General features: G+C 38.6%; 2 protein-coding genes across 2 annotated transcripts in view; one reads left to right on the top strand and one right to left on the bottom strand.

Moving 5' to 3' along the window:
* The first annotated feature begins 1,649 nt into the window (after window positions 1-1,649).
* ngfrb (nerve growth factor receptor b) lies at window positions 1,650-29,354 on the top strand. The gene is made up of 6 exons (XM_079372288.1): window positions 1,650-1,965; window positions 6,240-6,381; window positions 11,350-11,706; window positions 24,099-24,357; window positions 25,333-25,493; window positions 26,134-29,354. Exons 1-6 carry the CDS (start codon window positions 1,930-1,932, stop codon window positions 26,475-26,477), a joined length of 1,299 nt encoding a protein of 432 aa, XP_079228414.1. The 5' UTR covers window positions 1,650-1,929; the 3' UTR covers window positions 26,478-29,354.
* A 21,460-nt stretch (window positions 29,355-50,814) lies between these two features.
* Window positions 50,815-60,948, bottom strand: part of LOC306842170 (alpha-tectorin) — a 10,728-nt gene continuing 594 nt past the window's right edge. Inside the window, exons 3-21 of the mRNA XM_079372280.1 lie at window positions 60,763-60,931; window positions 60,086-60,486; window positions 59,408-59,984; window positions 58,739-59,322; window positions 58,083-58,635; window positions 57,401-57,996; window positions 57,045-57,202; window positions 56,385-56,785; window positions 56,079-56,275; window positions 55,096-55,497; window positions 54,718-55,001; window positions 54,046-54,323; window positions 53,773-53,892; window positions 52,907-53,091; window positions 52,611-52,771; window positions 51,945-52,193; window positions 51,648-51,807; window positions 51,449-51,560; window positions 50,815-51,361 (exon numbers count right to left, since the gene is read on the bottom strand). Coding sequence (XP_079228406.1) covers window positions 51,270-51,361; window positions 51,449-51,560; window positions 51,648-51,807; window positions 51,945-52,193; window positions 52,611-52,771; window positions 52,907-53,091; window positions 53,773-53,892; window positions 54,046-54,323; window positions 54,718-55,001; window positions 55,096-55,497; window positions 56,079-56,275; window positions 56,385-56,785; window positions 57,045-57,202; window positions 57,401-57,996; window positions 58,083-58,635; window positions 58,739-59,322; window positions 59,408-59,984; window positions 60,086-60,486; window positions 60,763-60,931 — 5,679 coding nt within the window. The 3' untranslated portion in view covers window positions 50,815-51,269. The remainder of the gene's footprint in view (window positions 51,362-51,448; window positions 51,561-51,647; window positions 51,808-51,944; window positions 52,194-52,610; window positions 52,772-52,906; window positions 53,092-53,772; window positions 53,893-54,045; window positions 54,324-54,717; window positions 55,002-55,095; window positions 55,498-56,078; window positions 56,276-56,384; window positions 56,786-57,044; window positions 57,203-57,400; window positions 57,997-58,082; window positions 58,636-58,738; window positions 59,323-59,407; window positions 59,985-60,085; window positions 60,487-60,762; window positions 60,932-60,948) is intronic.

Here is a 60,948-nt window from a genome sequence, read left to right as displayed (position 1 = left end):
CCCTCTTTCTCGCTCTCTCTCTTTGCATTCATATATTATTTATCTGCCCACAGCAACCCAGCTTCCTCTCCCTCCTGCCCCCACGTCCCCCACTGCCCCCAGTCCTTATGTGTTCTATATAAATCATCAGAAGGATGAACCGGCTTTAATAAAACAAATAAAGGTCAAATATGTTTGAAGATAACATGAAGGTACAATCTTTAAATCAGAATTAAGAATAAAACATATGACATATAGCCAGTTATTGTCCAACAATATAAAAGATTAGAATCCGAATGTCATCATAATCTGATTGATTTTTTTTGAGACGTCAACATGACCATGTTTAAAAAAAATAATGAAAATACTCGTTATATAAAGTTGTCATCTCTGTAGTTTGCTCAGTAATCTCTAGGGGTTTTTTTTGTGTTCGAGCTGAACCAAAACAATAAATTAACCGAGGGAGAAAAAAAATGTAAAGACATCTTTTTTTTTTTTGATGGAGAAGACAATTACTTTGTGAAGACCATGCGCTAACAGGACAGTAAAGCATCATCTCATAAACTTCACAAACATCTAAATCAATGCTCTTCATCATCTGCTGCTCGGTGCAATCAACACATTGAACAGGTTGGCATGTATAGTCATGACCTGCTGCCGAACACGATGAGCTCCATGGTTTATATCAGGCCAACATTTGGCCTCAGGTGTCAGCCTGATCCAACAGTAGAGTGCCTGTTCTGATGCATAAAGACAGCAGTGTTAACCTGTGACTCCTCATTACTTATTAATGAATTATATCAAACTTAGAGTTGAAAGAGAGCAAAAATAATGTTAATGACAAAAAGGCTATTTTTAGATTTAGACTGTGAAGTTAAATGATCAAAGTTCAGAGTGTTATTGTGTTGTGCTGTAACAAGCATTTTAGTAGTTGTCCTAAAACTGTGTGGTTTTTGGGTTAAAAGTGCATTCACTGTTCATTCTGTGAAGTCTGTTACAGCTATGTCTTTTATCTTCAGAAACAAACAGGAAGCAAAACAAGGCCACTTCCGTAGATGCTTCAGGGAGACAAAATCACCAGACATGGCATAATGTATTATTTTGTTTGCAGGATACAGGAACTTTTATATTTTATGTCTTCATGGAGACATACTCCAGTAAATGTCGAGTGACTTTAAACTATAACATCTAGATCCAGAAAGAAAACATAAATATTGAAAAAAATAAAAACATTTTCAAGGCAGAGAGAACATTTTTTGACGATATGATGATTATATAATATTCCATAGTATTCCATAAACAGTTTATTTCAACAGCTTATGTTGATGAATCTGTTTTTTTATTACGAAATAATTAAATGGGTAAAAAGTTGCAGAAGAGCAACGTTGTGCTTCAAATGCAGACAAGGTTTGGCTCAGACCAGTCTGTAAACCACTAGCTTAATTGAAGATGTAAGACTTAATTTGTCCGACTCAGCAAGAACATCTCGGAGCATGAGAGCAGAGAGCAGGTTCGTGTGTGTGTGTGTGTGTGTGTGTGTGTGTGTGTGTGTGTGTGTGTGTGTGTGTGTGTGTGTGTGTGTGTGTGTGTGGGCGTGGACAGGGAGATGCCTTCTTCCCTAAAGCCGTAGAGCTGAGCGTGTCTGTCATATGAGCCCAGTCAGACAAAAAAGCGCACAGAGCTGAACATCCAATGGGTCAATCTCAGCGACTTTATGCACTGTCTGGATTCTGTCCGCGGCCACAGCTTCTAATTCTCAAGGACTGCATCTTTTCTAAACACACATTTGGTTGTAAAAAGTTTTCTGGAGTGTTTCTTTCTTAAAGTTAACTTGCGCGCAGACGCAGCGATGACAGCCGAGTCTTTTGTCCTGCTTCGAAATTGCTGAGACCCGTATCCTGCTACATTCTATTCGGTTCTGCCTTTTTGAATGATAAAAGGAGATACAGGATGTATTCCGCATTCATAGCCTTGTTAATCGGCTTGGTGAGTAGCTTCTTATATAATCAAAGCGTTGATTGTGTGCCATCCAGTTAACTTGAATAAACCCCGGCAGGAACACCTGCGTAATTACGCACCGACAAAACCACAAGAGGGATGGACATAAAGCTGTGGGAATGATTATTCTTTTTTAGAAACTTTACTATCTCTTCTCTTTCCAGTTTTAGGAAAGTTGGAGAAAAACTATGAAGTTACATACAGTACTCTCTCTGAAGTTTAGAAGCAGTTTTTTCCCCAGTCTAAATGTCACTGGGTGGATTTCTTTCTATGCTACTTGTAAAATCTGATCCAATAGAGCTTGAAAGAAAGATGCCCCTGCACTTCTCTTCAGTGTATGCATGCAGCCATTCAGGTCAACACTTTATAGCTGCAGTTGCTGGATGTGTAGTTACACCCTTCTCAGTTACATGACAATAACAATGTGGCTGTGGTCTCCAAAGAGCTCAACAGCCAGTAGAAAAGAGTGAACTTAGTTAATTTTGTTCTCCATTATGGGAAAATTGAAGAGGATTTATAAAACTAGCATTCCCTTGAGGACCTGCAGGCTGTAGGAAGGAAATATATTTTCTTATATTAGTTTTGCATGGTGCACATCAAGGTCCTGGTTTAGGAACAGGCTGCATCACTCTGACAGCTGTTCTATCTGATGGCTGTGCATCCTCTGCTTGCTTTGCCCATGCAATATTGATACAGTCTGACACCCCCCCCCTCCCACACAAGCACACAATTTCTCTCCTCCTTTCACCTCACGCTCACATCACTCTCTTCTCCTCTTTCACATCACCATGATAATTCAGTTTTGTTTGAGAAGACATACGCTGAATATCTCTGGCTCTTAATTGTTCCTTAGATCCCAATGCCTGATTTAAACGAGGCTCAGCTTTATTGTGAGGCTGCTACAGTGGAACTCTAATGGCTTAACCAGCACTGACAGCCAAGGTCCAGAGGTTAAGTGCCTTCAACTGAAAATTGACTGCAGCATTAGTAAGATTGGTTGTACTCTGAAGTTATGTGCCCAGATGCTTCTTGCACATGCATTTGTGTGTGTGTGTGTGTGTGTGTGTGTGTGTGTGTGTGTGTGTGTGTGTTTTTGTTGCTGCTGAGTGTGTGATCCGCTTGCTGAAGCTTCAGGGAGATCATCTGACTTAAGTTAAGAAGTGCAAACTTCCATCTGTAAAACAATAACAGATGAAGTCAAGTTATGACTCGCTAAGAGCTGCATGTCCTTTTCTCTCAGTTGCCAAATCACATTACATGTTAATTTATCCGTATGCAGTCATTAGTGATGAAGATTAGTTTCCAGTCTGGGATGTTTTTCAGTGATGTACCCTCACCGCAAGCTTAAAAAGGGTCAGAGGAGAAAAATAAGCCAAACACTGAAATACTTGGAGTGCTTTCAAGTGTCAGTCAGACATCTTTGGGAGCAGGTTTGTTCACATGTGCGGTTGTTTATGCACACGGTGTGTGCCGATGGGTGTGTACAATATAGGGGGCAGATCAGGGGAAGAAAAAGAGAGAGGAGGTGAGTTTGTGGGGTAACAGGTTTGATTCATATAACTAAATCCTTGTTGCGTAAGGTGTGTGTATAAGGTGGTGAAAAGGTTGTTAACCTTTTCAGTTTAGTAAATGGTGAGTGACAAAGGTTAAAAGACATTTTGATATGAAAACCATTTTTGTGCATGTACAGTGTGTTTCTGTCAGGCTACGGCATGGGAGGATTTATTACTCAGATTTAAAGTAAAAAATTAATCGAATAGATTTACTGACAATAGATTTACTGACATCATACTCAAAGGATAACAGTCCATATTAAACAATGTATTTTGTTGCATATGGATAGGCATATAATTTATTTAGTTTTGATGTTGTAAAGTTTGCATGTAATGATGCAAAATAAAAATGATGAAATCACTAGAGCTCAAGAAAAAATGTCTCTTTTAAGTATGTGAAGAGTGAAAATGTAAGATACTTGTGGTAAATGTGAAGGTAGGTAGGTGGGAAACTTCTTTTAACTGGTTGAAAAGAAGGATAATATGTGAACTATATGTTTTCTTCTTCTTTTTTTCAAAATTTGCTGAAATTTTTCAATAAAGACAAACAAAGATTCCCAGTGATTGAACTGTCGTACTGTTTAAAGTGTGTAGGATGAAATGTTTTTATAAATGAGAAAGGACAACTTGCACATATCCAGGACAATAAAGTGGCCACATTAGACATTTGATTTCTGTCCACAGATGAAATTTCCCACACAAGCAGATTGACACTGATATTTAAACCTAAACCCACTCAGACAGGCGCTGCAGTCTTTGCAGGGTGAAATCAATCCTCTTTTTTTTCACAAAAATATTCCATCTGTATGAACAACAGACACTTGGTAATCTGCAAATTGATTAGATATTGATAGGTGTGTTTAAGCAATACAGTAAGTCAAACATTTTCCTACAAAGCCAACGATACATTCTTGAACAAACACCACATGGATAATTGAATACCAGAGATGAGAAGGTGAATGGGCTGGGATGTCATTGAGGGACTTGTGTTCTGTTTGTGTGTATCGGTGTGTATCTGCATACACAAACACACACACACACACACACACACACACACACACACACACACACACACACACACACACACACACACACACACACACACACACACACACACACACACACACACACACACACACACACACACACACACACACACACACACACACACACACACACACACACACACACACACACACACACACACACACACACACACACACACACACACACACACACACACACACACACACACACACACACACACACACACACGCACATTACCTGCCAGCTGACTCAGAAGTGCCTGAGGGGATGCTTGATGTTTTTAGCGCTCCTCACTCTTGTCAGCAGCATTCCAAGCACACCTGAACTTAGATGCCTGATAACGTATGTTGGAAATTCCTACACACACACACACACACACACACACACACACACACACACACACACACACACACACACACACACACACACACACACACACACACTTCCTTTTTTAACTTAAAGCAACATGAAATTTGTCAAAGATCAATATGCCTTACAATTTGTGTTTTATAGAGAAAGATGTTTTTCATTTTAAAATCACACACCCTTCTGGTTTTTACATTATATAGGACCTAAACAAGGCCATCTTCTTTCACGATCTAATCTCCCACTTATCTTTTGTGCAGTTAGAGATAAACTTCTCAACAGTTGAACACCCTAACCTCTTGATTGACAACCTCAAAACGATGACTTCTCATATATCTGCAGGGAAGGAAACACAGAATGCTCCCTAGATCGTTGTCAAAGGTTAACGACTGCTTTTATCCAGGTTTGCTTTGGGGCTCAAGATGTGCAAAACATGAAAAAGACCTGCTGTGAGAGAGGAAAGATTTAGTGTAATTTAATGTGAAAGGCCACACAAACTCAAAGGTTTACACATAAATAGTGACTGCTGCACTGAGATTTGTGTATGTTGAGGCAGGCACAAACGTTGTCATCTGTCAACAGCAGATAAAACTCAACAGGTTACTGTTTGAAGAATGCAGAGAAGACATAATCCAGCTTGACCTGTGTGAGAGATTTATTTACTTTTATGACTTTTTGATTTAAGGCATGACTGGTTCCGTTAAAATGCTTACATTTCATTCTGGGTTAACATGAAGTCTTGTGTAACGAGTAAGCATGATGAATCTGACCAGAGGTTTCAGAAACAATACCCTCAGTGTTCATGTGCCAAAATCAATTAAACAAATACTATTTTTGTCCTTATATTTCAATCATTATACAACTTTAAAAGTCTGATGAGTAAAACCAATCAAGAATATTGAAAATGTTGAAAGAACCTGGAAAATAGACCAAATAGTTTACCAAATCCCCTTTGATTTATCTTGCGTATTCCTTTCCCCTTGTCAGGATACCAGTGATAGTGGGTCCCAAAGTAAAACGAAGAATGTGCAAACAATTGAAATAAAGCAGAAACATTTAAAAAAAAAAAAGGAAAAAAAAGTTATTTTTCTTCTTCTAGCGAAACACCAGAGAAAATTAAAATATTTGGTTCCTATGGAGATAAAACATACTGGAAAGACTGGATTTTTCTCACTCTGCACTGTATGCAATAATGAATGCATTTTTCTAGTGATGGTTTAGCACTGTTAGTGCTGTGGATGCTGCAAAGTGTAAAAGTAACATTTGTTGTCTCACTTTGAATGATCTGTTTTGCAGGTTGGAGTTTGGGCCAATAAAGAGGAGTGTCCCTCTGGTCAGTACACGACCAGCGGACAGTGCTGTCTGCAGTGCCAGCCCGGAGAGGGAGTCATTAAAGAATGTGGAGTCACTCAGACTGTCTGCGCCCCCTGCCTGGACAGTAAGTAACACCAAAAACAGCTGTGAGAATGTCACACACACACACACACACACACACACACACACACACACACACACACACACACACACACACACACACACACACACACACACACACACACACACACACACACACACACACACACACACACACACACACACACACACACACACACACACACACACACACACACACACACACACACACACACACACACACACACACACACACACACACACACACACACACACACACACACACACACACACACACACACACACACACACACACACACACACACACACACACACACAGTGCGTTAAATATACTAAAGTACTGGTACTGCAGACACATTTGTAATGTATTCAGTTGTTGATGACATTTGGTCATGAGGTATTGTTCATCTGACACTAATTGTGTAAATCATGTCCTCCTCATACAAATCCTCTATTTACTGTCCTGTACTTACTGTCCCTTGTGCCACTTCTGTCACACTACGTCTGCAGGTTTATAAATTACAACAATGGCTCTGCAAGTTTTCAATACAAATCCTAAACTAAGTTCCTGACTTACATACCAGTCAATGAAATTGTGACGTCTTCAGTAGTTTTTAAGCAAACAGTCTTGTATATGACTGACATTATAGTTTTGTATAGATGCAATGACATATTTTTTTCGCAGGAATGGTATTTTAACAGTTGAAGATTGTTTTGTAACGGTTTCTCTGCCAATCGTCCAAATAATGTTTAGATTTATAATTTGTTAAACAAGGTAAAACTTGACTTTTATGTTGCTCTTTATGAAAACATAAAGGTTTTACAAAGCCATCTCGATTCATCCCCTTAAGGCCCAGGATACCAGTACCAAATGTAATGTCAATCCATCCATGACCTTTCCAGTTATTTCAGTATGAATAAGCGTGGTAGACTGAAGTCAACTAGATTCCAGATCTAACTGTGCTCCAGCATGTCTGCCCTCCTCCTGGCCCTTACCATGTAGGGAGACAAGTGTTGAACTGTGAGACAGTAATGTAGGGAAGAAGTACAACTGGGAGCACTTCCAAGTGTTGATGTGAAGATAGTAAGCAATGCAAATTTGATTCAGTTAACATGGTGGGTGTTTAAAGAGCTTAAGGATATTAATTGTTTCCTCATGAGGAACAGTTTTTGTTAGCGGTCCGGGAAAATAAATGCTGATTGAAGGTTTTCTCGGAACTCTATCATGTTAGGTCAAACGTCAGCTCGAGCTTGCAGAGGCCAGGGTTGGTCTACAGCCAGCGCTGTTCCCAGAGTTTTCTTCACATGAATTCCCTGACAATCCTGGGTCCAGGCTATAGGAAGTAGTTGTAAACCTTCTGTTGGGTCCAGAGAAGGTTGACCCCCACAGTCAGGAAAAGATTTAACGTCAGGTCGTGAGAGAAGTCACAGAGAATGTGGATATGGAAAAATGATTTATTTGCATTTTGTGGGCTTCTTTGGAATGATTTGTACTTTTATAAGGGTTTCTCAGATAAAGAAAATAAATGTGCCTTTTATAAAAACATTAAGCCCGGGTGTGTTTATCATAAATTATCGTCAGGACTTCTTGTGTAAAAAAAATTCTAGTCCGAGGCTTCAATGATTTGAATTATTGACATAGGCTATGTCTGTGAGTGCGCTGCTCTTCGTTGCACAACTTGGAGGTTTTCAGGGTGGTAAATGTTCACTCTTCCAGTGCTTGTTTCGCTCAGACATGAACAAACACAGACAGAGGCAGGCTCTCAAAGCTGTCATGAGGCCAAATGCTTTGCACTGGCTCGTGGAAAAACAGAAAAGCAACGCAGAGAGCTCTCCATCAGATAACATCACAATGATATTTTAAGAACACATCCAACATATTGATTCGATAGCTAATGCTGCCTGAAAGAGTGTGCAATATGCAAGAGTGTTTTAACAACAACTTGTTTCGAAGTCTCAGACGTCATTGTGTTATTTCTATCTGGAGACTATTAGCTATACTAGCTTAACAACTGTAGTGTGCCAAGGCAGGACTGTCATGCTTTTTAACTTCTAATAAACCAAAAACTTGTGAGTGTGAGTGGATTGAAAGGTATTTTTTCTGTGTAAAGAAGCTTGGCGTGGACCAACACATATATGGCCTTTCATATGATAGTTCATGTGCATTTATGTAAACAAACAAAACAACAAAAGTCAACCAAATCTATTTTGCAATGAAAAGCCTGCTTTTGTTTTATATCAAATCCAATATTAGAAAAGATCATGAATGGTTTATCTGTGAGATTGATCATTTAAAACTGTGTGTGTTTTGTTTGAGAATGAAAAGCTTAAAAAGCAGCAACTAATGAAACCAGGCCTTTTTGGAAAGCTAATTTTTGTAAGATATTTCTTTTGGCTATTTTTTCCTTTTTTGGATAGGACAGCTGAAGACAGACAGGAAATGTTGGAAAGAGAGAGTGGGTACGACATGCAGCAATGGGAGCAGAGGTCGGATTCGAACTCATAGCTGCTGCAACACAGAGCATTATACTGTTCATGTCCTTTTCTCTCATTTGCCAAATCACATTACATGTTCATTTATCCGCATGCATACTGTGCCTCTGTGTACTGTCGGGCAACACAACCACTTTTAATGATTTTTAAGGCTTAAGGTTCGGACTCTTTGAATCAAATATTTATTTTGCTTTTTGAGCAATGTATTTACTTCCTTGTAATTACAATGTAGTATTCATCAGGAGAGATAAAGTACTCTCATTTCATCTCGGACAATATTTCTTGCCAACTTTCTTTCAACATCACCTCTCGCCCTCCAAATTTCCCTGTGTGTGTTGTTTTAGGCAAACTGCCAGTTGTTGTCAAGCGTGCACAAACATTCATTTAAAAGAAGCACACTTTGCTTTCCAACCAGCTCTCAAGCTTCATTTAGCATAAATAGCTAACAGGGTTCTGGCTCATGTGCTAGTATTATACAGAACACAGAAAAAACCCCCCCCCCAAGGACCAGTTTGAATGAATGAACAGATAAGTGGAGATGAAACAGAGCACATACAGCTGTACTGCTGGAGCAGAGACCAGCCTGATTTCTCAGCCATCTCACACACACACACACACACACACACACACACACACACACACACACACACAGCCTCATATAAGCAGACAAAACACTCCCACACGTGCAACAAACACACACACACCTAACACTGTGCAGGCAGAGTCCTTTTATGGGTGTTAAAAAGTGAGCAAAAAGTTGTTAGACCAGAAGCTGAAGTACTATTATGATGTGTATGCTGAGCCGGGAAAAGGCTGTCTCTGTCCCCCATCCTCCCTCTGGGTCCACCACCCCCCATCCTCCCTAACCTTCCTCCTCGTCTCCCCATGCTGCAGCCTAGCGTTATTAATGTATTGACTTGCATTATTGATGCATGGCATTATGATAATGGCCCTGAGAGCACTCATGGGGAGGGAGGTTGAGGGCAGTCCGAGTGTGTGTGTATCTGTTTGAAAAAAGGGGAGATAATGGGATGGGGGTGGGGAGGGGGTGACACTGTATGACTAGACTAGACAAGCAACGGGAGTGGGGGTGGGTATAGTTTGTCCACTTCCTATGAAGACATAATTAAACAGAAATGTGGAGGGCAACAATTTGACACCACCTATTTTGGAGGGAACCACACAAATGGATTCTTCTCAATGACCCAGTCTCTGCTTTCTTCTCATCTCTGCGTCTCAGAGCCTATCACTCCTCATCTCTGTTTTAATCTCTGCATCATCGGAGCATTCGCCGAGGTTGGTGGGCCAAGGGTGCCGACTGAAAACTTGATATGCTATCAGATACTGAGCTGCACCCCTATGTCTCCTGCCACACACAGTTTAGTTCTTGAACTCAAATCTGAAATGTTCTGTTGAGGCAGCTTTGAAAAACAGACGTATTAGCTGTTTTTTTTGTCTTTGTGCTGTATGTTTATATACCTAACACGGGTAGATTTGCAACTGTTGGTTGGCCAAACAAGCAATGCAAACCCTAGGAAATTGTGATGGACAAAGATTACAATGACAAAAAAGTTAGATAGACCATAATCAGCAGATTATTCAATAATAATCAAATCAAAAGCAGCATTAGCTTGGCTTTTGTTTAGCCTATAGTTGACATTAAGTACAGCAATAACATCTTATTCCTGACTGTTCCCATATGTCTAAACATTGGCTTCTGTTCCTCTTTTCTCTTTTTCAACCCCTTTTTGTCTCTCTCTCTCTCTCTCTCTCGCACACACTCACACAAACTACTCTTACAAATAGGTCTGTTGCATTATTTAGTGTGTTTCCCAGTTCTCTATCCAGCCGAAATACAATTCCATAAAACATGCAATATTGATTGCCTCCTCTACAGATACAGAATATGTCCGAGGAAATTTCACAGGTATATAAATCTCTCTTAGTTCTGTTAACAGTATTGCTATTTATGCATTTTTGGGGAATCCTTTCTTGCCCAAAATGATCTCCATGAAGTGGATACACACCACAGGGAAAAAGGACCCAAACTGATTTTGAAACTGATCTATACAACACACGATTGCACTTTGTGACACATTTTAAACAAAACGAAGGTAAAGATGTTTCTTTGTGTTAATATTCAGCTTTTTGCCTCCATCTTATGTGGCTAATGAAGATAACAATCTTTTTTTGTCTTTATAATTAAGACCCTGCACACATTCATGCATGCAGCTTCTAGCCACCAACTGAAAGCTTTGGATAGGTTTCTCATTATTTTCTTTGGAATTGTCAATGTTTCTTCTAAAAAACTAAAGAAGGAAAAGGGCTAATAAAAGAAAAAATCCTTTAATTGTTTTTTTCAGCATACTTACAAAATGTGTTAGCTTGTTACAAACACATGATATGGAGTGAAACGAACCATGTCAGCAACCTGAAATAGAAATATTAAAACAAGAGTTTTCTCCCTCTGTCGTTTCAGGTGAAACTTTCTCTGAAAACTTCAGTCACATAGACCGATGTCAGCCCTGCACAGTGTGCACAGGTCTGCATCGCATGAAGGCGCCCTGCACCGATTCTAACGACGCAGACTGTGTGTGTAACTACAACTACTTTCTGAGTCAAATCTCACAGCGCTGTGAACCTTGCACAAAATGTCCTGAAGGTCAGGGCATGCTATTCAGCTGTGACTATAACCACGACACTGTGTGTGAAGAGTGCGACGGGGACACATACTCGGACCAGGAAAGTTCTCGGGAGCCCTGCATCCCCTGCACCACATGTGATGAAGGGGAAATGTTACAAGCCTGCACCTCTGTCACTGATACAGTCTGCCAAGGTAAGACAGCATGCAAAAAAGGACTCTAATCTGATTAAATTGTTGTTATTGGACATTATCTTGTCAGTTTTAATGTCAATATATTAGGCAGGGTTGGGGTTAGGGTTATTATCCTTTTGAGTAAATCTGACTTGGACTCAGGTGCTGCATACATTTAGTTGTCTCCACATCAGAGAAATGAAACTAATAACACTCGACAACAATCCATATTTTCACAGAGAAGCACATTCAACATACAAAGCACGTAACCCATATGGTAGAAGATCCTTATAAAACACAACATAAGTGAAAGAAAAGCACCATGACACTATTAAACCACAAAAACAGCCATAAAAAAGGGGGAGTGGATTAGGCACAGGAAGCAACATTTTTTACATCTTCTATTCTCACATATATACAAAAAAACATTTCTGTTTAAAGTTAAAGTTCAGCGAGAAGTCTCCTTATGATTTAAATCTTTGGGTTCATGAAACACATGGTAAATTAACGGTTTAATATGCAATACAATACTAATCAAAAGTACATCTAAAAAGAATCTAATGTAAGCCAATCAGAACACAGATCAGCCAATAAAATAGGAATTGAAGAAGTCCCTCTGCCTAAGCACTTTTAAAGGTTGCTTATTGCTGCATGGCATTTATCGCACATTCAGAAATGTTGACAGTGACAGATGTTTTTTTTAACCTCTGGACACCATCACTGTTTCCTGTATTTATTCTCAGCTGAAGCTTCTGGTTTTTAAAGATTTATTTCGGGGCTTTTGGCCTTATTTAGACAGAACAGGAAATCCTGAGAGAGACCAGGGAATGATATGCGGGACAGCAGCCACAGGCCAGTCTTGAACCCATGGGTGCCTGCTTGGAGGACTAAAGCCTATATACGTATATTGTTTATGACCTGGCTGTTGTGTTCCAGAAAATCTTTAGAACCAAGCACACGACTTAAAGACAGTTTGACGTTTACAAATAACAATTTATTAGAAACGTGACTCGGGGTAATAATTGTGCAACACGATAATAAATGTGACTCTAGTGAACCCTAAAAACCCTAAAAACCCTAAAAACCCTAAACCCAAACACGCGTGACGAGGAGCCAGATCGGACACACGAGACGACACGGGGAAGACGGAGTCGCAGGAAGGACGGGAACGGGAACTACGGAGAGGGAGAATACACGAGAGGTTAACAAGCACGAATAAACACAAGTATCAAAGATAACAAGAAGAGCGAGAGCTGACACTGAGGTACAAACCCATGGAGATGAAACAATAATCTGGCGCTGGCTTCCTGGAAGGAGCCAGCTTAAATAGCCAGTTGATAATGAGTGGAAACACCTGTGACCGCAGCTGAACCTAATGAGATGATTAGTGAGGGAAGGGAGACACGAGGGAACTGACAGACAGGGAAACAAACAACAAAACTGCACGTGGAACCCCAAACATGACACTGGCTTTTGCTCTGGAGTCATATTCACTCCGAGGTGTTAATTTTCTCATATTTTTAGGTTTAGCTTTTTACCAAAAACACTGATGCAATCAGTCAACTGTTCTGCCAATCCTGTCTTTCCAATTTGAAATGACTTGGAAATTGCAGCATGAGATGGATATCTGTGTTATTTTTCTGTGTTTTGGGTGAACTGGCCCATTACATTGAAGATATTTGTTCAAACAATTAAATCACTTAACTTTCAGTAGACAGATTTAAAAAACATTTTTGAAACAGGGAAGAAAGAACTGAAATCCTTTTCATTCCTGTATAGTCTTTTGACAGTCCAATGAATCCACTTTAGATTTATTTTTCAGCTATTAAGTGAATGACTTTAGGATGACCCTATCTAAACACTGGACAAATTTATTATGAACCTTTGTGCAGAGCGAGAAAAGTTGAGTGATGGGGTGCATCACCCAGGGTCATGGCGGCCTGAATAGAATCCAAGGGAGCACATTCTCACTGTACGGACAGTATGATGCACTTGTCATTCATATTGTCAGCCACATAATAGCATCATCTCAGTGCGACATTGAAGAAATTGTTGGCCCATCGACCTAAATGCCATGAAGTGGCTTGTCTTATTGTCTTAATAGACTCATCTCATTGAACGATACAAAGAGCACACTCTTTCTTTGTCAAGGGTTTAGAGGAAGGTCATATCTCTCAACGCTTCTCTGAATTTCTTTTATATCATGGCACCCTGTGGGTATCACACTCCAAATCAGGAATTCCTTATGACTGCAGTCACTGCTAATTCCAATGACCTGATGCCGAACAGATTAAATCAACGCTCTTGTGAATTGACAATGAAAGGAGTCTGTTGATGAGCCGCTCAGTCTGTTGGTGCAGCAGTTTGAAGGATGTTGTTATCACAGTGGTGAGTAGAGAGCGAGTCTCAGGCTAAAGGGAGTCTTTTGTGCCTCTCTCATGATCCAGTTTGGCCTGTGAGGACTCTCAGTTCAGCCCATGGGGCTACTTGAAGGAGCCAGTTATGAATAAAACAGACAGTGAAAGTCATATAGTGAGGGACTTTTCCTCGGTTTTGTCTTAATTTTAGTACGTATGCTCCCTGCTGAGTTTTCAACCACAATCAAACTGGAAGACTTGTGTTATCTAAAGTCTCACGGTCATGAGCTTGCAAATATCAATGACAATTCCTTTCTTGAACAGGCAGACAATGAACGACTTTAATTGATATTTTCCCCCAAAATATATCACCCATTGCTGGATTCTCAGTCAGGCTTAATTTCAGCCAGGCTTTATTTTTTGGGGGGATCATGATGGAGAAGAGTTTAAATTGTACAAACTACCACTGAATATTTAGGACACTGACCTCACATGTTCCAGCCAGAAACATGTTTTCAACTTTGCCTTGTTAAAAGATGAATTGATAGGATTATTTAATTGACTATCACAACTCGGGTGAACACAGACATTGTGACCTGTCCATCAAACAGTATAAATGTGAATATCAAAGTGGTACATTTGTGACTTAAATATGTCATGCAATTTAAAGCAACATGCAAAGTCACTAAGTCTCCCTTAATAAAAATGCAGGAGAAGATCACAAACAGAAAAGATTATCGAGTGTGTACTTCAGTGTATTTACAGTGATAACCACTGTTATAAAATCCTTCCTCCAATATATTTAAACAGCAGACATTTTCCTCTGGTGTCACAATAAGGGCGGGGCGCTTTAATCTTGTTACATTATTGTACTGCTGTCTTTCAGGTTATCATTTTTATTTACGCAAGGTATTTGACAAATTGTTGTGATGTCATGGTTATCAGTAACTGAAAAGACAACCACAAGTAAATTGGGAGGGACATAGAACAGGAAAACAGTAAATAGCTTTTTCGGTGCTGGTAGACTAACACTAATATTAGCAACCAACCTTTTCCTACCTAACACTTCTTTTTGAAAGGTTTACAAGACATGATACAAAATCCTCACTCTTTCTTCAGTTACGTTAGCTAGCTAATGTGAAGGTACGCTAGACGTGTTAAGGTAAGCTCGTTAAATGTTATGGCCCTGGGCAACTGGTTGTGTAAGGTGAGCTATTGTGGCTTAGCTGTTAGTAGCTGGTCATCAAATATGTAAGCTGGATCTTCACTATTCCTGTTTTTCATTCAGCGCTGAGCAGAGGTAAATGGTCATTATTTTTCTGATTGTCCATTTAGATATGATTTTAAAAGCTTAAAAACAGAAGCATACATTTATAAAAGCATTTTAACTACATTGAGTGTGATGTATTAGAAAAAACTGCCCCCGATTTCTGGCCTAAGAGAGAAGACATGGTGGTTGGAGAGATGATTCATCCAAGATGAAGATACAATCAGCCAGATCCCCAATACTAAAACATCCTTTGAGATATCTAATGCAGCACACGTAATGATGAATGTGTATTTGTTGTGATTCCAAGCATGATGGCCTCATCATCATATATTATTCCTTCAACTAACTCAATCATGTGCTCTTTATTCCTAATTTAATATTTTTGCCGAAGTGCAAGCGTTATCAGCATGTACTAATCTATAGCACTGCCAGACGTCCATTTCCATTAGTCCATGTGGAGTCAGGCGACACAAGCCTGAAGGCTAAACTCTGTCAGGGGGTGGAGGGAGAGAGAAGAACACGCACAAGGCCACTGCTCGTGGAAAGACAAGTTGTTACTTGAGACATTGGAGAGAGTTTTACTGTTGGTTATTTTTAGGGGAAGAACTGTGTTAACAACTGTAGTGGTTTGCTTTGTTATTGTAATTTACACTGATTGTGAATTTGTTGTGATTGTGAATTTGCTTCTGTGACGATTAAGCGACCCTTCATGTGGATACAAGCTCAGGTGATAGCTGGTGTGAAAATACAATTAGCTCCCACACTTCCAAAGGGATTAAAGGTTTATTTAGAGAAAACAACTTATTGTCTTCATCTCTGTGATGGTAACACACTTATTATGCCAACTAAACTTTATTAGGATAGACCCACAGAGTTGTGGGTCCGAAGGCAAGATGCTTATCTAAAGTAGTGTGATATGACTTCCACTCTTCTGCAGGCAGCCAAGCAAGGTCAGAGGTTTAAGGTCATGGAAGGCCTGTATGGGGAAGGAGGTCTTTGTGGGAAAATCAGGCATGTCCAAATCTGAGTGATCCCTGGGGATGTGCGCTGAACAACATGGTGTATAATCCTCCAGTTCTCTCAGGGGTCACAACAACAATGGACAAGTGAAGTTGATTAGTGCACTTAATAACCGCTCTTCAAAGTCACATTCACTGTGTTAGCTTTATTAAGCAAAGACAAAATGTTACTGTATGGGTCAACTTTGTCTATGTGGTGTTTATGCAAGACGCGTGTAATTGTAAATATGTGTTAAACAAAAAAATAATGCTGAATGTGTTTTCCGTTAACAGGATATGGAAGTCTTACTTGACTTTGGAAAATCTCTATATTTAACACTTTCTGTGGAATTTTCTATTTTCTATTTATTTTCTGACAAACTATCTTTTTATTCCAAAAATATTCCCTAATTACAACCATAGCATTATCACCTTTTCTATAGTAATGTTTTTGTACTGCCAGCATCAGTCCATTAGAAAATATCTCTGCTTTAGTCATCGTGACATGATCATTAGCTTTAAACCAACATTGCCACAGTTGGCCTTAACCAATGCTTTCACTATTGCCAAAACAATCATTGATTGCAATATAATCACACACATAAAAAAAGTATTGCACGAAGCATAGCACAGGTAGTGGCTATTTGTGACATATTTCAAAAAACAGAACAATAAAGTGCATTTGTATAGCATCTTTCAAAACAGACGGTAAAGTGCTTCATAAAAATCAATAAAATGACAGAATATTAGCACTAAAATGCTAAATGATGTAAAAGCAGTAGAATGAATAAGAAATACACCACAATAAATAAGCAAGCACATTTGATAAGGCAGGAAAAAATGTATACTGTGCAACTGAAGTAACTTTACTTATTGGTGTCTCATATGAACTCCTGTCAGATGAGAACTATTCACTTTGAGAGTAGCCAACCATGCTAACTCACTGTGACAGGGTTCTTTCATACCATGGTTAAAGTTAAATGAGCAATGCTTGCTTATGTCAGTACAGTCTCTGCCGGTTCTGCCTTAGGTTTTGGCTCCCAGACCTCAAGACTGGTGGTTTTAACTCGTTCACCCTGTTCCTCTTTGACATTGTATCCTGGATTGACTGCACTTAGCATTCTGACCTATCACCTAAAGCCTGCGTTTCTATTCCTGTGGCAGCACGGGGCAACAGGTTGAAGTTTGCAGCACACGTGCAATTATATTATTCATGCATGTACACGTTCTATTGGGAAGTTTAAAGGATTACTCAAGTATGAGTCTTACAAAATAAACCAACGGGGTTATATGTATAAACAGGCCCTGATAGTCCAAATTCATAGACTTTGATCAATAAGATGAGTTATTGACTTTTAGAGATGTGAGCCAGCGTTTTAAAGGATGAAGGTCGAGTGGGTGAGTAAAAGAGGAAACATGAAGGGGGAGGGTGATTGAAGTGCATTTGGATATTGAATTGATAGGAGGGTGCTGTTTCCTTCCTGAGTTTGGTTGACCTTAATGATCGACGGGCTGCCCTCCAGAAATCAGAGAGAGTAATCTACTAACTAGTCCCATGCACAACTCTCACAAATGGACCTGTTCTCAAGATAAAAAACACAGAAGAAAGGAAAATGTGGTGGAATGAAAGGAGAGGGATCTGATCCTCAGCATCAGCAGCCACAAGTCCAATCTGTCCTTGGCCAGGACACTGAAGCCCAAGTTTCTCCCGCTGCTTTGTCAGTAGCATGTAAACGTGTATGGAAGGATGAGTTAATACTGATAGGCGTAGCAGCCTCTGCCATCAATGTGCCCAAACCCATTTACCATTCACTTTTTTATGCAGAAGTGTGAAAGAAATATTAGATAATGAAACAAACAATAGTATTGGAGGACAGTGAATACAGTTGGCAGCTTTTTAATATGTTTAAATGTGTTCATTTTAAAACAAATATGGCTTGATGGCAACAGTATTTTGACTTCAGATAGCAGCCATGTGAAAGGCTAAACATATAATGTCTTCAGCAGTTGTTAATAGCTTTAGAAGATGTAGTTAGTTAGGATAGTAAGGAAGATTAAGACAAATGTTGGATTAAACTGATCTATTATTCCAACTTTAGCTTGTTAGTTTACATAGTTTAATCCAGATACAGTATAGGCTGAACATATGCTAAAGAGAGCTGCTAATGTTGCAGTTAATAAAGTTAATAAAGAGTCCTGCACTGCACAGTAGCAAAAAAAAAAGAAAAAAAAATAAATAAATAAAAAAATAAATATATATATATATATATATAAAATGGATCATTAGCAAAGTAATTAATTAAATTAATTTCAGGAACATATCCCAGAACGCTTTGGGAGTAACACTTAGGTTAAGGTATACGAAGGTAGTTCAGGAAAATTGATAGTAATTTAATGGTTCTACTTTATAAAATATTTAGATGCATTTTGTGGCCTTCATCAGGGCCGTCCTGAACGTTTCTAACTTAGCATTCACTATGGCTGACAATGACTCAGTTATGTCACTTCTTTTAGTTTGGAAAGGTTACAGAAAACGACACCAACCTTGAAATTCTCAAAATTGTAAGTGTATTTTTCTGTGAGAGCTTTGTTTCCTTTTTTCAACAAAGCTTGACGTAATGATTTTAAAGATATGATTAAGCACCACTGACGGTGTGGTCGGGGCTTAGTGGGTTCCGGCGGGCATCTGATAGATAGATAAAGGAGACAAATGAGAAAATGGGCTGAATGCCATCGACATTTCTGATTTCAGTAGTTGTGAAGAATCCTCAATCCAAGTTTTACTAAACAAGTCGCTGTCTTTGTATCGCACAGTCCCCCATTGTGTGGCTATAGGGTGGACTCCACCCATCTTCTGACTTATATCTCCACTCACTTGGGCTCTATGGCCACAGTTGACCTTCTCTTTTTTGACCCTTGTGCCCTCTCCTCAACACAGTATGAGCATTGTAACGACAGATTGAAGTTTAAAGTCCACTGTGTCACTTCCTCTGCTGCCTGACAAGTATCAAGCCCTTGAGGCTATGACTCAGGTTGTGAAGTCGCCTGTCTTCCCTCAGGAATTTGGCCCTCGACATTCCAGGGAAAAGTTTGGAGAGACTGCTTTGGCATGGGTGGCCTTCCAGGTCCAAGGGCGAGCACAACACTTTTGCTTCCACTCGTGCCGTTCGTTCTTTGCCAATGATGAAATAAGGTTTTGTCCTCACAAGAGCTGCACGACTTTGCTATGGCATTAAAGAGGGGATTTCATGGAGTTTAGTTCTATTTGTTGCATTAGTCAAGTCTTATCGAGAACTTGTTTTGTAGTTCTCTACATTTATGTGTTACAAAACTCCTTAATGGGAAAAGAATTCAGAAAGTAGTTTGCATTGTACTTTGTTTTGTAGATATAAAAACGTACTGCTTACAGAGCCTTATTTATTTATGATCCTCAATTATTCATAATATTTACAATGCATGCATTAACCTGCATCATTCCCAAACAAAGCATAGATTATTTACAATCTAGCAATCAAAAACAAGCATTTCATTATGTTTTTAAACCAATATTACAGAAACTAGTTGCAACTTTTGACTCTTTCATTAAAAAGCGTTGTTGTTAATAAGTACAATAAATGGTTAAATGTGATATAAAACAAATGTCAGTGAGACACAGAACACAGAGAAGAGAATAGAGAGCTGCAAAAACGAGAGAGATGGAGAATGCAGGACAGATGCTGAGAATGTGGTCGGGTCGATAAAAGCGCTGGAGTTACTCCTCTGCACTCTCAGGTTTCTCTGGTTGACCTCTGCGAGTGCTGATCACATTCTGCTGCAGAAGACACACACACACACACACACGCACACGCACACGCACACACACACGCATACGCATACACAGGCGCAGGAGCGCACACACCTGTGCTCCCACTCAAATTGACAAACATGCATACAGTCTGATCCAGGGACGTGTTCAGTGTGGAGCAAGTGAGCAGAAAAATTAGATGGGTCATTTCAGGTAGGAAAGAAACCAGCCGGAGAGCTCAAGGAGAAAAGAGAAAGCGATAAAAGAGGGAAACAGATTATTTATGAGACATCCCAAAAATCAAGAGAAGATGGAAAAAACAGGGGACATCAAGATTTTTCAAAATATCTTAATTAATCCCTTTACTTGTGTCTGTTGAAACATGAAAACAATAAAAGTGTGAGAGAAGACATTTCAGCAGCAGCATTTCTTTGGCAGCAGTGAACTATTAATTGAAGAAAAAAAAAAAACTGTGACGGGAACTCCTCCTTTCCATTCATTTTAAAAGCCAGCTGTTAAAGTATACAGTGTTGAAGCCATCGCGACACCTGTTTCAGAGCGTCTGTTTGTAGGAGGTTGGAATGGAACTCAGGTGTGGCTGCTACCACACACAAACTTAACTTTGAGCACAAATTACACACACTTTCTCTCTCTCTCTCTCACACACACACACACACACACACACACACACACACACACACACACACACAGACAGACACAGACACAGACACAAACACAGAGTAAACATATCCATTTGAGGGCACAGAGCAACGGTTCCTTCTATATAATTACTCACTTAATGCTGACAAGTAGACATGTGCCTGGACTTCCAGGCAGAAGTTAATCATTAACAGACAAAGCCAGGGGGAAAATTCCAGTTATTTTACTAACAACAAAATAATGTGTAACAATAAATACAAGAAACGGTTTGTCGACAGGAGTCAAAGTTGACTTCACCTGTAATTCTGACGCATATAAATCTTTCAGTGTTCTTAATGACAAGCTTCTGTTACAGTTTAACCGTTGCATTTCTGTTCTTTGAGTCTGACTCAGAGCCTGAGTTTTCACTTCTTCATTTTCAAACATGGGCATGTTCTTTCAAAGGCACTTAGAAGTCAAAGTGTCTGGGTGTTGGGATCACAAGGACTGTTTAAAGAGTCTTCAATACTTAATTTTAGTCATCCTGAAAAAACAACAAAAAAACAAATAAATACAATTTACAATCAATGATGATGATGCTAAATATTGGAGGAAGAAAAAAAATGATCAAGGAATTGTGAAATATATTTTCCTATTTAAAATAAATAAAAATGAATCTCCCAAATGTCAACTCCTTATTCAGAGCTTTATTTACCGGTCAAAGACTCTTTTAACCGGCTGTTTCCCCTCATACTACTGAAAGAATTTTCAATTTGCCAAATCAGTTTGATGAAACAGTGCACCATTGGTATGCTCTGTGTGTATAGTCTTATCTGAGCTATTTTGCAGATTTCAATAAATACAGATTTTAAATTGACCTATTCTTATTTTTTTTTGATACATGGATGGAGGTTATTAATATTTTCCTTTTGAAATAAGACACTATAGAAGTAGCAATGGGGAATGGTTGCTTAGTACATCATTAAAATGTCTCAACATGATAACTCTCTGACTAAGCGCAGCGGTCCAGTAACGACTGACGTTTAGTGGAAACAAGCTGAGCTCAGCAGGAGAAGGGCACTCCCCTCTCAGACCATATACTGTGAGAGGTCGAGCTATAGTGGTTCAGTAAATGCACTCAGGGTCCTGTTTCAACTGTTAATCATTGAGGGAGGCAGAGTAATGATGCAGATTGAAGATTGAATGGATGAGATGGATGGTTTATGAGCTAAAAAAATAAAAGATATAACAAGGCAGGCTGGACAACACTGAGGTTGTGTTTAGCATCAATGGAGGAACTTAAGGGAAGATAACAAAGACATGGAAGGAAACCAATGATTGATTGACATGAAAATAAATGCCTGGGGATGCAAAAGTTGTGAGCCGTAAAATGAATAGAAAGAGAAGTAATGGATGAGGAGGGGTTCTATTGGACAAAGACAATTTCTGTCAATGAATAGTGTCTGGTTCCGAATGTGTGTGTGTGTGTGTGTGTGTGTGTGCCTGTCTTGATGAGCCAAAACAGTTGGTAAGAGAAAGAGACTTGTTGTGAGGGTTGATGGCAAAGAAAAAAACTTGACATATATCAAAAGTGTATTTTGTCAGATAAGGGCAATATTTTTGTAGTTAGGTTAAGAGTATCAGTTAACCTTGCATTTAGTTTTCTTATAAGACAAAAGGGTTCAAGTTCTGCAAGTTCAATGCAGCAGAAACACATTTTAGTGTTAAATCTCAAATTTCTACGTAACAACTGAACATATAAGTATTATAGTATAAGTACTGTGAGTAGGAATGACATGTCTGAGATGTAAGTTGTCAAAACTTCATTAATACATCCTTCGCAAGAGATAGTTTCATTGGAAAGTGTTATGCTATTGAAGCAATAACATAGCCTGAAGCTACTATAGCTTGAAGCAGGAATGAGGAACAACACACAGTGGCAAACCAAAGTGTTGGCTCCATCTTAACCTTGATAATCTTACAGATAATGTAAACAAGATTTATCGATTAGTGACTATGACTGTCGCTCTACTAACAGAACAGCTAGCAGCTAATGTTGCCTATGGATAGCATTAGGAGCAGTTTTCTTTCTATCAAAACATGATGCCTAAATTACCAACAATGCACTTCATCCCTTGACTGTTCAGTCAGATTAGCAACTAATGTAGCTTTAGGTGTTTAGCGTCATAATGTTTTTTTCAGCTATAAAATTCAATCATTTTACCAGTTAATGATAAAGAATGATGACTGTCAAGTGTGATAAATTTAAAGGATACTGCAGTTCAGTGGTGTTGCTAAAAGAAAGTGTTTACACATTCACAAAATTTCTTTACCTTAAAGTCTCACAGTCGCGCCAAGCATCAGTCTAAATAAGTTCCCATTAAAAAAAAAAAAACATGCATACACCTCTTTAGTGAAAATATCCACCTCCCATTTGGTGGGTCTCCTGAGATACAGTTAGGCTATAGCCAACAAGATGATTTCCTGTTAATGTTGTGAGTAACTTTAAGTAAGTGACAGGCCAGGATGGTTTCCACATCTGCGGTGAGGACAGAACATAATGGTCAAAGAAAAAAGAGCAGGCCTGGAAGGACAAACTTGCTCTTCCTTTCAATAATGGCTCTCTTGGGAGGAGGGGAGATGACCAAGTGATGTGGGTTTTAATGTGTGTGGTTGGGCTTGCTGCATGTGTTTGCAGCATGAGAGATTTATGACTACCCTGGCGATGGTGGAGAAGCTTAAGATGGATTATCTGTTTTTATTTTACATTTGAAGCCCTATAGATTTCAGATACCAGGTTTCTTATAACTAGCAAGTTCAACATACTCTTGGTCTGCATTGTTGAATAGTCAACAGCATGACTCTTCTGCTGCTACCAATGGTTTGGCAGCCTTTGGCCTAAAGGAGTTTTTCCCACTGATTGGCTGCAATGAGCAGTTTTTCGAGGAATAACATTTATCTAATTACTTAAAATCCACTTTCAAGGTGTCTTTGTTAATAGAATCATATTCTTTGTTGATATAATATCTTTGAGTAAAGCTTGCAGTAGCTAAACTAGCTTCAGACCTCTAGCCTTATGCTTGGGAGAGGAATAGCCCTCATGTCGCTCCAAACATAAGATTCCAGATATTTCTTTCAGTTGTTTGTTGGCGCAATAGATGAAGCATAAAAAACCTGTCTGAAAGTAAATCATGTTTCTTTTTGTTTGCCGGATTGTCAGTTGGAGATTATCAGCTAACCAGTTCCCTTTCTCAAATTAACCAATGAAAATATGTCTTTGTCATGTTCACAGTTTGTTTTCACTGCTGGTGCTGGTAGATCATTGACGTTTTGATGACCCTCAAATTACCTTTTTTCCTTCACAGTTTTTGTCCCATCGGTCTTTCCTTCCATACCCTTCAATGGTTCCCCCATGCCTCCCTATGAAGAGTTTTCCCCAGACGGACCCCCAGAGGGACCTCCACCAGACGGATCCTATACAGAGAGCACCACCACTACCACCACCACCAATGGTGACTCTCAGGAGCGGATTTACCAGGGTCTCAACGACAAACTCATCCCCATCTACTGCTCCATCCTGGCAGCAGTTGTGGTTGGCCTTGTGGCCTTTATCATTTTCAAGAGGTGAGCTCAGAAAGAACAGCGAAAAGACATTTAAAATGCATACAGTATGGAAAACACAATCACATTTTTAATGATGAATTTCCAGTTTCATATTTAATGAAATCATCTGCCGCTTTACTCAGAGCACAATATTGTCCTGTGGGCAACAATATGGACTGTTCACTCTCATCTCATATAGTTCAAACCCATGCTGCTCTGTTACTGCCAACACAGACAGCCAGCCAGGGTGTTAAATTTCGAATACACAATATGTCCAATTATGTTGTGTTGCAAGGCTATTTTTTCTAGTTTTGACTTTAAAACACATACGGCCTCAGGTTTCAACACAGTTAGCTGCAATTGCCTCTTTCACTTTGAGCGATATCTCTCCATGGTGTCAAGTCCCTGCTCTCCTTTAAGTACTAACGTTCAAAGGAATTTCTGAAGGCAACACATTAGTGCTCCATTTTATATTAACATCCTTTTATTGATTGTATCACTTGGCTAATGGCATGGATGTTTTAACTGACTCCTAACTTGTAAAATAAAAAATTCAAATGCACTTGTTTGTCTATGTTCTGCACTTTTGCAAGCTGATAATTGCATAAAAGTTATTTGGAGGATTTTTCCAGTAAGCTTGGGATGTATTGACCATCTGATTGGATGTTGGAACTAGCTAACAAACATTTTTGTTTCTGGTTGTTTGTAGCGTTCAGAGTTGATTTAGTCTGTATCCATTGATGCCTTTCGCTTACACTAAGAATTATGAAAAAATATGTAAACAGAGTACAAGACAGTCTTGGCCACATCAGAGGGGAAAACAATTCATGCTCTCCAAATAATTTTTTCATAAGCCTCTCCATTGCTTTTGTCTCATTGACAAATAAATCTGCATTTCTCATCTAATTTCTCTGCACTGGATATGTTTAGAATAGTATCATAGTTGGGGTTGTAAACACATATATTTATATATTTTATTTTTTATTTTTTATTCAGATGGAACAGCTGCAAACAGAACAAACAGGGAGCCAACAACTGCACCGCCAACCAGAACCAGACACCGTCCCCTGAGGGAGAGAAGCTGCACAGTGACAGCGGCATTTCTGTGGACAGCCAGAGTCTGCAGGAGCAGCTGGCCCAGACTCAGGCACAGACAGGTAACACACAAATACCTGAGCCAAAACACAGGCCACTCCTTTAAAACCAAGAAAAACAGCAGCACACGATATATCAAAACATTGAACTTAAATTGGGCATAAGCCATGTTATGTTCATCCGACGCTTTGTCTAATGACTTTCTTAAAGTGCACAGTTGAATCTGATGTAAAACAAACCTGAATTTTGGGTGTCTGTGTTTGTACTGACAGCTGAATTGTTCTACCCACGTCAGTCAAAAAGAAAAGACTTTCCCCTCAGGAATGAGCAGGCTTGTGTCTTTTGCAGCTCCACCTTGAATATGACCTTTCAAACTTACTGTAGCAAATCGGCAAACAAAGATTATGACACTGGCAGCGTCCGTGGGTTTTTTTTTGTGGGAGCACGTGCCAGAAGTGGAACCTTTTTGTATGTTCCACTCCTGCCCTGACAAACCAGTTTGAAAGATTTAAAACAAAACCAACCAGATAATTGTAGAGGAAGAAAACAAGTATTGCAATCAACGTCTTATTTACTTTTTTCTTGGGTGTTATAGACAGTTTCTCAAAGTTACAATAGATGGGCTGAGTGAAGGATGTACTGTAGGCTACATAGAATAAATTCAATCTTCAATTAATAAAATAACATTTTCTTTCACTGTAGTTGTCACGATGGATGAAGAGCCGTGTTTGCTACTTCCTCTCCACACCAGAGAGAAAGTGGAGAAGCTGCTGTTCAGTGGCAGCGAAGGAGACGACTGCAACCACATGGATGACAGTGACTGGTGCAACTTGGCAGGCCTCCTGGGATACGAGGAGGAGCGGATCGCCACCTTCAGGCAAGAAGAGCATCCAGTCCGCGCGCTGCTGTCAGACTGGGCGAGCAAGGACTCTGCTAGCATCGATGCATTGTGCACTGCGCTGCGCAAGATCAACCGTGACGACATTGCTCAGAGCCTGGTGCTGAGCCCGAGCGTTACAAAGCCCACCGCCACTTCTGTAGTGTAATTCTAGCTTAATCTTCATGTTCAGTCAAACAATACAACAGGAAAATGCTAGATATTAGACTGAATTAATCATTATAAATGCAAAGGAAGCCAAGTTACTTACCCTCACACACCAATCAACCTTTTGATTATTCATTTTCTAATGCAGAGAGCAAAAAATTAGCCATTAGAAGGAAATAGTCTTTAATCATTTAACTCACATCCATGATATCCACCTTACCTCTTCTGACTTAAAAAAAACAGAATTGGGCTTTGAGGTGAAGATGTGGTGGATATTTGTCTCTCTATTCTTAATTTCATTGTTTGAGTCATAACTCTTCATTCTTGAAGATAGTCAGTGTCTCATTTTTTGAGTTTTATCCCTCAACGCTTCTTTGAGATCCTATTCCATGATCCATACCAGAGAGGACTACATTTCTCTAAAGACCTTACTTGTCAAGCCACATTATTTACATGCCATGTCAGACTTCTTTGAAATGAACTTGTCAAATGACTTGCGTCTGTTACTGTTACCCGATGAGGCCTGCATACCGCAAAGTATCTGGAACTTTGCAAATATGTCAACTCAAGGAAGGATACTGGATTGGTTTAATATGAGACTGTTCTCCTTCAGCACAAACGAAAGCCAAGTGAACCTATTTACTCTTATTTTTAAAAACCTATATTTGATTGAAGAGATTGAGCTGCTTCACAGTTGGTATTATTCCCAAACTTTGGATCTGCTAAAGGGATTTCTGGAGCATTATCTTTTCTTTTTTTTTCCAAACAACTTATAAGAAGTGCCGACTGGACTCTGTGAGAAAGTTCACAGACGGAGGCAACAGGAGACCATATTGTATCTTGCCTATCTGCATTACACAGAAGCCCCCATACAGAACCCTTATTGTGACCAAAAGGGAAGGACTCATGGCATCCAGTAACAACTATGTGAAGTGTTTGTATATAGGCACACACATGAAAACATACTATATACACATAGCTAAACATGCATGCATTTACTGTACAAATACAAACACATGCACGAACAGGTCATGTACACATTTACTGTCTTGTTTATTGTAGAAGTCGTACAAAACTCCCGTTTGCCATATACTGTATAGAAAGCTCTCACAAGGGGACCATATACTGTGTACTCTCATTATTAAGTAGCCAATATAAAGAACTGAAGTGTCTTTAAAATCAATGCCGAAATCCATATTATGTTCAGTATATTATGTTCAGTATATTTCTGTAGATTGTGATACTGCTTTAACAGTAAACTGCATGCAGAAACAAACAACTTGCTTTCAGGGCATAAATCCCAACAAAAGCAACATGCTCAAACAGAATAATCAGGATGCAAAACAAAAATATCAAGTCTTTTTTCTTAACTTCTCAGGGTATCTTACATGGTTGTGTTACAACGCCAATATCACAAATACTTTTTGAATTTCTGTGATTAACTCCACAATCTGTAATTCTTCAAAGAAGATGTCTGTCTATACTGCGACTGACAATCCTTTAAACAGCTGAATAAGACGGGGGATCAAGCTAAAAAGAAAAGAAAAAAGGGTGTCTTGTTTCTTCATTGTTTAAAACAACGACCTCTGGATAAAAGGCTAGTCAGGGGAGACATAAGTCAAAGGATGTGGGATGAATCCAGACAGTGAAAGCGGAAAAGTTTTAGATTACAAAAACGTAAAAGAAACCCCAAGAATCAGCATTTGCATTAATCAGCTTGTTTCAGTGCAGAAATGCATTATTCTCCTTATTGACATTTTTGCATTTCGCAATTTTTTTGTTGCCACCATCTTTTCTGCCAAAATCTGTCACAGCATTCCGGCTGCCAACTAAAGCTCTTTAGCACATTTGTTTTGGAGGACAATTTTGAAGGAGCATCTAGTTAACGATGTTTAACTTTCCTACAGCACCTTCTTCACCTGTTCCTCTCAGGTGAAGACTGTATATTGTTACTAACATGTAGTACACTGAGCTTTATGCTGTAGTGGTACTTTAAATGAAGGCATTCTTGCTCTTAAGGGTAATTGTATTTACATACCCAAATAACAACTGTAAATGGTATTATATTTCTCCTGTTGTTCTAGATTGTAGCACTTAAATGTGTAATTATGTATGCCTGTTTTGCATCACAAGTGCCTGAGAACTACTTCAGGTGTTCGATGATGTTGTACATTTTTATTTTAAGAAGTTTTTTTTAAATAATTAACTGTTGTGTTTTTGTTTTATACTTGTAAATAATTATTAACTTCCTAGTTTATTTGAGTGAAAGCCCAAAAGGCGCTACCGTACAATATTTTTGTGAATGGGAAACTGTTACAGTGTAGACGCTGTCCTAGTAAAAACATACAAGAAGGGCGAAAGAAAGAGAGGTGCCTGTATAAGTTAAACAGTGCAATCAATAGATGAATCACCATCAGGTGTGTTTTTTAAGTGTGCATGAAGACGGGGCATAATGACAACACAGATGTGATTGGTTTCAGATTAATTTCAGGTTTAATGTTCAAAATGTCAATTTGGAAAAACTCACCTGCCATTAAAATCAGCCAGAAATAAAATTGTCCTGTACAGTAAATCGTGTCTGTTGGTATCTAAAATGTTTGTAATAACACAAACTTTCTTGTAGAGAATGTCAATTGTTTTCTTACGTATGTGTAGATCTTCATAGTCTACGCTAAGCAGCAACTTACTTAACTCAGCTAAAGCCAGGTGTACATCGTACACATTCAGGTTGATTAAGACCTGATGTTTAAATGAATTTCATCTGGCTTCTTTGATTGTTTAATGTACACAATAAAAGATCATGCCCGATAAGCTGCTGGTCGGATGAATTTCTAGTTTGTGGCAAGTTTGAAATTGTGCTCGTACAATTGTATACTGTCACACAATGAGAGCAGAGCCACAAGCTAATTACCACACCTTTTATTTTTCTGATTGCGCAAGCACAAAAACACCATGGCAACAGGAAACGTGCCTTAAAGTGTGCCTTAACCTCCTGACTAAAAAACGATGGAAACATTGCCAGGAAATAGATTCGGACCTCCAGTTGCTAGATCATTTTTATTATGATTAAGCTAGCTAATTAGCTTGTGTTTGATAGTGATGCTAAGTGTGAGCTTGTGAAAAAGTGAGATTGTTTTTAACAGTGTTTGTATTTGAGTCATGCCTATGAGTCAATTGAAATACACACAGATCTGACTTCACCCTCAATACGTGAGGGTTTTCAAAGATTATATGTGGCGCTATGGCTCCATGAGGGATCTCCGAGACGGGAACAACACACATTCCTGCCCTTCCCATGCATACAAGGAAAGCTATGAAGCCAACCTCAATTTACCAGCTGGCTTTTACTTCAACAAAAACAAGTATTATTTCAATGTAAAATGTGTTGACAGAAATACAGAAATATGCTTCAATATGTATATATATATATATGCTACATGTAAACTTGGGGTCTTCTTAGCTTCTACATGAAAACTAGTTTAAAGTTAAGGGTTTGAGGCCCTTGAGCTCTAGATTTTTTGTAATTTGCCCTCTGGTTGGAGAAGGCCTGTGCAGTTTCCTCCAGAGCCTCTGAAGTCCTTCTGACATGTAATCCAAGCCAAATGAGACAGACTGGTTACTCTAGGCTTCAGTTGCAGCACATGGAGAGATTGGAGAGGGAAGGGGGATAGAAAAAGGGGGTGAAGTAAGGTTGACTAGATTCTCTTTAGCCTCATCAAACTGACTGCATGAATTATGGCATTGCGTGTGGTCAGTGCAGCAACACAATACTATAATAATAGATACCAAAAGCCTGTCAGTGGAATTAGACGAACTGGTGAGTGATATGGCAAGGTAATGGGGCATGAAATGACACATGCTAACACGTTGGTTCCCATTGGTGTCATATTTTTTATGTCACTGTGGATTTAACTCTGAGGTAGAACAAGTGTAAAGTTATTTTAATGGATTTGCACTCTTTATGGATGAAAAAAATATGTTTTAGTATATATATTTTGTTTCAGAAATTTTAAGAATGCTTCTTTGATATCAGCAGAGAGGACATTACTTTTACAACTTTATTTAAAATAACTCAAAAAGTATGAACAGGGAAAATTTACTAATAATGCCACCACGAATATAACCAAATTGCCAAAATTGACCATGTAATAAGAAAGACAAACGCCCTACTTCACTTTGCTCCCAGCCCCATTAAATTGAATTGAACTAAGTTAGCAAATATCTTAACTTGTGTTAATTAATATTGAGTTAGACTCCCAGCCTGATTTGATCCATTTAGAAAGGAAATAGCACCAACGCTCTGACCTGGTCCCAGTTCTATGGTTCAGTTTCTAAGTAAACCATGTTTCAAATGGAAAACACATTTCAGCAAACTGGGAACTGTGGCTAACCTCCAGTGTGTCGTTAGTGAGGAATGTTTGATGTGTGAAGGGAGCCATGTGTGCAGGAGTGACATGTGGTGGTGAAAGAGGATAGGCTCTGTTAAGTTTGGTTGACCTGTTGAATTTAGTTTCATTTTAAAGAGATGATAAAAAGTTGTTGACATTAAGGGACTAAGGCCATTGAATGTTTAATTTACTTTAAATATGTTTTTGTGTTGATGACACCTTAATATCATCGCTAAGAGTTTCTTGTACCAATAGTTCTAAAAGCAACATGCTATATAACTGATTTCGAATGGTTTAAATATTGCAATGTTAAGTCAGAGTTCAACACTCAATAAAAGAATACAGGTTTGATCTTTCCTATTAATATGCTAAAGTTGTGAAGGTATGAATATCACAAGAATTTTAAGGAAAATAACATTGCCCTGAAATTTGTTTTAAAAGGAAAGTAACTTTTATTAAGAAACGTTTATAATGTTACAGCTAAATTTGAGAAGATTTGAAAAGTTAAATTTCCAAAGTAAAAGCTTAAAACTGTTCTGCTCTTTAACCAAAGGAGGAGAGAAAATAAGCAGGTGATGATTTTCAAGTTATATTTCTCCCTGCTGCACAGTAAACTTGGCTAATTTACAACATGTTATGGCCAGTTTTAAGAGTAAGACTCAGGTGGTCTTAAAATATCATGTTTATTTACTCTACAAATCACTTCTGGGATAACATGAGTACATGAAAATTGACATCCCTCAGGGCTGTCTAAGGCTGGGAGTCCTTTACCATGAAAAGACCATTTCATAGGTCTTTCATAAAATAACGGCAAGGCCGTTGTACTGAGGAATTAAAACTTTGTCTGATACATTCCCTGGTTTTTCATCACTTGCAACAACGTTGTTGAAATATGTATTTTTAAGCTCTGCTTAGCATGAACACTAGAAACAGAGAATCGGCTTGTCGAATTTGTCTGAAGGTAACAATATCTGCCGACCAGCACCCATAAAAGTCAACTACTCGTGTTAGATAATTCATCTTGTTTGCTATAAAAAACTTTTACAAAACTTTGTACTCAGCTAACATACTTAAGAGTACTACGTATTAAGGAAAGACAAGAAAAACTTGATTTCTCAATCTTCATTAAAACATTTTTAAGCAGAACCGAAACATCTTAATCATCAATTATTTATTCTGTGACGTATACTCAAGAACTCCTTCAATGTCATACTTTGTCTCAAAAAATGAATTGTATGAACAATTCAACAAATGACCTACATCCTTCAAACTTTAAGTGAGCTAAACATCCCCTTAATTTTATAATCTGGCTCAATCAAAGAAACAATTATCATAATTTAAAAAAAAGATGTATTCATAAGAGCCCGTAAGTGCTCATTGACCAATAGAATTTGTTGAGCTATACTGAGACTTGAACTGGACTCCAGCAAGAAAACTGTAAATATTTTACCTCGAGCTTGCATTTTGTGGCTCATACCATACAAGTCAGCACAGTGCTTTGTAAAAAGCCAGTCACTGTCATGAGGTCAAAGATCAGAACCATCTTCATCTTAACAACAGAATGAAGAGAATCTCTCTGAGGCCCTCAGAGGACACTCGTGATGTATGACTGGCTGTAACGAGTCTGCAGATCCATCAAGATGGAGGCACACGTGTTCCCTTTGGTCACAGACAACTTGAACAGGAGATCAAACACAATGTACAACCTTTGAAAGTAGCAAACGTGGTGTTAAAGGGGGAGACGGCATGACTAATATATGTGGTCAAAGGCTGTTGTCTGACAAGGTTTTAGAGGGGGTCTTGATTCTTTTCTTTTTTTTACACAAATAAGCGTGAATTTTGTGCTCGGTTTCAGTTCGTTCTGTAATTTGGTTTGCAATGCTTTTACCCAGATAGGGGTCTATACTGCTAACGGAATGACAAATTCAAACTTAATACTAAAAAATAACATTAACACTCTAATAATGGAATAAAACAAAAGCATACAAAATTACACCACAGAGACAAGGAATAATTGATTTGAGTTCTTGAAGTTTGAAAAAAAATTTTTACAACCTTCTCTACAATTTAGGTATACTGTATCCTGTCACGTACAGTATGTAATGTAATGTAATGTTCTACAATCTTTGCCCTGAGGAGCTTTGGCAAGGCTGTCAAAATTAACCAATATGCTTTTGTTGCTTTGGTTTTGAGGATTTTTCAACCAATTGCAAATGCCTACATTGTTTGACATAGGTTCAGATTAAACCAGTCACGAGTTACATCATACATCACAGATCAATGAATGAACTGACATAAATACCCTGACACGGGTCGGAAAAACATGCTAGTACTGGACTTTTTAAAGACCAACAAACATGTTGCCCATGTTCAGTCTCTTGTTCTGCCCCTGTAAAACAACCATCTTGAACCACCTTCTGCCGAAAAAAAAAAGCTCTTCATTTGAAAGGCCACAGGAGCAGCTAAATGTGTGGCAGCACTGGAGTCTAAAACCAAAAAATTAGATGCGTAAGTGGCAAACAACTTCTGATAAGACATACAGATGAGTGATGCATTTTAAAGAGCCAAAACCTAAACGGATAATCTAACTTCCAACGCAAGGAGGTTGTCAATAAAAACAGGGACAATAAATGGCAAAACGGCTGGGGAGTGACTTTCTCTGCAACCTGTACTCCAGCCCCATCCCCGATTACAACAAACTGACTGCAGTCAAGATGAACGGGGGAAATTAGACCTGAAGAAGAGAACGTTTACAGACGTTGATGTATCCCAGTATAATTTACATTAGACTCCTATCACAGCAGCACATAAAGCAACAGTACGACAACAGTACGACAGCATTCAACAGTCCCTGCCCTCTTATGTAACAGTCTTTGATGCAACATCCGGTGGTTTCCACGGCAATGATAAACACGTTGTGGATCACAGCAGCTCTGTCATTGTGGCCAACACGATGGGGCACAAAATGAATGATTTCTCAGGCTCTGATAACTTTTGGAAATATTAGAGTGAAGCACTCAACGAAAACAGTTTTAATCTGTTTCATTTATTTACATAATTTAGTATAAGAATTCAATATATTACCTACCTTTTACCTATTACGTACCTTTCAAGAACTACTTTTTTAAAAACTTTTTCTTACATTTTCTCTTGTCCAGAAAAAAAATCGGTAACATGTTAAACCGGCAGTAAAACCGGTTTTTAGTCTTTAGGTATTTTAGGCAAAGCCAAACACAAATATTTAGCCGTATTGGAAATCTAACCTGCATTATATCCTGTATGACGCACTGAAATCCCACTCAGTGCACTTCTGTGTTTACACTTGGCTACTCAGAGGGGACCACATAACTGTCTGCTTTTACTAGCTGTCCATCTGTAAAAATGAAGTGATGTGGTTTCCCACTCTGTTCTATTATTCGCTCCTCTTCCTCCTCCTCTCCCACCTGCCTCTGTTTGCTGGAACACAGAGAGAGACTCTGCCAGCAACGCACACAATTAAGTGGAGAGTGATGAAATTATATCTCCGGCCCGGACAAATGGAGGGATGAAGGGGGATAGAGCGGCAAAGTGGGAAGGAGGGAGAGTCCATTCTGTTTCCCTCTGGGGCCGAGGAAATTCTATTAGTGCCTATAATAGAGCCATTTTTCACCTCATCTACATCAGTCTGTTATACAATTCCTCCTCCTGTTCCTTCCTTTCTCCTCTGTCGTCTTTAAAGATGCTGCAGCTTGATCCAGTCTTTTTCCTTTCTCTGTACCTGAACTGTTTCTTCCTTCTCATACCTCACTGTATCGCAAAACTGATACGTAAAAAGTAAAGAATGTTTCTTACTTTCACATCTATAGAGCACTCAAAGGTGATAAAATGTCTTCAACCTTAAATGAGGCAATTAAAGCTTAACAACAGGAATGTCTTTTTTTAAAGATCAAGGCCACAATCATTCCATGTTAGTAGGAAGTGACAAAATAATAACACATTGACAGCGTCTTTAAGAAGTTTCTAATTGGTGAGACATTCCAGTTGTGGTGCTGTGGTGAGCAGGACGGGATTTATTTGTTTGTCATGGGTTAGGATTCGGAGGGAAATGCAATTAAAACATTACAACTGGTTTAATTGAAATTGATGTGAAAGCCCACATGTTCCCTGGTTCTATTTGTGTCGCCTGTCTGTTTGCCAGGTGCCTGTCACATACGTATAGAGTCACTGTGCCATTAAAAAGTGTTTTTCTAGTCAGGAAAATGCTCAGCTTTTGTTTGTTGTCATGCTTTGAAAAAGGAGAAAGAATCTTTACATCAAAACAGCATCAGATTTCACCCATGAGCAGAATTTGTTGTTTGAATGTGCTTTCCATCTCACATTCACCTGAATATTTTGTATATAGACAATCTCCCTTTGAGTCTTTTGTCAGCCCATCCTGACAAATGAGTCACTGAACCAACAGAGCCTTCATCTCACAATAGAAAAAAGATCTACAACACAGTAACAATCGTACTGAGACAGCCAACATAGGCTCAAAGCCTGATCTGATCCTGGAGTCTATATCTCTACATTAGTTAGAGTATGTTTATATAGCTTGTTGTTGTTTTTTTAGCTGCTTCTTTGTCTTGTCAACTTTTTGCTGACCTAAGCTAATTAACTGCTGGCTATAGGGTGATCATATTTTCAAACCATCAAATCAGAACACTTTAATTTGACCAGAAACCCACATGTATCTATCCACAGCACTGGTCACGCAAGGTGTTAGGCAAAGGTGCCCTCATGAGCAGCCTGTTTCATTTGATTGTCACTGACTTAATTAGATCACAGCAGTACTTTCAGCCCGTACATTTATGTTTGCTCATTTCAATATGGCTTTGTCTGTAGGCACTTCCACAGTGGAAGACTGAAAAAGGACACTTGTGAAAAAAGCAGCATATTGCTTGTTACTTTTCGAAGGAAGTCGTAACCCTTCTGGAGCTCTTTTAAAAAAGACTTCCTTTATCAGTATGACAGCTTGCCTACCCGTTATTACAAAGCAGGTCCTGTTAGTATAATAAGCTAGGTTAGTTAGTATTGAGCTGCATTAGTGATATTTTCTATTGGTTAAAACAGCAACAGCAACAACACAGACAAATCAGTGTTGCAAGCATGGTTTATTGTTTTGGTTGTTAAAACTGGGAGAGGGACTGTACTTGTGACACAGAGCTTTAAAACCAGATGGTCTGGGCCAAATTGGAACCACGGTCCATTATCACTGGCGCTATTAATTTTTGCATCAAAGTGTGAGTGGCATCAGTCTTATCTCAAAGAAATAAAGCAGTTTTCCAAATGTTTAACTATTGTGTTAAATGTATTAACTAATGGGTCTTTTAGCTTTGTTTGTAATCCATTCTTGAAAAAAACATGCTAACCAGCAATATTATCCCTCAAAAACACGGGTTATTTGTGGGACATCTGCTGTCTGGCCTGTGTATCTGCTCTGGAAACTGGAACTCTGTCACCGTTTTCTGCATCATGAAATCTGATTAGACTCCAGAATAGCCAAGGACATGCATTGATGTTTTGCATCTCATATAATACACAAGCTTGAGTTTCAATCCAAGCCACCCGTCTCTGTGGTGAATGCAGGTATAGAGTGATGATCATGATGTCACATTGATATGGCCTCTAAATAAAGGAGTGATGTAATGTTGCACTGTGGATGTGGAAGAGGACCCGGGAGTAGATTATTGTACTCCAAAAGATAATACAGCCCGCTAGAGTAACATGGACCTTTCCCACATTTGAAATACTAGAAAGAGAAAGTGCCTGTGGGTTTTATTTTATTCCCTTACTTTTCATGTCATGATGACACTTACAGTATATCATGTTAGCATTATGTTTAGCATTATGTTTCCAATAGCATCATAGAAATAAAGACCATTGTATTAAAAATAGCCAAATATTTTGTGAGGGGTTAAAAATGACTCTAGTTGTCGCAGCTAAATACAAAATGATAATGAAATGTGATACCATCTAATGTTGGCCTTATAGGTCATATATTATTTAAAATACCTTTTACCATGTTTTTCTAACATGTATGTCCCCAGCTTCTATAAACCCCCTCATCGTGGAAAAAAAGTCCATCCTCTCTGTTTTTGCCTACTCCACTTTTCAGTATATTTCAGAATATGTGTGCTTAAACAGGCCGTTTGGAGACTTTCCCTTCATGATATCACACACATCAGTAACCACAGCAAGGTGTTTGATCTGTCTTCTGAGTCTGCCTCGTCACAATAAACAATTGGGCATGGTGCAAGAAAGCGGAGCCACATCTCCTTCCAGAGACGGGCGTGGTCAGACAAAGCTCATTTGCGTTTAAAGCCACAGACGGAGAAACAGCCTTTCTGAGCAGCGCTGAAATAAAAGGCCTGATAGGCATGCTCAAATTAAAGATTAGAGTGGATTTTTTTTGCATGGAACGTGGCAGACATGTTTCGGGGTGCTCTGAGACTTATTTAAAAAGGAGTATATGATGTGACCTTTAAAACTTTATTCCTGTAGTAAAATGTTCTCATAACAAGGTCCCATAGTATGCAACTGTCATCCAGGTTGTTTGGTTAGGGGGTTAGGGTTACGACTACAATCCTTGCAATGCCTATGAATAAGACAATAGGACAGTGGATAGAGTTAGGAATGACAAACGGTAAATAAGCCAGAGGTCGGATTGGAACCCATGTGACCTGCTTTAAGGACTTTAGCCTCTATGGGTGCATAAACTTACCCCTAGGCCACTGACACATCTGCACAAGTACTTTTTTGACAGACAGAAAGATGAGCAGCAAGACAGTTTGGACCAGGCTGTGAACATGATGAATGGAGTTTCTTTGTTCTTTTTTTTTTTTTGTAAATCAATCTCAAATGGACACTCAAGGACTGGCATTTTTATGAACTTCCACATTGGTTTAATTTTAGAACACTTAAAATTGCTTGAGATTGTTTGTGCTCTGCCCAAAGTGTTTACCTGAACCAATGCAATAGCATGTCCCCAACTGCCCTCATCTTTTCAGAGTCTCACAGTCTGTTTTGGGGTCCTTACTGTGTTGTAACCTTCTGTGATACCATCTTAGTGAAGTACCTGACAGAAGTACATCTCTAGGTTCTGTATTGTTCATGTACTGTATGTTCATGGTCTGTGTTGACAGCAAGGTGCTCTATCGGTCAACATCAGTTTTAGTTCTGGCCTTAGGCAGAATGTGTAGCAGCTTGTCTGTTCGTTATGTATGTAAACTGTATTAGGGATCTTGTGAACTGAGAGGGATGCCTGCCTTTTAGTGTTTCTTGGAAAACAAAAGCAGTACCCAAAACACCTCAGTGATCCTTTGTCAGCTGCGTTAAGCGCATACAAATGCTTATCCTATGTGTAAATACCCGAGGGACAACTGATTCAGCAGACAAAAATACAGGAAGCGAATATCTGTGAATGTCCTGTGTGTATCCCAGGGGATCATTGGGTAGCTTAAAAAGCTTTTCTCTATTTAATTCAGGAAGGCTCAGATTGCTGATGGCTCTGTACCATTCATCCAATAACGAAGCTTTGCAGCTAATGCTGTTGGGGGCCCATCTGAAGTACCTGGAGGACTGGTCATGCAGCTTTCAGACTCATTCTGAAATGTCCCTCCAGGAAAACTATGTCCATCAAACCTGTAGAAATACAATAAAGGACTAGGTTATGAGAAATATGAGCTCTTTCTATGTTCAAATGTTATTGACATCTTTTGAACTTTTGTGTTACTCTTAAATGTGCACTATGGAGTTTTTGTGGTAAAATTTGAAAGTTAGAGAAGTGAAACAATTCTATGCTTTATTTTCTGAACTGAAAACACAAACTTCACTCAAAGAAAAAATGGGTCCCTGGAACATTGTTTGGAACAAAAAAAAAAACAACCGACCAGGAGAGTTACAGTTTCACTGTTGCAGACCCCCCATCATAACTTCTCGTGTAGCATCTTATATTCAAACAGTATTCCAGGGACCAAATTTTCCTCTGAGGACACTTTTCCAATGTTCACACTTCTCTGCCAACACTACATAGTCCACTTTTAACAACATACAGACAAACTAAAGGCACTATGTCATTGTTTTTTTTCTAAGAAAATAAGTTGACAATCATAATAGAGAAACATGGTAAAATATTTGGGGCCGTATTCACAAAGTCTCTTAAGTACTAAAAGTTGCTCCTCGTGACAAAACTCTAAGAAAATTCTTAGAATCAGGACATTCTCTAAGAATTTCCCCTCAAAGTTCAGACTAGATCTTCGTAAAGATGAAAGTTAGTTACAAGGTGTCTTAGCCCTTAAAAGAGCTAAGGGGAAAAACTGCAGAGTAGTGTGGAGGACTTCTAGCAGGCTTAAGAGTTTTTCAAGCTTTTTCATCAATCAATTTGTTTTTATTAACCAATCACAGCTTCTGAAAAAATGTAGCATACCCAGCAATAGGGTCAAACATGCCTCCTCACTAAAATAAAAGTTTATGTCCATGCTCAGAGTGGTTCTGAGAGTGTTCGGAAATCTAGAAATTTTAAAGCTAAGCTAGGAGCTCTCTGAGAGGATTCTTAGAATGTTTGTGAATTCGCCTATAAGTGCAGGCATGCGCACACAGAGCTGATCCTCACCTCCTTGTTGGCTCCAGCATTACACATTGCCATCGTCTTACTCCCTCTATGCTGCTGTTCCTACCTTAAGGTGGTGGATCAGAGGTGAAAGGACCTTGCTCCACCATTTTGACTCCATGTGTTACAGATTGGACACGAGGCATAACAAGGCTGCAAATATTCGGCCTTCAACTGGCAATCTGTAAAGGCCACAAGACTCCATAATTTATAAGGAAAGGGACTGCATGTCACTCCCACTATGTTAAACCACTTACAAATCCTTGTCCATTAAAATAAATGTGATTTTTTTTTTTTTGCTTTAATTTTTTTTGTGTGTTTGCTGCCTTTTTGCATATTTCTATCTATCTATCTTTTTAAAAAAAAAACATCATAAGACACTTGTTTACCCTCGGGACGTTGCACCTCTTCAGTGTGACCTCTTTGGCCAACTTTTACCAAGAGGGTCATCTTGTCTGTCTGGCACAAAAAACAACAGATACTCTGGCATTCAGCCGAGCTTGTCTCAATCCCATTCTCCTCTTCCCATTCCAGATCTGCACAGAGGCAGCGTGAAGTGTCAGGTTCAGCTACAGTATCAGCTGTCAGGGATTGGAGTCAGATCAAAGCAGGATAGTGAAAAGAGTGAGATCCACACCCAGACTTCTAGCTGTACAAAGAGGCTAAAGAGCTAACCCCCCTCCCCAGGGAGTTGTAATGGGAGCGGCCGATTACCCCTGAGTACCACTGCCATTTGGGCCAACCCAAAGGAGGCCCATTGGAGTATTGCATGTAGCCAATGATGAGGCCTTGCAGAGCATGGGTATCAATAAATCTGGCATATTTAGGATTTTTTTTACAACGACCTTACAAGAATAGTTGCCAAATGTTTCTGAATTGCTGTTCTGGAGCACACCAATGCACATCTTTTTTGAGCAACATGAATTGCGCCAAAACCAAAATTCATCAAAACAACATTTAATCCAGCCAATCGGGTGTTATCCTCTGCTGCCTCATGATCAACTTTTCTCCCCTTCAGAAAACCAAGAGAAAATTGAATTAGGACCGATCTGCTGCCAAATTTATCTCAAATCCTCAGCGATGCAGATCTAATTTCAGCCTTTTAGTACCACAAACAGGAAGAAGAAGCCAGTCGATAAACAGCCCATGGTCACTGTAGGACGGACTGAAGTGCTGATGATGGGGAAGAGTGGGGCGAGGAATAAGGACACTGGTGATACAGTGGTAAAGGAAGACGGGGGTTGTCACTGTGTTTTGCCCACTACACTTTCTCCACCAGCCTTGGTCATGGCCACTTACTGGAACAAATGGAATCTAATAAAGACAATGTAGACAAATTAGCTAACAGCATTTAAGTAAATTAGAAAAATCAGAAAAACACATGTAGTCTGCTCTGACAAAATTGCTTAAAGATGGGGATTACATTAATGTTTCTTGTGGCCAAATTTATTGCTAATGTAATAATTATTATCAGTGTAAAGCCTTTGAACGTTTAAAGGATTGCTTTAAATTTTAGATTTACACGTCGTTGTGAGGACTTACATGTCTATCTCATAGAGTAATGTTAGGACCACATTTTAACTGCTTCCCATATCAGAATTTTGTTTTTCAGTTGTTTATTTCTCTGTCTGTCCGTCTCAGGCAGATCTTAAGAGTATCTCGTCAAATTTGACTCAAATGTTATATAAAACACAAGGTCATATGCTAAGTTAATGACTATGCGATATAATACTGAGAGACGACAATCTGTAATAAGTACAGTACTATTGCTAAAATGTGGAATGCCTTTTCTTTTCTTTTTTTCTTATTACATGCATGCATGTATGTATACATACGTGTATATATGTTTTTTTTCTTGTCATTTGTTTTTTATGTTTGGTTGTTGTTGTTTTTTTTTTAAATTGTGTTTCTTTTGACTTGCTTTGAAATTTGTACATGATTTGTAAATTTGTGGTGTATGTTAAAGGTGAAAAACACAATTAAAAAAAGCATAATCGGGAAAAAAAACACAAGGTAGTGATTGTCTAAAGTCATGGTAAGTTTGACCTCATATCTGTCCCATTATTCTAAACACATCATATAAACAATCTGAAGTTCAAAGACGTGCTGTCCTTTGGCTGAAATTATGAAATGCTGACAATTTTGAAAGAATTTCAAAAATCAAGTTGACTGTTGTATCATCTTGTATAGACTTTTCTGCCTGGAGGTAATACTCTTCATTTCAGGCCCACAGCTTTAATGTAATCAACCAGTAAAAGTATACATTAAGTACAAAAGATGTCTTAAATAATCACACTCCAAGTCTAAGAATCAGAGTAATCTTTGTTTTTAAAAAAAATTATATTTCACACCTCCTGATAGCTAGCAGCAACCTAGCAGCTGTAAGTAACAGTAGCCCAACACACACAAAGAAAGAAATAGCTTAATTTCCACTAACAACTGTCCAAAACCAGCTAATTGAATTATCACTCTTGAGCAAACAAAACCTATCGAAAGTCGCCCTTTTCAAACATGTAACTGTTGAACGAGAAATGGTTTGATGAACTCCAATATTACTTAGCTATCACATAATGTAGTAAGACTGGAAATGACACAAACAAGAACCCAGAGCGCACACTGACCAGCAATGGGCATCACGAGTGGAACACCATTGAACAAATAAAAAATGTATGATTATTGTAAAAAAAATAAAAATAATGACAACTCTATATATACACATTAAATATCGTTCATGTCAATGTTATTTACAAAATAATTACGGGTGATAGTTGCGAAGGACAGGGCCATGCCTTTTTCATGAGCAGCACAAGACCCTTCCCACCCCGCCCTCTTGCTGCTGATTTTTCACCATGAAGCATGAACTGGAAATAAATGGAACATGTGGTGAGAATGTTTTTGAAATGGATTTACACAAAAAGGCAGTACCCAGTTGCTTTTAAGATGTTACAAATCTTAAGTGAGACACCCCGAGACTGTACTGTATGTTTAGGGGAAGCAGTCATGGATGACAGCAGAACCAGATGGCTGGAGGAAGCCCTCTGGTAAAACTCTTATCTAATATTTCAAATGGACAGCCAATGGAAACAACGTGTCACAGACAAGATCATTTGTAATGGTGGCTTTTTTATCATAATGGGTTTTTATGAAAAATAAATGGCACACTATGACAAAATACAACACACAACACAACACTTATACCCAGTGGGGAAAAGTGGCTGGTTTTTATTTTAATTCATGATATAATAGGATTATGTTGAATAATGAATTAAAAAAAAAGTGAATGTCCATCTTGTTAAATTTTGTAATTTCAGGACATTAAAGATTGGTCAGGATGTTTATTTTACAAAGTGGTGAATTTTCACACATGGCTTGCTCAGTCAATTTCATGACTTCTAGGATTGCAAGTACAGTCTCTTTGACTGTCCTTCTCAGGAGGATAGAATTCTCCAGGGAAATCTAATTACTGTGAACAGAAACAGTAGATGGCCGGATACGTCTTTATCAAGCAAGGGCTATTCAAGTAAAAGGCCTTGTGAGCAGCCAGGTAACAATCTGAAAAGACAACAAATGTTGAATGAGTTTTACACAGAATTCACCTCAGTAGTGGTCTGCTTTCAAAGAAATCCACTCATTTACATAAATTAGTTTAAAAAAAACATCCTTTTTTAATTCATTTTGAATTCTTATTACATCATTCTGCAATAATGACGCCAATAACACATCATTATCCCAACAAAACCCCTTGAAAGAGATTAGGAAGATTTTTGGCCAAAAAAAACAAAACTTGGTAAATGTGCCTTTTTGTAAGCTCATACTCATTAACATATTTGTTGGAATCCTTTCTTCATCAACAATCCCAGAAGACAGAACATTGTAAAACAGGATTCAAACGCAGATGTGAATTTGCTGTCAGCTGCAGGGCCTTGAGCTCACTGTGCTGACATGACGGGTAGCATGAAGGGAATAGGAGAGGTCAAAGGTCAGACGAGACCTTTCCTGGCCCCTCCAACACACCACACAGGGGACCCAATAAGCAAATCCAATTTAGGCCTCTGAGGTCTCAGTGTCTCGTTAAAGTCAACATGCTTTCAGTCAAGTATTTTTTTTGTCCCCCAACTGCCTTCACCTCTCTCACCATCTTCTTTTTTTACTCTATTTTTACATTCTTCCTGTGGCAAAAGGCACCTGAGGTCTGAAAAGGAGCTATTAGTGATTATGATGTTAAATAGCCTTAAAGCAACAGAACATTGTAGCATTAAAGGTCAATCTTATCATGGTACTATGACTTTCAACAGGGTGAGTAGTCTCTCTCATGTCCACAGTGCAGCTCGGTCACTTGTTATTAGCGCTAACAGTCATCTCAGAATTGCTTACAGCTTCATAGCACTTTTTCACACACCAGGCTAAGAGGCTAAGAGGAAGAGGATGGTGATGGATGAAGCTTAGAATAGAAAAAGAAAGAGTGACCGACCAAGAAGCTGGACAAGGTGAAATATTTTAAAGGATTTTGCATGTTGCTGATGCATAAACAGAATGTTAAAATGTAGCATATTAGCCAATGCATGCGTCGGTAATGTGATCTGTTTCACATGCTATGGGGGAAACAAAAATCAAACAACAGATTTTACATTCCTGCACACAAAATATAAGAGATTCAGATGTAACATTATGGCTTGATTGTTATCCGTGTCATTGTCATCTCTGTATCTCATTTAACACAAGGTATGTCTACAAATGAATAAAATCCATCCAAAGTCAAAAAGTTGTCTATTTCCTTGTCGATCTTTAAGTTAGCTGTATAACTATAAGACATAAGTAAACATCGTAAATAAGCCTTTCAAACTTATGTAAACTATAGCATATCACAATTTAGCCTCTCCAATTTGACCATTTTGCCACATAGCATTTAAGGCATCAAGGAGAGCATTAAATACACCATTTGAAAACAGGCTGAAGACACTAGTAGAATCATATTTCTTCGAAATACGGTACGTTGCTATTATTTGTTAGTCTACACGGATCTTTTGCTTCTCTCAACATCTTTGCGTTCTGTTTGTCAACAAATGCACGTTGTCAGTGAGGGGGAGGCAACAGCACAGTGTGCCTTACGGCAGTGCAGTTACACTCAGAGACCATTGGTTGGTGCCAAAGTACATCAAACTATAATCCTCAAAATGGTTCCTTTAAAATGGTTGATGTATTGATATAGTTATTTAAACTTGCAAATAAGTCTGTATATTTTGTACATATTCATATGAAAAGAAAGTTAAGTTTGACAAAGATAAGCAGCTTCTTCTTTATCCTTCAAGCCAGGCAACATTATGGTTAAGGTTTAAGGTTTACATTGAGTAGAAAAAGATAAGGTGACTATGACAGCAGTTTAGATACTACAAACAAGGTTTGACTTGTAACATGTGGATGTGGTTACGTTTGACATGTGTGCGTGGGTTCTGAAAGGTGGGACAAAATCTGTAAAGCCTTTGTAACTACATTTAGCTAATTTAATTAGATAAATGATAGATGTGTTTAAGAAAAAGAGTGAATACATGGAACTGAAAGGAAATATTTCAGTGATCAAGGAGGGATAAGAGGCCTTCAGGAGGACACATTATACCTTTGATTTTAAGAGCAGAGATTTGCCAAATGTTGTTCTTTGCAGCAGATTTTTTTCCATTCGACTCTGTCAATGTCTCAATACATTTGACGCAGATTCCAATACTTTAATATAATATGATTTATCATCAAGCTCCATCCTATCAGAAATAAACGATTTTCCTTTAGTTATGTCCTCTTTCCTTCAGGTCATCATAAAGAGAAGGTTCATGCTCAGGTTGAATAATGACATGATCATCATTATTATTACAGATCTGCAAAAACAAATATAACCAGTGGTGTAGTGGAGACTGAAGAAGAAGGTAGGCTACTCCTAATTGTTCCTTAAATGTCTTTTTAAGTGGCCCTTCCAACAGTGGATAAACAACCTCCACCATCCTGAGAATACCATATACTGCTCTACTGTGTGAAAGCTTTATAACTAAACAGATTGTGCAGTCTGATGAGGAAATCATTTTTGCCATGACTTCGATATCTGCATTTCCTGTTTTATTTTAAATGTCTTTATTAGAAAATATATATGATATATATATATATATATATATATATATATATATATATATATATATATATATATATATATATCAGCATTTTGACATTGGCTCTGTGAGCATGTTAGCATTCTGAGTTCAAAATTTAGCACAAAAACCACAAGCAGCTGCAACTTTGGACTCTTGTATAAATACGTGATAATTTGTGTATTTCTATTACTTTGAGATATAGGTCTACTCATAATGTTTACACATTAACAGTAGCTAACCTAAATTGAAGATGCATGATCATATACTTGATACATTATTGCTGAAAAGCCTGCTTTGGGATTGTGTTCGGATATAACCTGAGACCATGGTGGTGCAAGATGGATATCTCTGGATTTAAAGAGCTATTTTTAAGGTAGAAAAGTTATTATAAGCTCTTGAAAACATGTCGTTATATTTGTTTGGCTAATGATGCACAACTAGTTAAATACTGCCGTGTCATCCCGTAAATCTCAGGCATGTTCTTTGAAAACCTGGGAGTGACATCCTGTGAGGTTTGCTTTCAACAAAAGAAGTCTGCTGAACAATGACTTCCACATATCTCTGCCATTGTGAGCTGTATGTTACTTCTTTTGAATGAGTCTCCATTTCGTTCTGTCATTCATGTTCACACATTGATTTTAAAAACCTGCAAATACCACATAAGCCACAAGATTAACCTCCACTGTCAGTGAAGCTAAACTAATAAAAGAGAAACACAGAGTGATCCAACAATAAGTGCAACATAAAGAGGGCGTGGGTCACCATTATGAACACGTCGATATTATTCGGATACACACGTATAGTAAGCATGTGACTTGACTGCACACATATATTCTTTTTTTTTCAGCCTAATATGAGCCGTGACGTCAATACCACATAACTCACCTGTATTGTAAGTGCTTTTAAACATGTAACCCCTCTTCGAAGTCTTTTTACTGTCCCATGACACCAAAGACAAATTACATGTTGTGGGTGTGTGGTAAGTGTTATGTCTACTATTGTGATCGTCCTGTATACTGTTGAGGACAAGTTCACTAACTAATGAATTTCAGCCCCCTGGAAAAGACACAGGACATATTGGCCCTGCAAGGGTCCACACACAGCCTACAAAGAAGGTTCAGAACAAAAGAGAGTAACCCGACCCATTGTATCATCGGCAGTGTCTTTCATGTCAAATGAGAACCATCCTGTCTGTATTTGTGGTTTGGATGGTGGGTTTTGTTACTTTTTTACATCTTGTACAGACTCCAATATAAAAGGATATTCAATTTTCTTTGAATCTTTCTGAATTAGTGATACTGTTTGGTAATTTTAAGTTTATATTTTTATACAAACTGTTGAAGGTTCACACAAAATCACCCTTCGAGTGCTCTTTTAAATCGCTCCAGACTACAGTTTAAGTGGAAAATATTTGTAAAAAGAATCATATCTACACAAATATAACTCCAATAAAATGGTTATTTTTCATTTAAATTGCACAAACCCCGAGGATGCGCCTTATGATCAGGTCAATTCAGGAAATGTGAATCACAACGACTGTCATGTAAATAAAGCAAATGTATTTATTTAATGTTATGCTGCCCTCTAGTGTTAAAGAAAAATAAAGTAAATGCCACCACAACTTGTGAATAAGACAGTTCACATTTTAGGATAAAATAGTCGAAATAGTAACAGCAGAATGTGTTCTTAATATAGAATAAATATCTTTTCAGAGTTATACTGGAAATTATAAAAATACAATAATGGAATTGTGCTTTCACTTGTTCACAAATGTGTTGGAAAGATCCTGCAGACTGGCTAATCTTTAGTGAGTTTAAACATGTGTAGTACATTTATGTATGTCAGATCTTTCTTTCTCTGCAGTGGGATTATAATGATATATATGAATGACTGTACTCAATTCATTAAATGAAATCCTAAAGTAAGAAGAAATCTTCAACTCACATTGATGGTCATTCAAAATACACATGGCAAACAGCTGCAAACATGAAGTCCATCATGGGAATGTTTGGTAACAAGGGGAGGAAGTTCTTCCCCTGACCTCGATTTATAAGGTAGGAAGTGCTACCATGTACACCTAAACACTGCATGGTGTCTCCTTGTGGTGTGGAGGGGAATTCATTTACAGTTTTTTACAATAACCTTAATGAGTGAGATATGACATAACTTGTAGAGTGGAACTTGGAGCACTAAAGGTGCAGAGGGAGTGACTCTTCACATTGCCTCCCATTGACAGCTAAAAGTAGGATGCATAAACAAAGACATCTTTGTGTTTAGTACAAAAACCCTTCATAAATTAATGTTCATACTCAAAGAAATGCTTGACCCTAAAATTGTTCTGAAATGTCAAGTGGACATTTGTCTTTGTATTTCTTGGGATAAAAGATCTTCACATTCTGATGTTAGGTGTGGATAAGGAGGAAATAGAATGTAAATATTTTTTTTCCATGGATGAATAATTACCTGAAATAGGCTTGAATATAATCTCTGACACAACATTACACAGCAAGTTTGAAAAACCAGATTTATGCTCATTGCTTTTGTGTTTTAAGTTGTCATTCAAAGTAAATTGTGACTTAATTGTGACTTTAATTCAAATGAACATGAGATGATTCAAGCAATTGTAATGATAAATAAATGTTATAAATGCAGCACATTGGATAACCAAATGAAGCTCAAAGTGCAAAATAAAAATGAAAAGTGAAGACATAAAATCAAAAATGAAAAAGTCAGTCAGTGAACTTTAAAAAGTAAAAAAGAAAACATCTGTCATCATCAATTTATTTAGAACTGATTAAAGCACATGAATGTCCTAATGATGTGTTTTTACCCTCTAAAAAACATCAGATTCACCTGCAGTCAGTACGGATCCTTTTTGATTGTTTCATCAGAATCTGGAAAAATATACTGATTCATTTAAAACCTGTTATGTTTAACAAATGTTCTCATAGCTCAACTGTAGAAGTCTTCCCCTTTTGACTTCAGATCTGTGGACATTAAAGCAGTTCTAAACATATTGACAAAGACGGATGTTTTACTTTTTAAACTTCACTGAAATTCTCATTTTAATTTTATTTCTTGACTTTTCATTTTTATTTTGCACTTTGGGCTGCATTTGGTTATTTAAGGTGCTGTATTTATAACTTTTATATATGTTTACACAAAAGCAAAGAGGATAAATCTCTTTTTTCAAACTTGCTGTGTAATGTTGTGTCAGAGATTATATTCAAGCCTATTTCAGGTAATTATTAGCTTACAAAAATAATTATTTACACCTAATGTCAGAATGTCAAGATCTTTTATCCAAAGAAATACAAAGATAAACAGACAAATGTCCACTTGACATTTCAAAACAGTCTTTGGGTCAAGCATTTCTTTGAGTAGGAACATTAATTTATGAAGGGTTTTTTTGTACTAAACACAAAGATGTGTTTGTTTATGCCTCCTACTTTTAGTTGTAAATGGGAGGCATCTTTAGTGCCCTCTTTAAAGCTCCACTCTCCAAGTTATGTAAAGATCACAGATTCTAGCAATGTCATATCTTACTCATGAAGGTAATTATAAACCTGCTGTTACTACAGGTTCAATACCTTCATATTAATAACTGTAATCAGTTTACATTAAACTGTAAAATAATGAAGTCTTGACTTTGTCTCTCTAGAGATTTTACTATTCAAACACAAAGTACCACACAAAGTACCCTGAAGAAGGACTTTTCATTTAAAAGCAGGGAATATATATATATATATATATATATAGTGCAAGGATAGATATAATATGATAGATTATATAGTAACACAATAAAAGAGTATTTCTCCTTTGTGGAAACCATTTCCACACATGAACTTCCAGTGGGCCAAGAAAAACATCCGACATTTCTCCTGTGTTTTTTAAATTGATTTATTTAGCTTGGACAGAGATTTGATTCTTGTCCCTGCTGCCAACAAGTTTGTGTCAGTCCACTAACTAAACGTGTCTTTGTTCACATTTTTCACACTAAAGAATCACAGTTAGGTTCCAATTGGCAGTTAAATGGACACAGGATACACTACTAGCCACAAGAAATCTGATAAAAGGTTCCCTTAAATTTTAGCTTGAGACCCCAAAATAATTGTGCTAGAGACTGGGGACCTCCATTTTCCCTATTTAAGTAATTTCTTTTAAAAAATAAAAAAAACGGTTAGAAGCAGAACATATGTAGTCTCCATTAATAAACTGTAGGACTGAGTGGACGTTCAACATTTAACAAACAGACACTCAGGTGACGTCTGTGTGTGTTTTTATTTGTAGGGAGCAGCAACCATTATTTTCATTATAGCATAACTATTATTTTGCTAGTTGTATTTAAAATTCAACTGATATTTTAATGTTTTTTGAAAATCTTTGGTGATATAGGGAATTTTAGGTTATTGATCTTCTGTTAAATATTAATTAGATTTTGAGCAGTGGTACTGAACTGGTGGGTCGAGATCCAAAAGTAGGTTGCAAATCTGTTATCATTGGGTCGAGAATTTGTGCTTGGAAAAAAAATATTGTGGCCTATGTCTGAAGTACTTTTTCAACACGTTTGTTTGTTTTGTTCCTTTGGTTTGTTCTCTCAAACGTTTTTCTCTGAGGTGCAAACAGCCGCATTTTTAATTGAATGAATTTGATTGGTTGAAAAATATCAGACAATATCAGACATCAGACAATATCTGTCACGATTTCTCAGTAAGGAGAGGATATTGGGTCCTGAGGCTAGACCAGCTGGGTACCATTTTAGAGTGATGTCTGTATTTGTTGTATTACACTATATATTATGGCATGTTAATATATAATTCCTCTAATCATGTAAACCTGCAGCTTTCAGGAAAACTTAAATCCATCTTTCTTGATTAAAAAGGACTCTGTGCCAACTCTGTTTAATATTTAAGGCGACTGGGCTGACTTTATTATAGTTATTTTCATTAAACTGTAATGCAGTACAGAAATGTCACAACCTAATATTTGAATTAGGATACCGTTTTAAACTTAAAAAAGGTAAATCCTTTTCCAATAAGATGCAGACTTAACAATAAACATTATATTTGAATTTATTTTGCATGATTTTTAAAATCAATTACAGAAATGGAACGATAGGAAACAACTCAAAGAAAAACGAGATTTAACTTTGCAATGGTGCACATCCTGTATGTGTCCTGTACTTTCATAAAATGATTCGGTGACAGAAAACAAATCAAATCAAGAACAAGTTTAAAATATGAATCCAATCCAAAATCAAATGAATAAAACATATATTGACCTAATGAGGATGCATATTTAACACTTACATAACTTCAATAACCGCTCCTTCTTCATTATAAATAATGAACACAGTACCTAATGCTTACAAAGACAAGCCCTGCAGTTACTGACAATCATTTTAAGACACACAAAAAGGTGATCAGTGGATATCAGTGTTATTCACAAAAGCAGATTTAGTTTTTGCTCAATGCCCTACAGTGTTCTTAAATATTTTATACCCCGACCACAGTCATGAAAAACATTAAGCAATCATACATTAGTGTTCATATCGAAAACTATAGTGCTGACTGATTAATATGTTGTGGTGTTATATGTATGCATTTGTTCCTTGACTGTTTGAGGGCTTAACTTTGATCTATCTAGATCAAAGTTTTAAAAGCCAGTAAACTGACTAGTAAGGTCCCCATGGAGGTCAGTTGGCCCGAGGCACCGCTTTTTTCCACTGCGTGACCTGCGAAAGAACAACCAATGTTTTAGATCAAATGTCCCCAATAGCTGTATTGTATGACACATAAAATGCAAAACGGAAGAGCTTTACCTGTCTGAACTGATCTTGCATGCCTCATTTCAATGGGTCCAACTGAGATGTCTGTAATGTCATGGTATGATACATCCCTTTGAACTCGCTTCTGATGACCTTGGTAGCAGTTCTGCAGAAAATCATAAACATATTATTGTGATGCACCTGTTGATGATCTGTATAGCATCACCATGAACACAAACAAAATAGGACTCACATTAAAGCAGTTGTTATCCTTCAAAACACAGAGGTGGACCTGGCAATGCAGGAAGATGGTTGAGGAATCGGTGAAGGTGAACATCTTGAAGGAGAATCGGGACACAGTGGAGATGCCATTTTGAATCACATCTACTGTACCATCTTGTGGGTTAGGACACCTGGAAGGCAGGAAAAGTTGTTTACATGCAGGCCATGTAAAGTAACATGATACAATTTATAAGAGATGATGGCTGTAGAAAGTTAAGAACAAGAAATAAGTGAAAAGGACAAGTTGAATTTGCAATAGTGGTTTTACTCTTCACTGATGAGATCCCAGCGGACAGGGTAGTCTGCAATATTGACAGGCGTGGCCCAACAAGAGTCTAGGATGATGGAGATCTGCCGTTCATCAAGTCCTTCTGCCCGAACCTCCACATACAACCTTTGGTTGAGTTCAATGTCTACGTTGTCACCAGTGAAGGGGATGTGGAATCCTTCGTCCTGGTAGGGTACTATTCTGACATTATACTCTCCAACACCAGCAGGTAGCTTCCTGTTCACAATGCTAAAAAAACAAACACATATTGGGATTAAACTCAAGAAGCAGGTTACCATAAGCTCAGGTAATATGCAGTAATTTACATTCAACAGTTGTTCAGTGAATACAGTTTACACAATACAGGCTAGTCCTTTGAGTATTTTTGACATACACATCCCACTTATGGATCATGTTTAGACTCCCCTGAGTTTCTGGGTGAATATTGCTTTAAAAGGCCATCAGTGGCAGAGAAGAATTCAGGTACTTAGCACAAGATCGAACTTCATTTAAACTTTGTTATCATCTTTGACCGTGTGATAACAGAAAAAAGTTTAGTTTCATTAAAACTAATTTCTCTACTCTAACCCCCCCGATGTTCTTCATTTAGTTTGCAACAAAAAGTACAGAAGTTATTGAGAATTGCAGTGGGGAAGTTATTGCTACCTCTCCAAAGGGTTGATGCCCACAGCCATGGACAGGTCCCTGGTCAGAGGATAGTCACAGCAGAAATTCAGATTAATATTCTTTTTACGGCTAATTACACTCCCATGGGTGTCCACGTCACCCTTAATGGTGTTCTCATAGATGATGTGGGTCCCATTGCTCTGAAATAGGAGATTACAAAATGTTAGCTGTTAACTGTAGTTAAAATAAAGTAGTTGTTTTAGCATCTGAAATGGCATTCAATAAATATTCATATTCCTCAGATTGTGTTCCAATGTTAAACGTTATAGACTTACTCTAAGAACTGTCCCACACTGGTGCTCGTCATTGTCAAACTGAAACACGAGTTTACCGTCCTGAATTGTCCCATTGCAGGAGTGATCTTTGAGGTGGAGGGTGCTTGGGTTGAAGCCAGCTTCAAACAATTGGCAGCGCGACAAAGACATGGTACCTGTACTGCTGACACAAGTGATTGACGTGTCTGCGAAAGCAAAATACAGTACAAATGATAAATTTGATCACATTCCATCAGTACCTTATATGAGAGATGAGGATTATACTGGCGAGCCATCGAAGTACATTTGAGTGGCCGTTTGTATGCTTTGTCTGACAGGGATGGCACATGTTTAGACCATATTTAGGAGCATCTGCCAAGGTTTTATGGAGACAAAGTCAGTCAGAGGTGACAGTCTGAATAATTAAACTCATTCATAGTGGTGAAGAAGTAAAAGATTGTGAGATCCAGATTGTACTGATGTTTTTTTGACATTGTATCCTCTAAATTTCCTTCCACAATAAGCTGCATTCTGGAGAAAAATTCAAACTAGGTCATTGGAACAACTGGTCCAGGTACATCTTGAGACTCACTAAGTTCAATTCTGCCTTTTTATCTGAAAGGCTGCTAGTTTTGACTTGAAGCTAAAGAACCATGTATTTTCTTTAAACAGTACAGTTCTAAATCACTCATTAGAACTGCTCTGTTTAAGATGTTTACACGAAAGCGCATTGTGCTTCCCCATCATGGCAAAACATGTTTAAAAAGAAGTTCATGTTGAAAAGTTAGACAATACTTGCATTCTTTAAATCACAAAGTATGTGCGCGAAGTGTTTCCACTTCTTAACTTAAATGCAAGAATTCAGGGTTTAACAGGCGTGTTCTCACCATAGCTCTCATTTTTCGCTCGATGGTGCTGCTCATCACAGAAGCAGCCGTACTCTCCATGACGCTCGCCGCACCACTCATTCTCTGAGCACTCCAGTTCATCGCATGGGTCTGGCTCATCTACGGTAAAGTTGAGAAAAGTCGGAGGAAATGAGTCTTACAACTGCAAAAAAAAACATGGAACTGAAACTACCGTTGATACAAAAGTTACTGAGAGTTAATTTTTTTCCTAATTCTATGTCTCAGATGTCCCTTAGGGCAGTTAAAACATACCGCAATACAAAGCAGAGCGCCATTCTGGGAAGGTAAATCCAAAAAATGAGCAAGTTGACTCATAGGCGGACACAGCAGAACACAGCATGCCATTGGCTGGAGTGTAGAGGCAGAGATCATACACACAGGCGTCGTAAAATGGCTCCGGGTTAGAGTGTGAGTGACAGGAACTGAATGGGCCACTGGTGTTTGTGATGCAACTACAGAGATCAGAGTATTCTTGCAAGTAGGGGCAGTTGGTCAATCCATCACCAATGTCTTCATCCGTGGATCCACATCTAGAAATGACAATATAACTTTATGCATAAGTTCACGAGGTGATATTATTACAGTCATATACAAATGTGCATGTTTGCAGTCTTGCAAATGGAGCCATTGTCATGTTTCAGACCACGTCTGACAAAGTAGAATTAAATCAAATCAAATGGTAGGAATGTTGGGAATGTTAATTAACTATAGAAATGATCTATCTTATTGCTGATCATCTTGTCTGCTTTTGTAGGTGATATATAAGAATTAGTATTGTTTCCAATGTTTTTAACAACATCGTAAAACTTCTAACTGCGGAACAAGAACAGATGATTATGTGTGGTCACCTGAAAACGACCTGCTTCTTTAAGAAAGAATGTCAGCAAACAATCCAAATTAAGTCCTTTTTTTACAAGCACTTACCCTGGTTGGCTTGTAGGTGACTTCCAGCTGTGCCCGAAATGATTATCATTTAGTGCTAGTGTTCCATTGGGCAGGACTTTGTCATCTGAAGAGTCACCATTAAAGTTTCCACACATCCCACTGACTCGGTTTTCACGGTTTTTGCTGATTCTCACCATTAATGTACTCTTTCCATCAAACTCTACTATCAGATCACCGGCATTGACTTCTATGAACCTTCCCTTCCTTGACACATGAGCCAAGGTTCCTACAACGGTGGGAAGATGCACCTTACTTCCATTTACCTGAAGGGACGAGATATTAAAGAGAGAAAGAAAAGAAGTGAGCCTCTTATTTTTGGAAACAGGAATTTCATCTTAAAAACAATAAAAAGCTTACCTTAAGTATTTTGTTTGGTCCAATCCTTATGTGTGCATTCTCGAGCATATTTGAGAGGTATACATCCACAGCCGACACAAACGACACGTGGGTGTTGCCTCTGTGATTATTAGTGGCTACTACCTGAAACTGTGTTTCATTTATGCTGTGGCTCTCACTCTCAGTAACGATGTAAGAGCATGTTCCCTGAAAATGAGCCACTGACCCATCAAAGCAAGTGTAATGTGGATCTCCCCACACAGAGCAAGTCACCATGTCAGACGAAAAAAAACAGCCGAGCTTGCCATTTCTTATTGTGCACTCTTGTGCAGGAGTGCAAGATGCAGCAGAACAGCGCAGGTCATTGGGAGCATAGCACTGACATTGTTGGGAACAATCATCTGTCCAGAAGGACTCACCAGCCTGTAGCGTATGAGAAAAAGAGACCAATAAAAACCACTAAATATAGCAGTAACATGCAGGACACCACATGTTTTTTAAATTTTTTTAAGAAGGTTTTTTCCAAGTAATGCATGCTTAAAAGTTTAATTAAATTCAATAAAGCAAATATTTTCCTTTAGAAGTAGACCAAAAAAAGGAACAACTGTTTCCCCCTTTTCATCTTTTTGTTTGTTAATAGATGCGATGTACATACAAATATGTCATATTGTACTATAACACAGATGGATTACTTTTGGACAATGTTTAGAAAAATAAGGTGAAATATTCTGTGAAATTATTGCAAAACGTTCTTCATAAATAACTTGCTCTCGTAACCACAGTTTGATAGGGCACACATAGTAAGTTGTGCACACAGTGAAGAAATGTGTTGGCCTTTTGGTGTATGTCTGTGTGATATGAGATTACTGTAAATACCATTCTCTAATCCCTTAAAGAAGCATATCTTGATGGTTAACAGAGAAAACATTCTTACATCTTTGATAAACAAGACATATTTTTAGGCAAAATAATATAAAACAAATATCAACAGGTATATTACTCACATCAAAGTAGTAGCCATCGTATTGGCACCCACAGTTTTCAACAGGGACACAGTTTGTCCCGCTCCTTACGAAGCCTTCATCACAGAAACATCCCTCAGAGCAAACCTGCACACAGGTTGCATCAATGCTGCTGGCACAGGTTTGGCCACAGTCAGTACCACACAGCTCATAATGGGTGTTGTTTGGACACTGTATTTCTTTAAAATTGAGGAAACAAAACATAGATTTAGTTACAACAATTTTAATATTCTAAGCCTGTATTTAGATGTAATGGCAGATTTTGTTTTTAAAAAGGTGTTAACTTACGGCAGGTTGTGTTCTCTCTCCAGGGGTAGATTCGAACATTAGCAGACTGACATGCAGTGGCGTATGCCTGAATTGCCCTGCACAGAATATCTTGGCCCTCATTGCCCGACACACAAACATCAAACACACAGTCATTGAAATATGGGGCTGGGTCCACCTGCCCATGGCAGAAGCTGAAGGGGCCATCAGCTGCCTGAATCAGCTCACATTTGTCTCGAGCAGGTTGCTCATTGGTGCATTGTTGGCAAGAGGAGCCACACCCATCACTGCAGGTGTAGTTGCCTGCCACTTTCCAAGCTTTTCCAAACTCATCTGGAGTGTTGACTATCATTCCTGACGGGGTTTGGAAGTCATCATTTGGATCCCCATTGAAGTTGCCACAAAGTCCACATGTTTGTTCACTTTAAATAATAATAAAAATACATTTATATTGTTACAAAAAATTACTTCAAAGATAAAAAATAAGATGTGTACTAGAAGACAACATAAATATATTGAAATACACAATTAAATAGATGTATTTTTGACATAACATATTCCAATTGACAGTCAAGTGTAATGTTTGCCTCCAGGCGGCAGAGATCGTAATTTCCAAGATTTGTCATCATTGTGTAATGCACGTTAATAATTAGAAATAAAGTTATGTTAAGTAGCAGATACCTGTAATTGGAAGGCACAGAGATTGTCACTGTACTCCATCCATCATATGTGACACTCAGGCCAAAATCAGTGCTGACAAATGTTTGAAATCCACTTGCATAGATGGAAATTTGACCTCCTTTCAAGAGAATTGGTAAATTTGCTGTAATTCCATTGATCTACACAATTGAGGGGAAAAGCAGAGGATTAAAACTGTTATTGTTATAACTTCTATAAAACAGTATCACTGTGACATATACTGATATTTTTATTTAAAAGCTTAATAAATTCAAATGCCATTTTACTGGCTGTGAGCAAAAACATATTTTAGCAAGGATCCCCCAGATTGACCAACAGTTCCCAAATGCTTGACTCACCTCTACCATGCCATAGTTGTTCCGTGACATGTGCACTTGATAGCCCCACACGTTGACAAACACTTCAGCTGTGATTGAGTAAGGAGTGCTTTGCCATTGCTCATTCTTTCCTTCCACTGAGAATTCATGGTGTCCATCAGTGGCATTACAAAGTGTTGCCAGAACATACCGGCAGGTCCCCTGGAAGTCAAACGTGTTACCATCAAAGCTGCTGTAATGAGGGTCACCTGAGGCAAAGCAGACGCCATGTGGGTTTGGATGGCAGCCGAAGTCTCCCTCCACCACACGGCAGGACTCAAGGGGACCGCAGGAGCTTGGGGAGCAGTGGACTATCCCAGTGTTGCCATTACAGTTGCACAAATTCTGACACTCGCCATCCCAGAACTGATCACCACCTTGCCGATAGCGACCTTGATAATAGCATCCACAGTCTGTTGGTGGCACACATTGATTGCCATTGAGGACAAAACCATCATCACACTGGCATCCTTCCTGGCACTTTCTGTTACAGGAGAAGGGAAATGAGAGGGTCGGGCAAGAGGAAGGACAAGCGCTTCCGCAGAGTTCATAATGGCTGTTCACGGGGCAGTTTTGCTCTAGAGAGAAACAGAAATAAAGGATTCAGCAGAGGTATTAAAAATATAGATTTTCAAGACAGCTTCACCAAAAGCAAAATATTTACCACAGCCAGTTACATTCCTCCAGTCTCCTAAGATCATTCCCTTCTGCTGACACATCAGTGCATAATCTTGTAGAACCTTGCAATGGAATGATGCAGGATCTTGAGAGGCTTCAATGGCATCCACACAGTCATCTATATGCTGTTGTGCGTCTACTGAGGCCCAACACTTGGCAAATGGCCCATGTGGTGATCCAAGGATGTCACATTCCTGCCTAGAATTGTTATATGTTGTAGAGTTATGATCTCTGCTCTCCACACAGTGAGCAGCAAGTGAGCCATCTCGCCAACTGTCCCCAAAGGCCTGAGAGCTATTGACCAGGTTGCCATTCGTTGTGACGAATTCGTCATAAGGATGACCATTGTAATTACCACAGAGTCCACCAAGTGTGCCATTGTAGATACCGGGTGCTGTGACACGCACATAGTGAGGCCAGACTGTCTGCACAGTTACACCAAATGAGGTGTGAATGATGATGCTGTAAATGCTGCTGTGGGAGATCTGGATGTGGTTTGATGCTGAGCTGAAGGGTAGTCTGATAAGCTGACCATCCACCTAAATGGCGATGTAAAAAGACAGATAATGAGAAGATTTTTTTTAATTTTAACATCAATTTTGTCACATTTGTCTTCAGGAGCTCTACATTAAATGTATGTACCTTAACTCTGCCGCTGGCTGTTATTTCAATGGAGACTTGTGTTCCTTCAGCCTCAAACGTTAGAACATTGGCGAAACCCTGCTGGCCTCTGGGCACTTTTTCTGTGGTCACCATAAAGTGCGGGTGATTAGACAATCCCATTACTTTGGCAAGAGTCAATCGACAGGCTCCAGGGTACTGATATGTCTTTCCATCAAATGTATGATATGACCCTGGGCCTTTAACCCAACATGTCGCATAACTGTTAGGTTTGCATCCTCTTACACCGTCTACCACACTGCAAGATTCAAGTGGGCCACAACCATGGGAACTGCAGGTCATGGAACCATAACTGCAGCTGCAAAGTCTCCCACAGTCCTCATCTAGAATTACTGTTTCTCCGGAGCGGTAGTAGCTACCCTCAAAGTTGCAGCCACACTCAGCATGAGGGACACACACTCCACCACTAAGGATGAAGCCATAATCACAGATACAGCTCTCCTGGTTAGGGATAGTGCAGTTATTGGCAGCATTTGGATAGGCACAGGTCGCTGGACATCCTGTTCCTTGAGACTCAAAGTGGCTGTTGGATGGACATTGAATTTCTAAATAAAAGAAAAGAAAATTCCTATGAAATAAAAAGCAACTTAAACAGTATATGTTTTATGGTGTTGAAAGAGAGAGATGTACCACAGAATCCTTCGCTCCTCCAACTTCCGAGCTGAATACCCGACTGTTGGCACTGACTTGCATAGACGTTTAGGGCTTGGCACAGAATGGGTTGGTAGCCTTGTCCCACACACAAATCAAACACACAGTTCTCCGCAAAGCTCTCTGGAGACAAAATTTGATGACATGCAGCAAAGGGGCCGGAAGTGTTCTTGAGGATACCACAATGGTCAAAATTGCTGAACAAAGCTGTCTGACTCTCAGTGCAGACAGCGCAGTTTACACCTTCACATTTTGGCCCACAACCAGGTTCGTCATCTGCTGATGCTTGCCAGCTGTTAGCAAAAACCCCATCAGAGCTAACAAGTTCGCCTTGGCGGGTCAGGAAGTCATCCCCAGGGTTATTGTTGAAGTTTCCACACAAGCCGCATGTTGCATTATGATACGTATAAGGCAGTCTGATCTTGGCAAGATGGTTCAAATCATAGGATACCTCTAATCCAAAGTCAGTGCTCACGATCAAAGAAAAACCTGACTCAAAAACTTGGATGCTGCCATTGTTGAGGGAGATTGGAGTTACTTTAAAAGCTCCATTGACCTGTAAGTACACCAGAAAGCAGAAAAAATAATTGAAATGTAATATTAATATATTCATGTTAATATTTTTATATAATTAAAAACGTGGTAATTATTACTTGCCTTAGCCTCACCATGATGTCCCTTCACAAGCTCAATTGTCTCATTATAGACAAACACTTTAACCAGTCTGGTCCATGAAACATGAGTGCTGCCCCGATGCTCATTCTTGCTCTCTACTCTAAAGTAGGGCAGCCCTGTTCCGCATGGCTCAGAGAGAACGTAAGTGCAGGTACCCTGAAAGTGAAACACTGTGCCATCGAAGGTAGTGTAATGTGGATCCCCACTTATAGTGCAGAGGCCTTTCTGCACGGTCTGGCAGGAGTAGTGAGAGGCAGCAGGCTGGCAGATTTGGGGAAAAGAGCAGTGTTGGTTGGAACACTGTAGGCCTGCTGCGGTGCAGGTGCACTTCTGTGAACAGGTGCTGTCACTCCAGAATGACTCCCCCAATTGTACTGGTGAACCTTTGTAGGAAATTAAAAAAAAAGTTACAGAGGGAAAACTGTAGAGTTGGTACAAAAAAAGCAGGTTGGAGAAGGATGGCACAGAAGAAAAGGTCATTACATGACTTAAGTCAGTGTGTTGTTCAACTTGAAGACATAAAGATTCCCTTTGAGAACTTATTGGGCATGTTACCCTGTTTATCTCTGGGTTACAATGCGTTAATGTCTTTTAATGAAATCAGTGCACAAATACCTTGGTCAACATATTAAACATAATATTACAAAAGTGAGTCTGACCATTTAAAGAGCAGCTCCTAGATCCATTGTCTACCCTGAAAGCCCAGCGACCTGGTACCAAGACATTGCTGCCCTGGTTGAAAGTGGCAGAGATATTGGCTGATGTAACGTTAGAGAAGGATCCACTGATGGTGAGAGAGTAAGGGGAATTGGCTGTGTCATATCCTGCCTAAAATAAAGCCATAA

The sequence above is a fragment of the Symphodus melops genome, assembly GCF_947650265.1.
Source record: "Symphodus melops genome assembly, chromosome: 21".
NCBI lineage: Eukaryota > Metazoa > Chordata > Actinopteri > Labriformes > Labridae > Symphodus > Symphodus melops.
This window is presented reverse-complemented; position numbering and strand designations above follow the sequence as displayed.

Bases quoted from the DNA above. Each gene is read 5' to 3' on its own strand.
- ngfrb (XM_079372288.1), top strand. From the start codon at position 1,930: ATGTATTCCGCATTCATAGCCTTGTTAATCGGCTTG. The intron at 1,966-6,239 runs GTGAGTAGCTTC...TCTGTTTTGCAG, and splicing joins TAGCCTTGTTAATCGGCTTG to GTTGGAGTTTGGGCCAATAA. The intron at 6,382-11,349 runs GTAAGTAACACC...CTGTCGTTTCAG, and splicing joins CTGCGCCCCCTGCCTGGACA to GTGAAACTTTCTCTGAAAAC.